At 39.7% G+C, this 72,089-nt stretch overlaps 2 protein-coding genes across 3 annotated transcripts; both read left to right on the plus strand.

Moving 5' to 3' along the window:
- The first annotated feature begins 3,019 nt into the window (after positions 1-3,019).
- On the plus strand, positions 3,020-16,387 carry glipr2 (GLI pathogenesis-related 2). Of its 2 annotated transcripts, none has more exons than XM_017697691.2 (13): positions 3,020-3,233; positions 6,980-7,006; positions 8,219-8,428; positions 9,088-9,165; positions 9,354-9,536; positions 9,771-9,875; positions 10,563-10,772; positions 10,874-10,951; positions 11,440-11,622; positions 12,552-12,626; positions 12,839-13,057; positions 15,506-15,583; positions 15,681-16,387. In XM_017697691.2, the coding sequence occupies exons 2-13, from the start codon at positions 7,000-7,002 to the stop codon at positions 15,839-15,841; spliced, it is 1,587 nt and encodes a 528-aa protein (XP_017553180.1). In that variant the 5' UTR covers positions 3,020-3,233; positions 6,980-6,999; the 3' UTR covers positions 15,842-16,387. The 2 variants fall into 2 exon arrangements, with proteins under 2 accessions (XP_017553180.1, XP_017553191.1); XM_017697702.2 differs by having other exon boundaries at positions 12,552-12,617.
- Positions 16,388-33,404: 17,017 nt separating this feature from the next.
- zgc:55461 (beta-tubulin family protein) lies at positions 33,405-35,850 on the plus strand. Its single transcript, XM_017697714.2, has 4 exons — positions 33,405-33,536; positions 34,112-34,220; positions 34,316-34,426; positions 34,655-35,850. Exons 1-4 carry the CDS (start codon positions 33,480-33,482, stop codon positions 35,713-35,715), a joined length of 1,338 nt encoding a protein of 445 aa, XP_017553203.1. The 5' UTR covers positions 33,405-33,479; the 3' UTR covers positions 35,716-35,850.
- Positions 35,851-72,089: the final 36,239 nt, after the last annotated feature.

The raw sequence follows: 72,089 nt of genomic DNA on the forward strand, positions 1-72,089 counted from the left end.
CATGTTTTTACATCACTACTGAAACACAAAATGTTTTAGTCCATATACAGAGCCTTATTTTAGCCACACCCCTTAATTTTAGAGCAGGAAGTGAGACTGCATCCCTATTACTTGTTGTCACACTGTGAGCAATTAGATCTCACTGTTTTTAATACGTGTTTCAAAGTTTGAAATTTATAGTGTAACCTTCATAACTGTCTTTTCTGCAAATGTTTTTTTTTTTTTTAATGAAATATATTTAGATTTATGTGTGCACACCTGTAAAAAGTTGTGTTTGCTGTCAATGGTCAAAATTAGCTAAAATTGTCACTACTGAGCTGTTATTCTTGCAGTGGTAGTCATGTGTGCGCTCACCAAAACAAACAGGTGGTATGAGTATCACTGAAAAACATTCAGCCAAGCATAGCTTTGAGATCATAAACTGACTATTGATGAAGGTAATACAAATTACGCTTCAACAGAAGGACTACAGTGTTTGACTGTACGGTAGGGGTTTCCAATAAAGTAGCTAGTTATTGTAAGCATGTAGTAATGCTGGAGAGAATACCACAGAAGTGGAGTGCTATAGACATTATGTAAATTCTGTCCAGTATTTAAATTCTGGGCCTTGTAGGAGGCTGACTGCAGCACATTTCCATTCAGTCAAATAGAGTAGAGTGAGCATTTGTGGACTTACCTCAGTGCAAAATGCACTTGCAATTAATGCTGACATATTTTCACATTATAAATTGAACCAAATCTCTGGTTTATGTATTTGAGTGTGCACTCAGCCCATGCCTTCCCTTTCCCCAGTGGCCACATTAAGCAATTTCAGCATAGATAGTGGCTCAACATTTGGTTGATTGTTTGAAAAGCATCAGCACAGAGGTAACAAGCATTTGCCCCCAGAGAATTTTGTGTAATGCTTTTAGTGGTGGCTGGGTTTTGAATGAGACAGACACAAACAGACAGACTGTTTTGAAACAGATACCTTCACTTCAGAAAAATGTCAGTTATGTTAAGCAGTTAAAACTCCTTTATACTTCTGTGTACTTCTGTCTGAAATTGACACCAGGTGCTTACAGTAATGAAACACTTAACCTGATATCTTTAAGAGATCTGAGGCTGTGTTTGGCCAAAAGAACCTGTATTCTGAGTCTGATATGTGGCAACTGTTTTCTGTTTGTCCTGAGTTGCCTTGGTCATGTGGTCCAAACAGGAAGAGCAGAATATGAGGTGAGAAACCACAGCAGGGGAACTTAAAATGACGCAACAGGACGTTATATCCTCTTGAACTTAGATGAGGGAGCATGCAATAAGAGAGTAAATCATACTTTACCAAACAGGTCAGAACTTGAGAATCATTTTTTCCTTCATTTCTTCTGGCAGATCAAAACTGAATGTTAATTACATAAGCTGTATATGTGTGGAAGTGTGTATGTGTGTTTGTTTGTTTTCATACATTTTAGGACAATAATCTCTTGACTAGAAAAATATAGCGATGCTCTATAACCTAAGGACCAACAAAATCGCTTTGTAGAGTTACAAAGTGCACCTATATAGTAAGTGGAGCTGATAAAATGGACGATAATAATGTTATGCCTGATCAGTGTTGATTATTATTATATAGCTATATATATGGGGCATTTTATTGCAAACATATACTTATCTAAGCAATAGTACATGAGAGAAGGTATGTTATCATGAATAACACCAATCATCGTAGCCATGATGCCGTTTGCGTTAACAACCTTGAGTATTCTGTTGCGTTCATACAGTTCTGTGATATAAACAAAAAGTACAGAAAAGAAGCACTGAGCATTGTATCAAGAGTGCTCTGATATCAAAAAGCAGCAGCCTTTTGTGTTACGAATAGAGACAAAAACTGTCGCAATATCAGGTTCAGCTCTACTTTTAACTTGTGAAAATTAACCCGAACACTATTTTGTTTCAGCCAATCTGTAAATTTCTAATGTGTTATGAAAAACTGTGTATTTACACATTAACAATGCATGCAATAACAATGTGACTACTGCTGAAGTATTATTGACTGTTGAAGATGAATTGCAGTTGTACATCTGATGCAAGTACACACTTAATTTTAGTTTTTACTCATGCAATTACACAAGTGTTTCTTTGTGGTTGCAACAATGTAGTTTGTCTTATGATCACATGGATGAATAGCATTAATAAGTACCACTGCACTTATGTATTGCATTTTACTGTATTGCACTGTTCTGTGTTCAACTCTGTTCCTTTTTCTCTAGGTATTGACAGTGACTTTTTGTTTCTAGCAGTATCTGAGCTCAGGACTAGCTTTCTCTCTAACCTATTGGTAACTAGCAAAGATACTTTTTCTAGATAGACAAAGCACATCTTGTAAGTCACTCTGGATAAGAAAGCCTGCTAAATGTATTATAAATGAAAATGTAATAACAGTAACAAACAGTAATAAAGATAAATCATGAAGTTAAATCTTTTAAAGTTTTATCTTTATGATTTATCACATAGATGGCAACACTGCCAAGTAGTTATTTACACTCATTCAAGACCAGAGTCTTATCTCTTAGAATGGGCAGAGTCCAAAGCACTCAAAACTGAAGGTTAAGTTACAATTTCAAAAAGATATTTTGAAATTACCAGTAAAAATTTTTTTACTTTGTTGCATTTGGTTCAATAACACACAGAAAACATGAATCTGAACATGAATCATGATTTATTCTGGCTACTGCCTTGGCGCAGATCTCCAGAACAATGGGGCTTTAAAAGCTTTTCTATTCATATTTCAAAGTCTCCTCCTTTATAATTAGTTGTGTACCACAGAATCATTAGAAAAGTTTTACTGTTGCACATGTGTAATTACATTGTAGTCTATCTGTAACAGTGAATATATTACATTAGTTACATTGTTGCTGCATGTATTGTTATTGTGTAACAAATGGAGACACAATGTATAAGGTGTGTATTTGTAAGTACACTCTTTTGTGTGTGTGTGTGTGTGTGTGTGTGTGTGTGTGTGTGTGTGTGTGTGTGTGTGTGTGTGTGTGCGTGTGTGTGTGTGTGTGTGTGAGAGAGAGAGACTTAAAGGCAGTTTCTTCAGTGCGCAGTTCCTTCACAGAAGAGGGAGGTGCATTGTACTGCAGATAAATAGTTCCTCTGCGTGCATGCAGGAAGAGAGAGCACAGTGAGAGAGGAACTGAGAAGGAACGAAAGACAGGAAGGACCATTTACTCCACCGTGTGCACTGACAGCAGGTACGTACATGTATGAATGATCCATCCATCCATTTTCCAAGCAGCTTCTCCATCAGGGTCGCGGGGGGGATGCTGGAGCCTATCCCAGCAGTCTTCGGGCGGAAGGCAGGATACACCCTGGACAGGTCGCCAGTCCATCGCAGGGCTGTATGAGTGATGCTATGTGTAAATGTTCAAACCACAGCTATGCATTATGACAAATGCTTTGCTGCACAGATTTGATTCTCGTGATGAAATTGAAGACCTTAGATGTCTAGGGTTATAACATTTGACTTTTTTTTTTTTCATTTTTTTGACTGCTGTGCTTGTAATTGCATAATTACTGCCATATATCTTTTACCTTCTGTATTAACAGGTTTGAGCCTATGCTTATGTCTTTGTCTATTTGTTTCAATGTCAAGATATGTCAATGTCAATAACTAGCACAGAAAATGAAAAGACAAGCATGAATGTACAACATTTGTACACTAACTTCACAGTAGCAATTATAACTATCAATAAAATAAACATAAAATCTTTCAACAGCATTTCCCAAATTCCATGAGCTACAACTGATGTAAATCAACAAAATGTATTTTGTATAAAGAATTAATTTCATGGAGTTGTATGCACAAGGTTGAATATCCCTGATCAAATTGCATGTTTTTCTTGGTAAAAAAAAAAAAAAAGTTAACACACTCTCTACAAGGAACTAACAAATATGGCTACTATTCTGCAAGTTTTAGTGCACAAGTTTCATTTATTTCCTGGGTTTAATATGTTGAATATAAAATAAAATATAACATAAAATGTGTCATAGCTTTTGCACAGGCCATATAATTCCAACATGCTAAATTCAGCACATATACAGTAATTGTGCATTAAAACGTACAGAAATTCTCTGTAGAGGTTGTGTGCTTATTTTCACTTAGAAAATCAACAAAACATGACAAAGGGCACCCAAACTTTTGCATACATATGCAACAATTCAAGAACGTTTCTCAATGTAAAATAGCACAGAACATCTGGATCATCTATGGTACATAGTATAAGAATATCATTAAAACAATCAGAGTGTTCAAAGATATCTCTGTAAGCAAAGAACAAGGCTGAAAGCCAACATTGCCTGGCCATGACATTCAGGCCGTCAGGTGCCACTACATTAAAAACATATACGATTCTGTAGTGGCAATCACTGCACGGCTCAGGATCACTTGCAAAAACCTGTCTGAGAACACAGTTCATGGCTGCCCCCAGAAATGCAGCTATATAAAATCAGGATCCAGAATCCCCAGCTCAAATCCAGATTGCACAGCTCAAAAGCCAGCATCTGTGATGGAGTAGGGGTGGATTAGTGCACATGGCATGGGTGAAACATACATCTGTGTTGGCACCATTAATGCTGAACAATATATGCATCCAGACAACATCTTTTTCAGCAAAAGCCTTGCTTATTGCAGCAAAACAATGCATTTTGAAACCAAAATATGACAAAGAGACCCAAACTGTTGAGCAGCTGGAATTTGCAAGTTTGGGAAAACTGTCAAAACTACAGCAGTTGGTCTCCTCAGTTCCCAAATGCTTACAGAGTGTTGTTAAAAGAAAAAGTGATGCAACACAGTGATAAACATGCCCCCGTCCCACCTTTCCTGAAATGTTACTGGTAACAAAATGGGAAGATACTTTTCAAAAAACATAACATTTCTCAGTTTCAACATTTAATGTTGTCTTTAACAGTAAAGTAACTCGGATAAGATAAATTACTTGAACTGTAAAGGTTCCACATATACACAGCTGTGGATTTATTTACTTACTTATTTATTTGATTTTATTTGATTTTGATTGATTTATTTATTTTTATGTGAATTTCACCGCTATGGGACTAATAAAGGATTATCTTATCTTATCTTATCTTATCTTATCTTATCTTATCTTATCTTATTTATGTGTTGCACAATGTTTCAGTAGAGATAAAAACTTGGTAAGTTTTTATATGATGGACTCATAAGACTGGTTTTCACAGATTAAGACTAGTCCGAGACTGAAAGAAGTATTTGCCACAGGGAATCCCTGTTGACAGTTTAATCTGACCAGGCTTAATGGAAAATCAGTGAAACTTTGCCTTTGCATAGATGGTGAATAACAAGCAATGTCACAATATTTCACCCAGCTGAAGATGAGCTACAGCTGTATGTCTTTCCTCTATTTTGTTATTCATCATAGCTGTTATTCACCATAGACACATTTACACGACAAAAAAATAAGTGCACTTAGAACTGAAAGCCTCGACCCATTTCATTCATCTGTGTTAGGAAAAGTAATTGGTTAAATTTGTAGCGGTCCAATTGCTTAAAAAGAAGGCATTCGGTTGTAAAGAGGCTTCATCATTGGCAACAGAACCACTGAGAAATGAAATTACTACAACTTACACGAAGAGCATCATTCTTTGGCTATGGACTGTATACTGACTGTGGTGGAATTACTTAGTTTCAAGATGTTGAGCATTCTTCTATTCATTACTATAGATAAAAAAGTGTTTGAACAAATGCTATACAAACACTAAGTCGAACTGGTTAAAAAACAACGCAAACATCCTATTTGCATAAAGGATTTATTATCCTGCAGTGGTTCATGGTTCTAGCTTGAAAGCTGTAGGAGACATAGCATTGCAATTTTTTTTACTGTAGAATAATAAAAAGAAGAATGCGAAGAACAGTATGTAATTTAATAAATGAATAAACAACACATATTTTCTCTGCCTCTTCTAGCTTGTGGGCCCTAAGTGACAGCTTCTGCGTTTACAGTAAGAAACAGTCCTGATTGTCAGGACAAGACAGATTTTATAGGAAAAGAAGAGAAAAAACTATTCTGAAATATCAGGACCAGCCCCAACTTCGTTAAGTGCGTTTTACAAAAGCTGTATGTTTAATGTTTTAAAACCGAAAGAACAAACGTCTCTTTGTCTCTGTCTCTGACATTAGGGTTAGTGATGGGTTGAGGCTTAGAAAATTATTTTTACATGTATCTACCAGTTTATTAAGCAGTTGAAACCTGCTTTGCGGTCCTTGGCTTTCATGGCAGCTTTCATGGCATTGTGCCCGTATGCATTTGGGCACTGAAACTGTAAGAGATAAGATCTTTCTCGAGAAGCTTCAGTGAGCTTGTACACAACAATGACAATGACAGAAGACACCTAATGATAGTGTGTAGAGTGTTAATTGACCACCTCAACATACATAAGTATGAGGACAAACAAGGCACCACAATTTGTGGTATAAGAATCCAGTCGAACACTCTGCCACAGCTGCCTGAAATTCCATGTAAATGGCAGCATTCAGATCAGCAGTTACAGCATATCAGGAGTAAATGCGGTTTGTTTGTGTGTTCTTTTGCACCTTTCCCACAGGCTAAGGGCTGTGTTGGCATGTTTTTTTAATAGAGTTATGCTTATAAACATACCATTGCAAGAAAATCATCATAGACTATCATAGCTAGTCATTAGTAAAACCAGCCTATGTTGAATTATGGGTGTTGGTATGCTGCTCAGCAGCAATGGAAGCTGACATGCTGATCACCAGCAAAAGCAGCATATGTTGTGTTTTGGATATTGATATGCTGGTCAATCAGCATGAACAGGCAGAGTGACTAGCTAAACCAGCACCAGACCAACACTGAATACATGCTTGTGTGTACTGTTTTTTTTTTCTTTTCAGTAAGAAAGGTAAACAACTTGTCCAAATAATTTCCTTGTTCTCTTTGTATTACAGCTTTGGAAGGTACATCAAGAATGGCAGGTAGGTTTGGCCTAAATGTCATGTTCCTATAGATTTTGTGGCCGGTACTAGTTTAATGGCTAGTTTAATATTTGTTTTGTTCACTCTAGCCTTCTTAGCTCTTAGCAAACTTGAATGTGAAGCTTGAATTTGAATGTGAATCATGAATGTCCCAGCATGATAATGAAATGCTTATCCATGCATCCTATTTTATGTGTATGTACTTTATCCTTTATGTTCCTTACTATAAGAATATACACAAATATGACACAACAAGGTGATTATCTTGAATGTTTATTGGTTCAATGGAACCTTATAGCAAATTTCACACATTTATGCTTAAAAGCATGCTTTAGTCTGTGACTGCTTCGTAAATATGATTTTTTGTGTCTTCTTGTTCATCTGTCATCTATTTTTGTCACTTTTTTCTGTCACACAGAAGGACAGAAGCATCAAAAGTAGAAATAGTGCTCTGGGTTGCTAGCTCATGCTAGGCTACTCCCTTCTAAAAGGCATACAAAGTCAAAATAGTTGTCAGTATCACATATGGTTATCTACACAATGACATTTGCAAAGACTACATTTCTATGATGTTTTCCCCCTAATGTGAGAAACACGGAATGTCCTTTTTTAAAGAAATGAAGAAACTACATGCCTAAACCATCATAGACTTGCCTCAAGTGAATTGTTTCAGAACCTAAAATAGACTTGCTTATGTGATTTCTGACACTGAATGACATATGCTGTTATTGATACAACTTGATGAAGTATCCATTTTCATTTTTATATTCATTTATATAGTTAAAAGTGGCAGTAGCAGCTTCCTGAAGCAGATTTTTTTTTCATTTTTATTGATAACAGTTTGTCATGCAGTGTCAGAAACGATACAACCAAGTCTAATTCAGATTACATAACAAGTGAACACAGTTTGAGTCATGTGTGAACAATACAACGCTAATTGATGAGGCATATGCTTCCTTGACTTGTTAGCTACATTACCGTCACAAAGCTACAGAAACTTCAGAGATGTTTTGGTTGATTTACTTTGTTTGCAGTTAGGAGAAAAAATTGCAAATTAGATTTTAGAACTATTGATTTAAGCATTAGCCCCAGTTTGACTGGACTGAACATCTTGTGTCAAGATTTATCACTAGTCATCTCCAGCAGACCTGTCATACTGTATTTAGGCCACTCATTGTGTAAGATTTGTTATTTTGCTTTTTTCTCTCCCAGGCAGCAGCTTTGAGAGGGAGTTCCTGCAGGCTCACAACACTTACCGCAAGCAGCATGGTGCCACACCCCTCACTATTAACCGTGATTTGTGTCATTCTGCCCAAGCATGGGCAGAGCACCTGTTGTCAATCAAAACTCTCAAGCACAGCAAAGCTGACTATGGAGAAAACCTGTATTATACTTGGAGCTCAATGCCCAAAACCCTTAAAGGTAAGAGCAGTATGTTTAGTGTCCTGTGAGTCATTTTCAAGGTTCTATGATCTTCTCCATAGAGTGTCACCTAGCTTAAAGTTCTCCTGAGACCATTTTTCATTTACTTTCATTTCCAGTTTAATTTCTAGTATTCTTAGTTTTAAGAAAGAAAGCAAAAACCATATATTTCTTTTTATACAGAAGCATCAACAACTAAATAATTTTTTTTTTTTTTCAGTACTTCTTGTGTCTACCCCTTGCCTTTATTTTGAGCTTCAGTTCTTTTTGAGAGATTTGCTTTCAGTTTTTAAAGAAATTTGTAGGGTTTTTTTTTACATACAAAATCTTAGAACTTTGTTTTATTTTCTGTCCTTCTTGATCCAGGAAATCCCAAACACTAGAGCTGAACTTGATCTTCCTGTCTTTTATGAGATCTTTACATACTATTTCTCTCATAGTGACAGTATTTTTTTTCTTTATATATATATATATTTTTTTTATTCTGCTTTCAGAAACTCCTGTTTTCCCACTTATTTTCCTTTGACTATCTCCTTCCTTGTGCATGATTACATGTTATCTAATTAATATCAATATTATTATATATCTAATTTACTGAGAAATATCAGAAATATGAATACATTGTACATCAATGTCATATGAATGTCAATTTTGTCCAGGGTGTGAGGCAGTGGACAGCTGGTACAGTGAAATTAAAGACTACAACTTTAAGAAACCTGGATTCACCTCTGGAACAGGTGAAAACACATGGAATTATCATGTTCTAGGTGTTACATACAGTATATACAAATTAAGGTTAAAAGGTTAACGCTGAACTTATAATAAGACTTGTGAAAGGAAGTCTAGCCAATTACAGATAACCTTTTCATGGATTGGAGACCCAAGTGCTATGTGATATCACATCTGTATCTGTTTTTCTCCATAGGCCACTTTACTCAGGTGGTATGGAAGGACACCAAGGAGGTGGGCTTTGGGGTTGCCACAGATGGTGCTGCAATCTTTGTGGTGGGCCAGTACCTTCCAGCAGGCAACATCACCAACCCTGGCTATTTTGAGAAGAATGTCTTACCATCAAGTTCCCCTGTAGACATAAAGTCAATCACCTCTGGTATGTGAGCTTTTCATGTAAAGTTAGTCTGAAAGTGTCCTATTTTATGATGGATCCTGCACGTTTCAAATTAGTGTAGACATAACATGTCAATTACCACATTCCTCCAATTTTGACATAATGGTTTGTTTTTTTAAATTTTTATATTGTTTTTCATAGATAAAGGATTAGCAGACTTTTGTAATATTGCAAGACTCAAGACTTTTCCAGAAAGCCAATTGTTATGCTTCTTAGGTCCAGCAGGTGGCAGTGGACAAGCACTTGGTGGACTCAGTATTCAGTCTAACAAGATTCCATCGCAATCTGGCCTTGCTGAAAAAGGATCATCAGGGAACAAGAGTGAGTCAAAACAGAGCAGAACATGAGAAATCAGAGGAGCAAAACTAAATTTAACCTCTTAAAATCTCTGCTTACTATTCAGTCATTAATTTTAAGATTAACTTCTCAGTAGCTATTATAAATTATTCAGTAACTACTTAACTCCTATAATCTATAGTACAAAGGTGATATAATTTTATACTCTTTAGTAAGGAATTGCAGTTTAAGTCTTTAAAGCAGTAAAATTATAGTCACACTTAAGATTATCATGTAATCATTTAAATCATATCATGAAATCGGAGAATCTCCTTTCAGTAAATAGTGGAATTGTGTTTTTTTTTTTTTGCCAAAGTATGCCAAAGTATGCCAAAGTGTCAGAAAAAGGACATATGCAAGTTTGTTTGAGATTTTTTATTAACTCAACAAGAGTCTGATGAGTTAGGCCTGCATTTTGAAGCTAAAAAGCGAGGCATATGCTTCTATTACTTGTTAGTAACATTAGTACATAGCTCCTGAGCCAAACAAAAGAAACTCCCAATATGTCTTGGCTGATCAACTAATCTTGGAGTAAAGGGAACTTACTACCATTTGGATTAGACAGAATTGCAGCAAGATTAATATTAGTTCTTCTCTACATTACATGTGTTCTCCTGTGTTTTAAACTAGTCATTGAATAGCATTCATTCTTTTGCTTTGTCTGTCTCCCAGACAGCAGCTTTGAGAGGGAGTTCCTGCAGATTCACAACACTTACCGGAAGCAGCATGGTGCCCCACCACTCACTATAAATCATGATTTGTGTCGCTCTGCCCAAGCATGGGCAGAGAACCTGCTGTCAATCAAAACTCTCAAGCACAGCAAAGCTGACTATGGAGAAAACCTGTATTACACTTGGAGCTCAGTGCCCAAAACCCTTACAGGTAAGAGCAATATATTTAGTGTCCTGTGAGTCCGTCTTTATTACAATACCACCTAGCTTTATATGTTTCTAACCTGTTGTTTGAATGTCTGTTTTGTCCAGGGCGTGAGGCAGTGGACAGCTGGTACAGTGAAATTAAAGACTACAACTTCAAGAAGCCTGGATTCACCTCTGGAACAGGTGAATATACCTTGCAGTAGTTATTATACCTATCACATTTATTTAATTTACATCAACAGCTAAAATGGCAGAAACAGAGGTGGAAGCAAGATTGGACAACCGATACTGATTACAGTTGCAGGCCTTTTCATAGCATGTTTTGGTATCAGATATCTATCATTTCTATTGTGATATTATAACATAACACATTATCATATTATAATATCTATTACAATATTTTAATATCCAGTATGCAGATTTTATTTGAGTGATGGACCACTGGTATGAGTATATAATGCACAGCAGTGCTAGCTTTAAAGTGGTCCACTACCCAAAAACCTCCACCCAGAAGCAGCTTAAACTGGTGGGCTACTCTCCAACTCCAGAACCACCAGAAAGAGTTTCTCATAAAGTGGACAGATTGTGTGTACAGTACCTCCTAATAAAGACATAAAAGAACATATTTGGTTCATTATCGTTAAGAGACTCTGTTCTGTTCGCCTATCTAGGCCATTTTACTCAGGTGGTATGGAAGGACACTGAGGAGGTGGGGTTTGGGCTGGCCACAGATGGTGCTGCAATCTTTGTTGTGGGCCAATACCTTCCAGCAGGCAACATCACCAACCCTGGCTATTTTGAGAAGAACGTCCTACCAGCAGGTTCCACTGTAGACCTTAAATCAACAAACACGGGTATGTAAGCCTTTTGAAGTTGCATTTAGAGTGATGTTTGAATAGTTTGAATAAGCTTGAATAAGTTCTATTTCATGATGTATGTAACAAGTGCATATACAGTCTTTGAATTAGTGGAGAACCAGCATTTGAAACTCCACATTCCTTTCATTTTGAAGTATTGGTTTGTGTTTTTAATTAGGCTTTATGGTTTTAGTTGTGTAACATGGAGCAAGGAGGCGGATGCATATGCGGAGATAAGCGAGATTTATTAAGGGCAAATCCAAAATCAGGGTCGAGACAGTCCAGGGTCATAGAGCCAACACGGATTGAACGGGGGTCAGACATGACAGACAAACAATAAGCAGGTTCAAACAACACACAGTAACTAGAACAACCAACACAGCAGATAACACCAACAAAGACCAGCAAACACAAGGGGCAAACACAGGGCTTAAATACACAGGGAAAACGAGGGACAGGCGGAAAACAGGTGGAGACAGTCAGGGGCGGAGTCACGAAACGAGGGGGCTAAACCAAAACAAACACACATGGGCTAAAGCAAAACACAAACACAAGGACAGAACTGGAAGGGGCCAATCATGACAAGTTGAGTGTTTGGTCTTTTTTCATAGGACTATATGCATATCGCTGTTGTTGGACCAAATTTCCAGTTTACCATTTTTCAGTTTTTGACATAATTTAAAATTATGTTGTCCTTTAAATTGTGTGCAAATTTTATGGTGAATGTACCAAAAGAAACGACCCAAAATTACTTGGAAAGATGTCTGGTTCCATTGACTTACATTTAAAGGAAAGTATGTTTTTTCCTTCTCCTGTAAAGTTACCATTTTGGAGATACGAGGTTTTAATCCGACATATATATACAATATATTGTAATATGTAATATATTAACAGCATTACAAGACTTTAAACATTGTGCTTGATAGGTCCAGTAGATGGCATTGGACAAGCATTTGGTGGACTCAGCATTCAGTCAAACAAGACTGAAAAAGGTGACGAGAGTGAGTCAAAACATGATAAGTCCAAGGCTAAATTTAACCTCTTAAACACTGTTATTATTCAGCCATTATTAATCCTAAAGCTTTTTTTCTACTATGAATTATTCAGTAACTACTTAACTAGTAAATACTGATATGGCAGTTACATAATAATGGGAGTAAGAAATTGCAGTCCCATGTAAATTATTATGCGATCATTTGTCTCTCTCATGAAGGTAAGAATTTGGTTCAGTTCCCAAGCCAACTGTTGGCGGCAATGAACCATTACCGTCAGCGCCATGGGGTGCACCCTCTCTCACAGTGCCCTGTCCTCTCTAAAGAGGCAAAGGAATGGGCAGCTCACCTGGTGAGCATTAAAACCCTGAAGAACAGCAAGAAAGGCCATGGAGAGACCATGTCATACAAATGGACGTCTACTTTGACAGCACCTACCGGTAAGCTAGAACAGAGTATAAGTGTTTCCCCCCTAAGAAACATACTTGAGGAAATGTTTGTCTTGACTTGACACATAAAACACAATGATGGAGGCAACATGCAGAAAAGCTCAAATCTCTCGTTATGTACAGGTTTTAATGCTTACATACACCAATCAGGCATAACATTACAACCATGTTCTTGTTTCTATGCTCATTGTTCATTTTATCAGCTCCACTTACTATATAGGTGCACTTTGTAGTTCTACAAGTTACAGACTGTAGTCAATCTATTTGTCTGCATACTTTGTTAGCCCCCTTTTACCCTGTTTTTCAGTGGTCAGGACCTCTATGGACCCTCACAAAACAGGTACTATTTGATTGGTGCATCATTCTCAGCACTGCAGTAACACTGACATGGTGGTGGTGGTGTATTCATGTGTGTTGTGCTGGTGCGAGTTGATCAGACACAGCATGACGGCTGGAGTTTTAGACACTGTGTCCACTCACTGTCCACTCTATTAGACACTCCTACCTTGTCAGTCCACCTTGTAGATGTAAAGTCAGAGACAATGACTCATCTGCTGCTGCATCATTTGTGTTGGTCATCCTCTAGTCCTTCATTGGTGGTCACAGGATGCTGCCCACATGATGCTGTTGACTGGATATTTTTGGTTGGTAGACTATTCTAAGTCCAGCAGTGACACTGAGGTGTTTAAACTCCAGCAGCACTACTGTCTGATCCACTCAGACCAACACACACTAACACAGCACCACCACATCAGTGTTACAGCAGTACTGACAATGATCCACCACCCAAATAGTACCTGCTCTGTGAGGGTCCATGGAGGTTCTGACCACTGAAGAACAGGGTAAAAGGCGACTAAAAAGAATGCAAAGAAACAGTCTGTAACTGTACAACTACAAAGTGCACCTATACAGTAAGATGAGCTGATAAAATGGACAATGAGTATAGAAACAAGGAGGTGGTCATAATGTTGTCAGTGTATATACTGAGTTGCTAATTCATTAGGAATATCTAGTAATGAGTTGCAGAAAAAAACAAGAATTTGCCTGGGCATGGACAAGTTGAGATTCAGGAGACGTGAAGGCCCATAAGGCAATGAAAACTACTAGGACCATTCTGTGTTGATTTGTGCCTTGTCACATAGGGTTGCCACCCATCCAGGATTTCCCTGGAATGTTCTGGTGTTTGGTTGCCTGTCCACAGAAAAAATCTTCTTCTTCTAACCAAGGCATTTGAATAAAAAGAGAGGGTCTGATCAGTTCAGATTAGCTGCAACACAGGGACATGTGACATGTTTAGGCATCAGGCAGCACTTTAACACTATAACTGAGAAGGTTAGGATTTGTAGCTGAACTGCTTATGCACCCATAATAATATAGCCATTAAATACGTTTTCTAATGAAAAGCATTGTCAATGAAACAGGTTGCTCTGGAGCAGCCACACATGTGCCTAAGGACATCATGTCCAATGTCAAGCGTTTGCTAGAGGGATATAAAGCCCAGCATTGGGCTGTTTAGCAGTAGAACTTTGTTCTCTAGAGTAATGAAGCTCCTTCCAATATATTTGCAATGAGTTAAAGTGGTGTTAGTGATCTAAAACTAATCATCCAACTTCAGTACCTGACCTCACTAATGTTCTTTGCAGCTAAATGCAATCAAATCCTCACAGTGATGTTTCAATGTCTAGTGTTTTCCCAAGCTTTCCCAAAAGAGTTGAGGCTGTTACTGCAGCAAAATGGAAACAAACTCCTTATTAATACCTTTGATTTCAGAAAAGATGTTGAATGTGCAGATGTCTACAAACTTCTGGACATATAGCATAGAGCCTTTCATCAGCATCACACAGAAGGAACCTGTGCCAAGCAATAGTGATGTTTCTGTGCCCACTGAAGGCTTGCTTTCTTGTTCTTGGCTAACACCATTGGCACCAGACATGGTCTTTGACTGTTGTTGCCTATTTGGTGTGAAGTCTGATGAGCGTTCAGAGATTATATCTTGCACACCAGTGTTGAATCTGGATGTGCTTTGTGTGGTGTTGGCCCATTTGTTTGCTTGCATGATTCCTGGTATTATTTATTGACCTGTCTGATACACAAGCTGTTTTCATCTGCAGAATTTCAGATCACTGGAATTTTTTTAGCTTTTCATGCTATTCTCAGTAAACTCTTGAAACAGCTGTAAATGAAAAGCCCAGAATGACAGACGTTTGGGCGATGCCTACCGTCAACTATTCTGCTGTATTTAAAATCACTAACATCACTTGTTTTCTCGTTTTCTCAGTTGAACAATAACTGGAAAAGCTGGTCTGCCTGATTTACATTGCACATTGCAGTCAAGTGACCTATGACTTCTTAGAATGTGCCATTTGTGTGAAGGTGGTGGTGTACCTGTAAACTTGCAAATGAAAATGTTTATTATTGTTTTGCTTCACTTCCTTGTAGGTGAAGAGGTTGCTGAGGGGTGGTACAAGGAAAGCTCAAAGTACAACTTTTCCACACCTACCTTTCAAAGTGGAACTGGTATGCTAGACAAACTCTGTTACACTGCATTAATTATCAACAAAATACTTAGTGCTTTTGAGGCAGTATGTCATAGAATCTTGTTTATGGTTGTTAGGAAACTTCACTCAGATGGTATGGAAGTCTTCAGAGCGTGCTGGAGTTGGGATAGCAACAGATGAGAAGGGCTTGTTCATCACCGTGGTCTTTTATGAGCCAGCTGGCAATATCACCAACCCTGGCTACTTTCAGGACAATGTGACACCTGCTGGAAAATGAGTGCACACTAACACGACCTAGCTCTCCAAGTAAAACCTGGTTGGCAGCACAAAGTTGGGCAGGGTTGAACATTAAAGTCTAGCTGTGTTTTTCAAAGATTCCAAAAGGATGCATTTTCATTTAGAAAGAAGGTGGTGGGATCCTTCATTTTATATTTGTCAAAATACCTACAATTCTCACTGGATTGAATATGATGTTTGCCAATATTCTGTGAAGCTTGTCCAATCTTGCAATAGTTCCTACAAAAGCATGCATTTGAGAGCAAAGCATGGTTAGATCAACTACACACAATAAAAATTTGTCATAATGGAGCTGGGAGGGATACAGACATAACAAAAATATTTTACTGTACTTTTGCCTTATTTGTTGTTTCCTGTTGAGCCAAATACGCTACATATCAAAAGGTAAAGGGCTTAATCAAGTATTAATGAGGGATGTTTTGCAGAGGGATGTATAAATCTAAGGTGTCATGTATTTATCTTAAATTAAAATGGAAGAAATTACAGTTGATGATTAAAGAAATGATCTAAGATCTGTTATATTTTAGGCATGGACTCATTGTGTTGGTTTATTTACAACCCTGACCTTGCCATTTTAATCATTGGCTGGAGTTCATACTGATTCCCTGAGGTCCTTGAGCCCCACAGGAAAGAACATGGCCTTCTAAGGCACAGTTATCAATCATTAATCACCCCTAAAAGACTCAGCTCAGCCAAAAATGGTTTACAACTAATTGTATTTTCTTATGGTTAGGGCTATTGCTCACAGCCATTAAGTTAGCTTGAATGTGAAAAGACTGGCATGAATTTAAACAGTTCACACCATGTATTTTCTCAAAAAGATCAGCAGGTGGTACCAACAAGCCACTGCAGGTCCTCAGGTGTTATTGGGCATGGATAGGGCTGCTGTAGCGTCCAAGTTTGGTTTGTAGGAATATTTACAGAACCAAAAAAACAGGAATTGCATTCATGATTGAAAAGAGCATGTTAGAGCCTTTTTGACCATTACCCTGGGAACACTACCATGCATTTTCTAACATGACTAACATAAAAAGCACAACCAGGTTTAAACAGAGCAGAAGACAGGCTGAGAAGGAATGCAAAACCTGAATGGCATGGTGTCCTCTTACATGCCCCATTCTGGTTCATTGTTATTCCAGAAGGGCAATTTGAGACAAGATTATCTGGTGATCTCCGTGCCCTCATTTTTTAATTCACACCCTGAATTGTATAAAGGTAGAACATATATTATATACTGACTTCTATTTCTAGATTAGATATATCTACAAAGAAAGCATGGCATTGAATACCTAGAGAAAAGCACAACAGGATGTCACCTAGTTCTAAAGAATCAAGTTTAAGGGAAAAGCTCTTTTATTTTTTATGTACATGTATGCAGAGTCACTGTACTTTGCTGCTTGTAGAAGGACAATGACAATTTTTGTCCAATTATACCCTATATTTCCAAACGTATTCACTCACCCATCCAAATAGTTGAATTCAGGTGTTCCAATCACTTTCATGGCCACAAGTGTATGAAACCAAGCACATAGGCATGCAGACTGCTTATACAAACATTTGTGAAAGAATGGGTTGCTCTCAGGAACTCAGTGAATTATAGCATGGTACTGTGATAGGAGCAACAAGTCCAGTTGTGAAATTTCCTCACTACTAAATATTCCACAGTCAACTGTTAGTGGTATTATAACAAAGTGGAAGCGATTGGGAATGACAGCAACTCCACAATGTGGTAGGCCAAATAAAATGACAGAGTGGGGCCAATGGATGCTGAGGTGCATAGTGCACAGAGGTCGCCGACTTTCTGCAGAGTCTGCAGAAAGTTCTGCAGGAGCTACATACCTCCAAACTTCCTGTGGCCTTCAGATTAGCTCAAGAATAGTCTGTAGAGAGCTTCATAGAACGAGTTTCCAGAGGTGGACGAAGTACACAAATCATGTACCTGAGTTAAAGTAGAGATACCCAAAGTAAAATATTACTCGAGTAAAAGTAGAAGTCCTTACTCTAGACCTCAACTTGAGTAAAAGTACAGAAGTATTTGCCTTCAAATGTACTTAAATATCGAAAGTAAAAGTACTAAAAGATTAATTATGGCTCTGATGTCCTGTTGTCCCCCGCGACCCTAACGGAGAGGCGGCTTAGAAAATGGATGGATGGATGGATGGATGTCCTGTTATCATTTTTGTAACAAGTCTTGCTTCATGAACTCATTATCGGTGAAAAGACTCCAGTGTCTCTCTTGGTAAATCAGTCTTTTACTAGCTGACATCTATTAAAAGGATCATAAGCACAAAACACTAAAGGCAAACAGTTTCCATCAGGTAGAACTGAGTGGCTCTGAAATCACTTTATATAAACAAGCAAAGTTTCAGTTTAAGATTACTTTGTAACTTAGTTAAAAGTTGAATAAAAACTTGTTCTAAATGCAGGATCACAAATAAGTTTTCCTTTACTGTATTGATCTGTAGGTCTCTGTTCATAAACTTAAACTAACTGAAACAAATTTTCTATAAAATGAAAGTGTTTGTATAAATTCAGAAAAAAAGAAACATGCCAGTCACAACTGCATATGTGTTCATATTTCTATATTGTGGTCTATTTACACAAAGTTAAGTTAGTCCCATCATGTAGGTATGTGCTCCCAAATTTTTACGCTGCTGCACTGACTACTGTTGGTATGACCAACTGCTGTGCCCTGATTGGTGCTCTTGCATTTCTATGTTTTGACATGCTATGTTTTTATACACACAAAAACCAAAAGAAATGACAGATTTCTCAAAGTGTAGTGAAGTAAAAAGTAAAATATTTGACTTTGAAATGTAGTGGAGTAAAAGTAAAAAGTCGCCCAAAATAGAAATACTTAAGTAAAGTACAGATACATGAAAAAACAACTTAAGTACAGTAACGAATTACATTTACTTAGTTACTGTCCACCACTGCGAGTTTACAAGGGCGAGCAGCTGCATCCAAGCCTTACATCACCAAGCGCAATGCAAAGCGTCGAATGCAGTGGTGTAAAGCACCGCCACTGGACTCTAGAGCAGTGGAGATGTGTTCTCTGGAGTGATGAATCACGCTTTTCCATCTGGCAATCCGATGGATGACTCTGGGTTTGGCAGTTGCCAGGAGAATGGTACTTGTCTGACTGCATTGTGCCAAGTGTAAAGTTTGGTAGAGGGGGGATTATGATGTGGTGTAGTTTTTCAGGAGTTGGGCTCGGCCCCTTAGTTCCAGTGAAAGGAACTCTTAATGTTTCAGTAGCCCAAGAGATTTTGGACAATTTCATGCTCCCAATTTTGTGGGAACAGTTTGGGGATGGCCCCTTCCTGCTCCAACATGTCTGCACACCAGTGGACAAAGCAAGGTCCATAAAGACATGGATGAGTGAGTTTGGTGTGGAAGAGTCCTGACCTCAACCTGATGGAACATATTTGGGATGAATTAGAGTGCAGATTGTGAGCTAGGCCTTCTCGTCCAACATGAATGTCTGACCTCACAAATGTGCTTCTGGAAGTATGGTCAAAAATTCCCCTAAACAAACTCCTAAACCTTGTGGAAAGCCTTCCCAGAAGAGTTGAAGCTGTTATATCTGCAAAGGGTGTGCCAACATCATATTAAACCCTATGGATTAAGAATGGGATTTCACTCAAGTTCATATGTGTGTGAAGCCAGACGAACAAACCACACTGATAAATGATGTGATAGTCAGTCTTGAGTTTCAGTATTGTTACCCTGGTTTCAGTGTGTACAGCAGAGTTGCCACAATCCACATTCAAGTAAAATTACTATGTCTTTATTGAAATAAATATTTAATTAGTATCTGTATTCAAGTAAAAAGCAACCTGAGTAGAGGTATAAATAAATCAAACAGCAAGAGGAACTTCTTATTACATTCACCTTAAAAATCAATAATAATAAAATTAATTAATTAAATAATTAAAATAATTAAGATGTGAACAGTCAGTCAAAGTGGTTTGATGTGAAATGATGCATCAGGCTGTGTGTGCCTCCCCATAAATATATGTAAAAAGAAAAAAAAAACAATATGAATAAAATATTTATATACATTGTACTGTTTCAGGCATCAGGCAACATATTTGTAACCATTTCAAGAAATATGTTTATGTGAGGTAGATTTTAGAGGCTAAAAATGCTATTAAATGCTTTAGATGTCTAGTTCCTATCACCACCAGTGTGAACACACTTGACTTAGCAAATTTCTCTAGAATGGCGCATTTCACATCAAATTGTTCCGAATGATTATGTAGAGACTGTAAAAAATTTGTGGCCTCTCTCTCTAGATTATAGTCCCTCTAATCAGTACAGTTTATTACACACTGCAGTTCCTGTTTTATGCTATCCTGTTCTGAATTAAAATGAGAGTCAGGTGTGACCAGTTGCAATGCAGGACAGATGTGATTACCAATACAACAAATTTTAATTAAACACACACAAATATGAACTTAAAGTTAATGTATAAAAGGCTACTTTTTCTCACAAATACACTTGAGTAGAATTTAAAGTACAACCCTATTTCCAAAAAAGTTGGGATGCTAATAACAAGCAAAATGTAAATAACAACAAAATGTAATGATGTGCAAATTATTTAAACCCTATATTTAATTGAAAATAGTACAAAGATACACAGACAACATGTTAAATGGTGAAACTGAGAAATTTTTATTTGCCCATTTTGAATTTGATACCAACAACATGTTCCAAAAAAGTTGGGAAGGGGGCAATAAAACACTGGTAAAGTCATGTAATGCCAAAAAAAAAAAACAACATGTGGTAGTTGATTGGCAACAGGTCAATAACATTACTGGCTATAAAAAGAGCATCACAGAGAGGCTAGGTATTTCAGAAGTGAAGATAAGGAGGGGTTCATTACTTTGTGAAACACTGAATGAGCAAAGAGTGTAACAATTCAAGAACAGTGTTTCTCAACATAAAATAACAAATAATTTTTGCTTTTCATCACCTACAGAATAGAATAATATGGTCATGATCTTTCGGCCTTCAGGCGGCTCTGCATTAAAAACAGAATCTGCTTCTGTAGTGGAAATCACTGCATGGGCTCGGAAACACTTGTGAAAATCAGTGTCTGTGAAAAACAGCTTGTTGCTGCATCCACAAATGCAAGTCAATACTCTAAAATTCAAAGAATAAATCATATATAAAGAGGATACAGAAATGCTGCCACCTTCTCTGGGCCTAAGCTCACTTAAAATGGACTGAGGGGAAGTAGAGAAGTGTCCTGTGGTCTGACAAATCAACATTTGAAATTCTTTTTGGAAATCATGGACACTGTGTCCTCTGGGCTAAAGACAACCCAGCTTGTTATCAATGCACAGTTCAAAAGCAAGTATTCATGATAGTATGGAGGAACATTAGTGCACATGGCATGGGTGAGCTGCACATCTGTAGGCACCATTAATGCTGAACAAGATATGCATGTTTTGGTAACTTATGCTGCCATCCAGGCGTCTTTTTCAGGGAAGGCCTTGCTTATTTCAGCAAGACATGTCAAGTCAAACCAAATTCTGCATGTATAACAAAAGCATTGTTCCATATTAAAAGAGTCTGGGTGCTAAACTGGCCTGCCTGCAGTCCAAACTTGTCAACCACTGACAACATTTGGCACATTATGAAATGAAAAATATGACGAAGGAGACCCTGTTGAACTGTTGAACAGATGGATTATTATATCAAACAAAAATTAGAAAACATTTCACTTTCAAAACTGTAGGAGTCGGTCTCCTCAGTTCTCAAACATTTACACAGTGCTGTTAAAAGAAGAGGTGATGCAGCACAGTGGTAAACATGCCCTGTCCAAACTTTTTTGGAACACGTTGTTGGCTTCGAATTCAAAATGGACATATATACACTTTTTAAAAACAAAACCGTTGCTCAGTTTCAACATTTGATATATTTTCTTTGTAGTATTCTATTTTTATTTACATACTGCACAGCGTCTCAACTTTTTTTGGAAATGGGCTTGTATTATCATTAAGAAAAAAATGGAGTAATATGAAAACAATGCAATTTTCTTAACAGATGTGATGTCAATGATTGCATTTAAATATCTCCCTTTGCAAACTTATAGAAAAGAAAATGAGAAAAATAATTTGAATATAGATCAGGAACTATATATTATTATGAACTCAAGAATAAAACATAGAGCCAGAATTTCTAACAGATAGTGTTTCAGTTTGTCACAGCTTCATATTTGTACTTTTGTGACCCATTTTTCAGGCTACTAACTTACTAAAAAAGTAAAAGGAAATGAAAACAAATGAACTGTAACAACTTAACTATCATCACACACATAAACAATAAGCTGGCCTTACCCCTTTCCACACATGCACACACTCACACTGAACAATCCCTCAGAGCCTACAGGTGTTTTTATTTTAATGCTGAAAATGTCTTGCTCAAAAGTCTTGACTTGACTCACAGAGATTTGATTGGCTGTTGTGCTGGCTGCTGATTGGAGGGGTATACGAATGGTATTTTTTGAAAGTTGGCCATGAAAGTTGATATTCTGGTTCCCCCTCATAGCCACACATGCATTACTCCGTGGCATCGCTGGAAGCTGGAAAATGGCTGGATGTGTTTAGAGTGTAAATAAATTTTTAAAATTCCAGTGAACTCCAGTCTCCAGTGCCATGTACCGTGCTTAGTTGGGATGTATACTTCATGTGGAGTTTTTTTTTTCTTTGTTTCAAAATGGTTCTTCACACTTGCACAGGGTGTTTGCAAACATGGTTCTTTAAAGAACCATTCATTGCAAGGTTCTCCAGGCAACCCAAAGAGATTCTTGGTACACATTTGTTTTAAGACATGTACATAGCAAACAAGTGCCTAAAATGCTGTATTTCAGTCTTTTAGACTCAGCATATCTATGGTTGGTTAGTGCAGTGGGTAACACCTTTGCCTTCTATGCTGTAGACTGGGGTTCAATCCCTCTGCTTGGGTAAGCCCCCTACACTATACCAATAATACCTTGGGCAAGACTCCTAACACTGCTTTCACCTACCTGTGTATAAAAATGATCAAATTGTAAGTCGCTCTGGATAAGAGCATCAGCCAAATGCCGTAAATGTAAGCATATGACTTTATATAGCTTTCTCTTGCTAACTAATACAGTGAAAAGTTTGGGCACCTATGGTTGAATGGTGATTGTTGATTTAAAATTAACATATCCTCTGCAGTGAACACACTTCTGCACAACATAATTTGCAATTACTGTTTATTTAAATAATTAAATCATAAAAGGTAGCCTATGCAAAAGTTTTTTAACATTTAATGTTATGTATATGATTATATAATTTTTGCCATTTGTCCCTGGTTATTCCAGTCATACGCAAAAGTTTAAACAAATTACATGTTTTTTAAGTGAAAATAAGTTCGCACCTCTACAAATAACATGCTTAAATACTTTTCCACATCTTTCAATGGATAATTTGTTTATTTGCTTTATTTAAGTTTTTTACATATTGGAAAAAATATTTTGTACAGGCCAAATTTTTTGTGTTTTTTCCCCCAAAATGTCAAATTCGGCAAATAAACAGTAATTTCACATTAAAGTAGTGTGTTCTCTGTTTGTGACTCATTTAATCAGGAGTGGCCAAACCTTTGCATATATCTGGATGATATACACTGCTCAAAAAAATAAAGGGAACATTTAAACAACACAAACTCCAAGTAAATCAAACTTCTGTGAAATCAAACTGTCCACTTAGGAAGCAACACTGATTGACAATCAATTTCACATGCTGTTGTGCAAATGGAATAGACAACAGGTGGAAATTATTGGCAATTAGCAAGACACATTCAATAAAGGAGTGGTTCTGCAGGTGGGGACCACAGACCACTTCTCAGTACCTATGCTTTCTGGCTGATGTTTTGGTCACTTTTGAATGTTGGTGGTGCTTTCACACTCGTGGTAGCATGAGACAGACTCTACAACCCACACAAGTGGCTCAGGTAGTGCAGCTCATCCAGGATGGCACATCAATGCGAGCTGTGGCAAGAAGATTTGCTGTGTCTGTCAGCATAGTGTCCAGAGGTTGGAGGCGCTACCAGGAGACAGGCCAGTACACCAGGAGACATGGAGGAGGCCGTAGGAGGGCAAGAACCCAGCAGCAGGGCCGCTACCTCCGCCTTTGTGCAAGGAGGAACAGGAGGAGCACTGCCAGAGCCCGGCAAAATGACCTCCAGCAGGCCACAAATGTGCATGTGTCTGCACAAACATTTAGAAACCGACTCCATGAGGATAGTATGAGGGCCCGATGGCCACAGATGGGGGTTGTGTTCATAGCCCAACACCGTGCAGGATGCTTGGCATTTGCCAGAGAACACCAGAATTGGCAAATTCGCCACTGGCACCCTGTGCTCTTCACAGATGAAAGCAGGTTTACACTGAGCACATGTGACAGACGTGACAGAGTCTGGAGACACCGTGGAGAGCGATCTGCTGCCTGCAACATCCTTCAGCATGACCGGTTTGGCAGTGGGTCAGTAATGGTGTGGGGTGGCATTTCTTTGGAGAGCCGCACAGCCCTCCATGTGCTCACCAGAGGTAGCCTGACTGCCATTAGGTACCGAGATGAGATCCTCAGACCCCTTGTGAGATCATATGCTGGTGCGGTTGGCCCTGGGTTCCTCCTAATGCAGGACAATGCTAGACCTCATGTGGCTGGAGTGTGTCAGCAGTTCCTGCAAGATGAAGGCATTGAAGCTATGGACTGGCCCGCCCGTTCCCCAGACCTGAATCCGATTGAGCACATCTGGGACATCTCGCTCCATCCACCAACGCCACGTTGCACCACAGACTGTCCAGGAGTTGGCGGATGCTTTAGTCCAGGTCTGGGAGGAGATCCCTCCCAGGCGTTGTAGGGAGGTCACACAGGCACGTGGAGGCCACACACAATACTGAGCCTCATTTTGGCTTGTTTTAAGGACGTTATATTAAAGTTGGATCAGCCTGTAGTGTTTTTCCACTTTAATTTCGTGTATGACTCCAAATCCAGGCCTCCATTGGTTAATAAATTTGATGATTTTTGTGTGATTTTGTTTTCGGCACATTCAACTTTGTACAGAACAAAGTATTCAATGAGAATATTTCATTCATTCAGATCTAGGATGTGTTATTTGAGTGTTCCCTTTATTTTTTTGAGCAGTGTATATATGAAGGTTGTAATGATTTCAAAGAAGCTATTTTTAATATATAGAGTATCAAAAATCTAATAAAATTTTATCAAAACTGAAAATATGTGTATTATTTTACCCCTACAATTTTTATTATATGGTCTCTGCCATATAATACCATTTTTTAAAATCTAGTTTACCAAACAGTATTATAATCCAAGGCTGATCTGAAGGACCTCCAATACAAGCTGAAATTGCATTTTGAAAAATATTGACAGCTTATATCACTGTATTTAATTTTTACAGGGAATGTTTGCTCTTTCATTAAAGCTTAACTTTTACATACTTAAAACAGCACATCAACAATGAGAAATGATGTGGGGAAAATTGACTAAATCTAAAGTATACATAGATTAATTGTGAGTTCTTGCTCTGCTAGAGTTGCTGTGTGCCTGCTGTTTCTATAGCAGTGGCAGTGGCCGTTTCTATAGAGCTGTTTTGTTGTCTCAGTGGTGGAGACGGATTTTGTTCCATTCAGGTTAGCTTTCCTCATGGGGATTGCCAGCAACAGCCAAGCAATGAAAACAGGGTCAGGCAAACCCAGCAGCCCTGCCAAATGAGCTATGGGCCTCTATGCCTAAGACCCAATCACTAAATTAAGCTCTTGCATCCATTTCTATGACTTTGGTTCTGAGAAGGTATATAGTATAGTATGGTTGTAAAAAGCAGTTCTGCATTACTGATCTGAAGCTGACAGTTTATTTGTGCCAATTTTGGAATGGTAAAATCAATTTGTATATTTCTCTTTTTTGGATCAAATAAAAGTCTTGGGCTATTTTCAAATTCAAAAAAGCCTGGTATCTTGTCACTTTATGTTGCCAAGTCAAGAATTTCTTCACACCGTATGAGATGTCAGCTAATGTCTACACAGTGATACAATGATAGATGAAAATAACTATATTCTTCTTTTGAAGAGCAATTTGATGGAGAATAATCAGAAATATGGTCAGGAGCAATGGAAATTGAGTCAACATATTTTATATTTTGGATGCTGGTATGTTGGTAAGTAGCACCAGACCAGTACTAGACCAGCATATACTGGTTTAGACAAGCAAGGAATACATGCTGGGCTGGGCTGTTTTTTTCAGCAGAGATTCACACATTTTTTTCAGCAAAGAACCAGAATAATAAATTATTACAACCTCAAAAACAATTTACATTTTTTGCTCAATGAGCAGCTCATAGCACTGATGATTCAGTGTTTTAGGATCAGCTCAAGTTTTTAGTATAATAAAACACATTTTAGCTAAGGATTTAAACATATCGTTGTGGCATCAAGGAACAGGCTGGACTAGGGAGCATTTTGAAAGAGAAATGCTCCTTATATAAACTAAAGCATGAAGCTTTAACGTAAGCTGAGCCAGGGTAATGAGCCGACATTCATTTCATGAGAACAGTGAAGTAAACAATTCATAGCCAGCCTCAGTGACACACATGCACAACGGTAGCACAAAAAAAGCAGTGCAACACAGGCTAATTACAGCAAGACACAGAGTTTTAATGCAATATGGAGGCTAATTCAAAGGCTTAAGGTTATGCAAATGAACACACACAGCACATAGCTCAGTCACCACAATATCATTATTTGCTATTCATTACTTCTATGAATGACTAATAAGCAACACAACTGTATCCTAAATGGACACAGTTCCTATTAATGAGCACATGTGCCTTGATGCTCTGCCACGGTGATTAGCTGAGTTATACTTAGCAATGTATTTATCATTCATTTCCAGTATTTTACTTATTCAAAGTTTGGGTCAAGCATGCTTTATTAGGTTCTAGGAAAGGCGTGTGTGTAGGAGGATGGGTGTATAGGCTTGTGCAAGCTAAAACCCTCCTCAATATTAATAATTGAACATTCACTAAGCAACAGTTTTACAGCTGCTTTCTACACACATGCACACATACACCTACACTGACTTTCAAGTCTTGACTTCGTAGGAATTTCCACTTATTAGAAAGGAATTTCTGTATACTAATGCACCAGCGGTCTAATTAAGAGACTCTCATTGCTAGACTTAATGGCATAATGGCAGTTAATGTTTAGTCCACAAGACTAGTTTGAGGCATTTTTGTTCCAATAACGTAGCTTAAACAGTATCACTGAAAGTACAGGTTGGTCAAAGTACTGCTGCATATTGCAGAGTTCCTTATTGTGATATTGCTCATTTCTGTTCTTAAATTTTCAGTCCCTATGGAGACGTTACAGTGTAGAAAAGTAAATTATTTTGTGGCATTAAATATGTTCCACCATTTTTTCTGTTGTTACAGACTTCTGCTCGATATTATGTGTATTGAAACTTGTCTTGGTCTCAGGCATTGGTCTTGCCAAATTTAGTCGCTGGTATAAACTACTTTAAAAATATGTTTTTTTGGCATCACTTGGGTTCATTGGGAGCAGGCACTGAACGCTAAGATCATATCACCTTAGTGAGTGAGTGAGTGAGTGAGTGTGACTGAACTCCTCCACACCGGCTTGCCATGTTGAATGTGAGTGGTGATCAGCCAGTGAATACTAACAATCTAAAGCTAACTGTTTAACAATACTTTAACTTAAACAAAGTAATTGTAAAGGATCCTTAAAAGGTTCAGGTTATTCATGTAATCTTTTAATTCAGTGCAGTTTCGTGTTTTGCGTATTCATGTGAAAGTGAAGACTCTTATTTTGGCTGATGCTGCTGTGCCGCTCACTCACACTACTGCCCGCGAAAAAAGGGTCAATCAAAGGGGACAATCGGAAGGAAAGTGGGTAGTGGACTCTCAAAGATGGCAAAATAGCACCTAGCTGAATGGCGAACAAGGTAACTATTTTATAAGGTTGATTCTGAGTACAAGGTGTTTCATGTCATAAGCTTGTTCCTCTTTTTTGCTCAGTGAAATACTAAGGGCAAGTGTATTTTCTGTTTTTCTGTTTGGGTTGTTACAGGCATTTGAGTGAAGCTGGATTGTATGGATTTTTCATTTGAGTGATTGTGAACTCAGTTATTTTATGCTGAAACTTGCTCAAGGGCCTTGGCACCAAGGAAAGTAATTGTGGGTGGGTCTGAAGAACCATATGCTGTGCAAACTGATCTAGGGTGGAGCATCGTGGGATGTTCATTACCATGTCTCGATGTACCTAAAGCCAGTAGCATGTGTCATTGTGTGTCTGTCAGGGACCTTCCCCCAGTCACTCTAGCAGATGCTGTTCACATTTTGGAGTCTGACTTTAAGGACATTAATTATGCAAGTAGAAGAGTGTCTCAGGAAGATATTCTTTTCCTGAACAAACTAAAGGAGAGCACAAGGAAAAATGCTCAAGGCCATTACGAGATGCCTTTGCCCTTTAAGGAAAGATCCATTCTGCCCTGCAATAGACATCTTGCTATGATTAGACTTCATCATCTCAAGAGAAAGCTGTTAAGAGATGAGACACATAAGAAACATTATGTCGTGTCCACGAATGCGATCATAGAGAGAGGAGATGCAGAACAAATAAAGAATGATGGAGTAGAAGGAGAGAAAAGGTACATTCCTCATCACGGGGTCTACCACCCAAAGAAACCAGACAAATTGCGTGTAGTATTTGATTGTTCAGCATGGTATGAAGGTACAAGCCTCAATCATCATCTTCTTTCTGGACCAGATTTAATTAACAGCATGATTGGGATTCTCATTCGTTTCCGCCAACATCCTATTGCACTAATATGTGATATCGAAAAAATGCTTCATCAATTTCATGTGGACCAATCTGACAATCTGACCAATGAGACTACCTGCGATTCCTGTGGTGGAAAAATGGAAAGCTCAGTGCACAGCCCTGTGAGTTCCGCATGAAAGTTCATCTCTTTGGTGCCATGTCCTCCCCTGGGTCTGCAAACTATGGGATGAAGCATTTAGCCAGTGAAAATAGTGACTTGTACCCTCTAGGTGCAAGCTGTGTGATGAAGGACTTTTACATTGACGACAGGATTACTAGCATAGACAATACAAAAAATACTATCACGCTTGCAAGAGAGGCATGAGAACTCTGTGCGGTAGGTGGCATACAGCTACACAAGTTTGTATCAAATAGCGAAGCTGTTCTGGAAAGTATACCATCTACAGAATGAGCAAAGCATGTGAAGGAGCTGGATCTGGCCTTTGGTGACTTGCCTTTGGAAAGAACCTTAGGTATTCTATGGCACACATAGTATGATTGTTTCAAGTTCAAGATCAAGCTAAAAAATCAGCCAGCCACTCGTCGTGGAATACTATCCACTGTTGCCTCCTTGTATGATCCCTTAGGGTTTGTGGCACCCATACCGTTAATTGGAAAACAGATTCTACAAGAGATGTGCAGACATGGCACAGGCTGGGATGATCCCCTGAAGGTTGAACTTCAGCCAAGGTGGGAACACTGGAGAAGTGATCTGAACAACTTGGACAGAATTGACATACCCCGTAGCTATGCACCCACTAGCTTTGGGAAAATTGTCAGAGCAGTGTTGCATCATTACTTGGATGCAAGTATCAGTGGCTATGTTCAGTGCTCATACCTAAGACTCAGTAATGGAGACGGAGATGTTCACTGTGCTTTGGTCATCAGAAAGTCAAGAGTGGCTCCCACAAAGCTTACAATGATTCCTAGGCTAGAACTGACAGTTGCAGTTGTATCTGGAAAGGTCAGCAATGTGCTGAAAAGAGGAGCTTGGATATGCTAGCTGGACTGATTCCAAGGTAGTATTAGGGTATATAAACAATGAGGCATGGTGATTCCATACATTTGTAGCTAACAGGGTGCAAAGGATTCACCTCAGCACAACCCCTCAACAATGGAAATATATCCCCCCCATATATCTTCTGAAAACCTGGCAGATCATGCTTCAAAAGGGTTAACTGTCAGTGAGCTGTTGTCCTCCAATGGGTTCACAGGACCCAGGTTTTTATGGGAGAAAGACTTGCACTTTCCCTCAGATGTTATCCCAGAACTACCCATCGGAGACCCAGAAATCAAAGTGGTCCATACCCTGAACACGGAAGCTGCAAAACACCCAAGCCTGATAGATCACTTGTCCAATTTTTCTTCATGGCCGAGAGTGATACAAGCAGTTGCACGCATCCTCAGACGAATCAACAAAGACAAGTCTAACAGCTTAACTACCGTGACTGAACGTGAGAATGAACGATGTTTCATAATCAAGGCTTTGCAGGGACAGGTGTATCAAAGCGAGCTGAAGAGAATAATCAAAGGAACTTCTCTGCCATCTCATCATGATTTGCACTCTCTTAATGCCTTCATAGATAAGGATGGTGTACTCAAGCAGGGAGGGAGATTTCATGACTCATCGCTTCCTGATTCATTCAAACACCCTGCAATTCTTCCTAAAAATCACCCCATCACAAAAATGATCATTTCTCACTACGATGAAAGGGTCCATCATCAAGGCAAAGGCCTTACAATAAACAAAATAAGATCTTCATAATGGCTTTTGGATTCCAGGCATCAATAGGACTATAGCATCCTTTATTCACAAGTGCATTACCTGTAGGAAGCAAAGAAGACCTACATAGGAGCAATAAATGGCTGATCTTCCACCAGAGAGATTGGAACCATCACCACCATTTACTTACTGTGGAATTGACTGCTTTGGTCCCTTTCTGACAAAGCAAGGTCGAAGCATTCACAAAAGGTATGGTCTCCTATTTACCAGTTTCTGCACTTGTGCTGTTCATCTAGAAATGCTCACTGACATGTCAACAGATGCCTTTATCAATGGGCTGCGCTCTTTTATTGCCATAAGAGGCACAGTACAGCAGATCAAGTCTGACCAGGGAAAAAATTTCGTGGGGGCCAAAAATGAATTGAAGAAAGCAATGAATGAAATTGATACAGAAAGACAGAAGCAGTGTGACTTCTGTATGAATGCAACCCATTCAAGTCATGCTGTTGGAGTATGGGAGCGGCAGGTCAGGACGATAATAGCTGTCCTGAACAATACACTTTCACTCTCCTCAGGCAGACTAGATGACTCTTCTTTATGGACATTCTTATATGAAGCAATAGAAATTGTAAATAGTCGCCCTCTAACTGTTAACGACATAGTGAGGGTGAAAGTTGACAACTCGCTAAGAAATGAGTGGCAGCTGGCTAGGATCTTGGAAACCACTATGGCTAAAGACGGACTTAAAAAAAAGACGGAGTTAAAATACAACTTGGTGATCGAAAGTTAAGCAAGAATGGTGAGTGCCTTAGCACCCCATCTATAGTTGAACGCCCCATTCGGAAACTGTTGTTGGAGACTGAATAAGGTTTTACTTTCTCTCTTTCTCGCTCTCACATTGCTCAACCTAAAGTCTAGCTCAAGGTTGTAAATAAGATGTGACTGATGTCAACCCATCACCCACCTTGCTTTAGGTGACCTGTCATCTTCTGTGAATAATGAATCAGTACCTCGCCACACACCAATATTGTGGACACCTGGGACACATAGAATACATGATGCTCCTGCACATACTCACTTACTCACTACGGTGATATGAAAGGGTTACATTTTGTCTTTCAAACCAAGTATAGGAAAGTTCCATATAATCCATACACTTGAGATATTGCTATTGAATACACTGTATTAACTACAAAATACACTCACTGGACACTTCATTAGGTACATCTATCTGTAATACCTAGTACCTTTGTGAATTACAGAATGTAGTTGATCTGTTTCTCCGTGTACTTGTGTGTGTCCTCTTTCACCAATCTTTTACCATTCATCAGTGTTCAGTACCCACATAGGACCACTATATAGCAGTTGGTGTTTGGGTGCTGGATCATTTTCAGCACTGCAGGTGTACTGATGTGGTAGTAATATGCTAGTGTATGTTGCGCTGATACGAGTGGATCCAGCTCTAGTCCTCCAGTCACCCTCTAGTCCTTCCTTTGTGGTTAGGTTTTGGCCATTTGACAGTTTTAGATGTGTTTGGGTGGCACTCTGGAAACTAAAGAAACACAACACACTAACATGCCACTATCATGTCACTGTCATGCTGAGAATGATCCACCACCCAAATGATACCTGCTCTGTGGTGGTTCTGGGGTGACCACTGATGAACAGGGTTAAAGGGGGCTACAATCTGTAATTGGGCCTGATAAAATGGACAGTGGATACAAGCAAGGTGTACCTAATAAAGTACATGTGAAACATATTAATATCAAATATTATTTCAAATCTGTTTTATTACTGGCAATTTCTCCTGCCTGAAAACAAGTTCCACCTGAAGTGGCTTGTTGCAGCCATTATTATTTCATTACGAACCAGTCAGCAGAATGGTGAAAAAACACTATAAATAAGATAGTGGATAGACAGGGGTAGAAAGCTTTTCAGCTGGGTTGTGTGGTTGTAACTAACAACTGAATAATTGTATTTGTCTCAAACATTTTAGTTACGATCATGTATCAGCCCTCATATATTGCTACTAAAAACCCTTGGCTTACAAACCTGGACAAGTTTAAGATATGAGAGAATGTAAAAAAAAGTCAACTCTGTAGAACCACAAACAGCATGACATAAAAAATACCAAGTTCATGACTTCATAAGCAAGTCCTCAAGCAGGATTCATTCTAGTGATGATCTGTAGTGCAGAACAACTCATTTCTCTACAACTCATTTCTCCAGAATCAATATAAGACACTTTTATTTTAGCAAAAAAGATGTAATCAATTTAGTTTGAGGTACTGCAACAGTACATACACATATAACAGTTAACTGTGCTTATGAATATGTAGTTTTTAATCAGTCCATATTTTGTAGTATCAGTAGGCAAATTCCTAAACAAATATTTAGTCTTAATATTCAAATATCCTTTCTGGATGTGAAATATATTTGTGTATCATCAATTGTATCCCAAAAATAATAAATGTTTTTTTTGCTATGGCCTTGAGACAGTAGCCCTTTGTGCACGTTACGAAATAGACGAGGAGAGTAAAGATGAAGATTGATGCACTCAGTGATCCAGGTATGTATTGTGTCCATTTATTAAAAAAAGAAAAAAAACGCTTACAATCGAGCGAACAAGTCCAAACATGCTAAACCCTTTTTTAACCAGGGATAAATGCCGGTTTACTGAATGAGCGTATCTAGTTACCAGAATACAAAAGGGTCTCTAAGGCATCGCCTGGTCGTAACCATTGGTAACCGAATACATTCGCTGGTAACCAATCATAATCCCTGACACCCTCACGGTTGTATCGGTGCACCAATGAAAATCAGTGAAATAATGATCGACGTTAAAACTAGCCAATCGTGTTCGACAATGGTGTTTGCGTCGTTTATAAATTTAAGTAAAGGCTGTCAGTTGTTAGAGTTTTGCTGGCGGCAACGTGAGACGTTGGTCACAGTTTTGATCCAACTGAGCTTTTTTCCCGCTGTCTAGTTACTAAACGATTCACAATGAGGGAAATTGTTCACCTGCAAGCTGGTCAGTGTGGGAACCAAATTGGCGCCAAAGTAAGTTTTTAACGCTTGTACATCACAACTAAGGTTCGTTTTATGGACTGTAGAACTTTTGGTCACTTTGGCAGCTGAAAGGGCGCGTTCACAGTGCGACTGGTTATCTAGTTAGCTAAACTAACGCTATTTTTTTTTAATCTATGCTAGGTGTCTACACTAATGTTAAGCGCCAAGCACTGCTCTACATTAACTTGCTGCCCTGGTTATTGCAAAAAGGCTCAATGTATAGCAGAAAGGTTCTCCTTGGCTTCTGTTTTTAAGCGAGTGTACGTTAGCGTTAACTAAGATGAGCTAACCTAACTACCAGTGTACCAGTGTTGGCTAACTGACGTTAACAACGTACCCCCGCTACTAAAGCTGACTGGGCTGATTAAGACGTAAACTAATGGTTAAAGTATATTTTCTCGCTGGTTTAATAATGTTGATGCTGTTTTTATTATTATTATTATTATTATTATTGATGATGATGATGATGATGATGATGATGATGATGATGATGATATTAATATTATTAATAATTCTTTATCGGGGTCCGTTATCTCTAGTTAACATGCTTCAATGACTTATTATAGTTTTGGGAAGTGATCAGTGATGAACACGGAATCGACCCAACCGGCGCCTACCATGGTGACAGTGACCTGCAGTTGGAACGAATTAACGTGTACTACAACGAAGCTACTGGTAAAAATTTACTGTAAAGAATGTAATCACTTTGATCATTTTTTTTAAAATTCCGTTTCTTAAATGTACTAAAAATGTGAATTGTTGCGCAACAGGTGGAAAATATGTCCCCAGGGCTGTGCTCGTTGACCTGGAGCCTGGAACAATGGACTCTGTAAGATCTGGTCCTTTTGGGCAAGTGTTCAGACCAGACAACTTTGTCTTTGGTAGGTGTTTTAATCAAAAAGCTCTGCCTTATTTATTTATTTTAAAGCTTTAACTGTGTGCACCTTGTTGTCAATGTCTAATAATTCATGATTCTTATCAGTAAACAGATGGTATTTGAGAGGAAGTTATTTTTGTCATATTTCCTATTTATTTTTAAAGTAGTATGCTTGGTTGCTTAGTGACGAAGGCAAAATAGCCTAGCCTAACTGTTAAGCTTCTCACCCCAGGTCAGAGTGGTGCTGGAAACAATTGGGCCAAGGGCCATTACACAGAAGGTGCTGAGCTGGTGGACTCTGTGCTGGATGTGGTGCGCAAGGAGGCTGAAAGCTGTGACTGCCTGCAGGGTTTCCAGCTCACCCACTCCTTGGGTGGAGGCACTGGGTCTGGCATGGGAACCCTCCTCATCAGCAAGATCCGTGAGGAGTATCCTGACCGCATCATGAATACCTTCAGCGTGGTGCCATCTCCTAAAGTCTCAGACACTGTAGTTGAGCCCTACAATGCCACCCTGTCTGTCCACCAGCTGGTGGAGAACACAGATGAGACATACTGCATTGACAACGAGGCTCTGTATGACATTTGTTTCCGCACGCTCAAGCTCACCACACCCACTTATGGAGATCTCAACCATCTGGTCTCTGCCACCATGAGCGGTGTGACCACTTGTCTGCGTTTCCCTGGCCAGCTCAATGCTGATCTACGAAAATTGGCTGTCAACATGGTGCCCTTCCCACGACTGCACTTTTTTATGCCAGGCTTTGCACCCCTAACCAGCAGGGGGAGCCAGCAGTACCGTGCCCTCTCCGTACCAGAGCTCACTCAGCAAATGTTTGATGCCAAGAACATGATGGCTGCCTGCGACCCACGCCATGGCCGCTACCTCACCGTTGCTGCTGTTTTCCGTGGCCGCATGTCCATGAAGGAGGTAGATGAGCAGATGCTCAATGTTCAGAACAAGAACAGCAGCTACTTTGTGGAGTGGATCCCCAACAATGTCAAAACTGCTGTCTGCGACATCCCACCTCGTGGCCTCAAAATGGCCGCCACCTTTATTGGCAACAGCACAGCCATCCAGGAGCTGTTCAAGCGCATCTCTGAGCAGTTCACTGCCATGTTTAGGCGAAAGGCTTTCCTGCACTGGTACACTGGGGAGGGCATGGATGAGATGGAGTTTACTGAGGCAGAGAGCAACATGAATGACCTAGTGTCTGAATACCAGCAGTACCAGGATGCCACAGCAGAGGAAGAGGGCGAGTTTGAGGAAGAGGGAGAAGAGGAGCTGGCGTAGGTCGGTCTTTCCACCCCAAAATTTTCATGTTTGTTTTTTCTGTTCTGTTCGTTGTTGGCATTCTAAAGTTGTTGACTGTTAATCCTTTGGATTTCTAAACTTTCTATTAAAGAACCAGCATTGTTGGCAAATTGAGACTCATGGTGTGGTTCATTTGAATGAATGACTTGATTTTTCTTCCGGATTTCAAACAGCTTAACATAATACATCCAACGAATGGTCAGCAGTAAGTTAAGTGGTGAACACTACTACAAAATACACTGATCAGGCATTACATTATGGCCACCTCCTTGTTTCTGTGCTTGTACTATATAGGTGCACTTTGCAGTTCTACAATTGGACTAATCCATCTGGTTCTCTGCATACTTTGATAGCCCCCTTTCACCCTGTTCTTCAGTGCTCAGGACCCTCACAGAGCATTTACTATTTGAGTGGTGGATAATAGTACTTGCTCTATGGGGGGTCCTGGCCACTGAAGAATAGGGTAAAGTGGGTAACAAGTGTGCAGAGACAGATGGACTAGAGTCTGTAATTGTAGATTTACAAAGTGCACCTATATGAGTGGAGCTGATGCAGTGGACAAGGAGTGTGGAAATGTGGTCATAATGTTCTGCCTGGTCAGTGTAAGTTTGTTTAGTGGGATAGTGATGACTAATAAGGTCAAGTCCTAATATTTTAGAAAGGGGGGAAAAAAAACTGGCAGGGTCATATTACCCCAGGGAATTTAAGGTTACCTTTCTTCTTATTCTACCTTAACCACAAAACCGTGTTTGGTATCTGCTTGAATGTTATTCTATTCTGCATTTGTGTACAGTTAAATATATTTACAAATCGCATACCCTAAGGTCTATAAACTGGTCTGCCGTTCGTGTTGGATTGGAAATGTGTTCGTCTACACATTTTCATGTGAAATTCACCTGCCATAAATCAATACTCCAGGGAAGTTCTGCATTTTCACATAGAAAAATTTTATGAACAATCTTTGTATACAAATGTTTTGTAAGTGAGCCCCCCTGATTTAGCACATGTTTGAGAAACCCTTAGGCAGCTCATGTGTTTTTATAGTTGGAAGTGTATTGTTTAGAGTTGGTTGCAAACTATACTAGCCTTTCTATGCATTGTATACAATATGCACATTCACCTGACAAATGGACATCAGATGTGTTAGAACCTGAGTGATCTGTTAAGTCATTTGCTGCCATCTTGTGTCCAGAAACATGTCCACAGCAGAGAACTTTAATCACAGTCCCCTCCTAGTGAAGAACTCCTTAATTCCCTTAATCTTCCTTTATTGGCTAAATATGCTTATTCATCATGAAATAGAATCTGTTTTACCTAATCCGTAATTTTGTGTGTCTTGCTGTGACGTGTTAAGATGTTAAGTCAATCCAACTATCAGCAGAAAATACTGGATTGGATTTTTTTGGGGGGGACAAAATAATCAGACGCAATTCTGTAACAAATATAGTCTGAAGTAGCACGCGTTTATTTTGTTTCAAGTGATACAGATACAGGTAGCAGAATGTTTGAATGTCCTCATTTTAGATGCTTAAGTGCTTTAAATTAAAAAGCTAAATTTACAGGTTAAGAGACTTAAAAGGAAAAAAGGATTGTTACTCAGTTTTAATATCAGTACCAATATTGTAAACAAAAAAAGTGGCATTGTGTCATCTCTGAAATGTTATGGAGCTATGAGTTCACTTTATATGAAGTCCTGGTAATGTAACAACTATCATCTCTCTCCAGCAGATGGAGTTGTAGTGTTACAATCTCATTCTGCCAGTCTGTAAATAGCTGATACATTGGCAACATCAGGCCACATGGTGGGGGAAAAAACAGATGAAACGTTTGCAACACCTACAACAAACACACACGCTGAACAAGAGTGACCTTTCAACATCACAGTGACCTCATGGTGTTCAATTTGACATTATTACCTTACCTGGAGAAATATAGTCTAAATGGGCAGAGACTGAATTTTGAAAACAAATTGTAAAAAAAAAAAGGTAGTTATTAAATTCAAACGTGTTTTTCTATTTGCTTATGCATTTACTTTTTAGTACTAAAAATCTTTAAGATATATCTTATACTGTGATTAGAGTGATTCTATTGCTAGAGAACAATAATCATACATTCTTTTAATACCATGATATTAGAACAAATTTTGGGTTATTATCTGCACCCCAGCTCTTACTACAAAGATCTTGTGATGTGTTTTTGTGTGTGGACTTTTACATTTTCATAAATCAAATGCAACTTCTTTGGTAAAAAATGTCAAATTTAAATGGAATTAATAATAGACAGTTTAGATGATATTAATGCAAAAGAGATGAACAGGGTACATCCCTGTATATATGGCCCATACATAAAAACAATGCTAACATAGCTGCCACTGTTATTGCTTTTTCTTTTTATAACAAAAGCATGTTCACAATTTTAAAGAATTGTGTATTTTGCTGAATGTGCAGGAATCTTAGTGTTTAGTGTGAAAATGTTGAAGGGAGTGTTTGCATTAGGCACAGAATAATTGTTAATTACCTTACCTTTCGTAGACATTGATGAAAGTTTATTAAAGCTTTAAAATGAAACCTCATGAAATTGCCATCAGGAGAAGAAGACAAATAATTACATGAGAAGCCATTTCAATGCAACAAGGATCACATTAATTAAACGACGCGGCAATCTGGCCCAATTTCATGGAACATTGAGGGAGCTCTGTGTAGAATTGCTTTTAAACTGCAATGGAGCAGAGGGAAGTAGGGAACATTAATTGAATCAGCTATCTGTGTTGTGAATCGAAGATCACACAGGAAGGCCTCATTTGGTGAGTAATGGCATCTTTGGTTGTACATGGCCTTTAGACTCTTTCCAGAGCATCTGTGGCATTTTTTAAAATTCTCCACAATACTGCAACTAGGGGATCCACTCTTATGTAGTAAATGCACATAAATAGTTGTTTTGAATTGTTTTCCTATGAACTAATATATGTGTCCGTGTTGAGAATTTCAGAGTATTGCGAGAATAAACAATAACACAATGATCCATGTTTTAACGCATTATACCACAGCACAACAACAGAATATCAAGTTGATGTGAATTACAGATCATGATGCATTTTCAAGTGAAGCAAAGTATTAAGGGGAGTCTCTGAGTGATCGGCAAGGGGTGATGGAAAGGGAGGTAAAACAATGACATTGCTGTTCTGGGATCTGTTCCTGTAAGTAATGTCATTGTAAAATAAGACAAGAATCATATCCTAGATCAGCAGGGAATATGGAATAAGCCAGAGATCTCTCAGATATTCCTTATTAATGGATTGTGTTTTGTATCTTAGTACATAGGCATCATAAATGCAATCGTATAACACACACCACCTAAACATAGCATTATTCTTAACATAAAACAGCCACATAGTGTTCAGCTCATAGTGTTAGCACTACGACGAACACAATATTGATGAAGCGTTCTAAATAGATGATGGATTGCTCTTTAAGTGCCAAAGCTACTTCACTGTCAGTGCCACTGAAGAGAGGGAGAGAGATACAAGATGTGGAGTGTGGCAGTAGCAGGAAGCGTGAAACATAAATTAGGAGGTTTTTTTTGACTGGACAGATGGGCCTTTGCCAGTCTCTTCTGCATACCAATTCCCACTGCCTGATAGTATTCTCTAACTGTAACTGACTCGATGACTTCCCTTAAAGTATACAGAAAAACTATTTAAGTCAACAGCAGGGTGCAAAGTTTGTATTGACCAGGCATTTTTCTCATCGATTGATCAAGCTTGACACTGCCACATAAAAACAGCTCAGGAATATGACATTGAGATCATATGGTATCTTTATCAAGTGTAATGAAAATCCCTGTAAAGAGGCCTAATGAAAAGGTTCTCCTTCTCCTTCCACTTACTTTTTTGATTTTATTCCATTCTAAACCCGTTTCAATCAACTGGACACAGGTACATTTGCACAAAGAGCAATTTTATACTTGTTATTTCTTGTGTATCATGACTGGATGTTCAGATAAGGTTATTTATACTCTACTTATACCAAGCAACCAGTAAAAGCATTTCAAGACTGATTGGATTCAGTGTTGTTTATTACATCCAAGAATGTTTCTGGCCACCACGAAAATGCTGTTCCATGCAGATATGCAGTTCTAAGCCTTTTATAAGGACTAAAAATAGTAACTGGCTCCAGATTTTACAGTGCTTACATGCCACAAGTGCTGTTGTATGTAACTTTTTTGTTATTCATGATTCATTTACATGGTGACTTGTATAACAACAGTTTTGTTTGGAATGAGAAAATTTTAAACACACTATGTGTCCAAACGTTTGTGGAAGCCTCATCTAACATTTCTTTGGCAATAACTCTACTTTTCTGGAAAGGCTTTACACTCATCTGAAAAGTACTGGATGGTATATCACTCCAGACATTACAATTTCCCTGCTTTGCAGCTCAGTACTGGGGAGGTGTATGCCCCTTTAGCCCCCTTTAATGTCTGGCATTGGGCAAGATGACCTTACTCCCGTGCAGCTGCTCCAGAACCCTCACTCCATTGTGAATGCTTTTCTATGAAGATCATCTAAGCTGTGTGTTTATAATTAAAACCCTGCGTCAGCAATGGGTGTGCCTTTAGACGGGGTGTCTAGATACTTTTATGCATATTGCTGCGTTTCAGCAGTGTAATGTGTCACAAATAAATTTTCTTCCTGATGTTTCTGAGTGATCTGTATTCAGGGCATCTTGGTTGCATTTCCCTTGGCTTGTTTACTCTTAGATAGTAATCAGCTCAAGACGCATGAAGTGGCAAAGTTTAATAGACACAAAGGTCCCTTTTGGGCCAATTTCCCAGACTAAGATTAAGTTTGACCCTAGACAAAAAAGGCTTTCAATGAATCACTGATGCAACTAATTAGTCCAAGATTAGTCTTAATCCAAATCCAGGAAACCTACTCTAAGATTTACTTAGTTTTAGTGCTATTTGAGCTGATTCTTTTGCTCATCAAGCATCCAGTTGAAGTAAAATTTACTTCATTTTGTTACGGAGGCCTCAACCTTTCATTTTTGGGAACCATCGCGTTGTTCCACTTGTACTTTTCTTGACATCTTACTTTGACAAGAGGAGGCTGGCCAAGCAAGCAGCACTCTTCTCTCTCTCCCCACCAATTCCTCCTTTTCTCTATTGCCGTCGGCGTGTGCATCCTCACTTGTATGTGTGTGTGTATGTGGGGCTGATGGCTTCCATAGCGCGGGTTGCCGCGCACGAAAGAGGTCCTGTCACTCATTCGGCGAGGCCATATGTGCGGCTGCGTGGAGCTGGGCGCCCGCGGCGGAGCCTCCTGCCAGAAGACATTAGGAGAGCAGCGGGGCGTCATTACCCAGGCACCATGATTGATTAACCGTGAATGGGGAGCACCAGGGCCGCCGGGCCAAGAGGAGGAGGGAGCCACCTGCAGATGTGGGGGTGTAATTGCATCAGGGCCTGGCAGGGGGGATAAAGGGGAAGGAGGAGGAGGCCAGGGCAAAGACCCAGATGAGTGAAGCTATTAGTGGATGAATGAAACTAACTTGCTTTCCCTGGGCGACTTAGTTAGAAGTCAGTGGATGCATCTGGTTTTCGTTGCATGGCTATACGTATTCTATATCTGCAGCTTCATTAATGATCCTAGGGAGTATTTTATAAAGCAAAGGTAAAAATAAGGATTGTCCAACAAACCTCTCCTCCTCTTCGACAAGCTTAATGTCAAGCATGCATTATCTGGTTAGCTCAGCAAATCCTTATTTGTGAAATATGCTCCTGGACTACCCCGTTTGTTGCAAATACAAAAAGACTAAGTGATAATAGACCTTTGTGTGTGCACATATAAATCTCCATTTAATAATATTTTGTCAAAAAGGGCTTATGGAAGCTGTACTCACTTATTCATAGTCAGTTATTAATATTAATAATAATAGTTAATATCAAACATTTCCACTAAGCCCATGGCATTTGTTCAGCATTGTTGTGTGAGTTGTGTCAAGGGTTGTAATGTTTATGATTATCAGTCCTTTAGGAAATACCCTATATTTCCAAAAGTATTCACTCACCCATCCAAATCATTGAATTCAGGTGTTCCAATCACTTCCATGGCTACAGGTGTATAAAACCAAGCACATAGGCATGCAGACTGCTTATACAAACATTTGTGAAAGAATGGGTCGCTCTCAGGAGCTCAGTGAATTCCAGCATGGTACTGTGATCGGACACCACCTGCGCAAAAAGTCCAGTCGTGAAATTTCCTCACTACTAAATATTCCACAGTCAACTGTCAGTGGTATTATAACAAAGTGGAAGCAATTGGGAACGACAGCAACTCAGCCACAAAGTGGTAGGCCATGTGAAGTGGGGTCAGCAGATGCTGAGGCGCATAGTGCGCCGACTTTCTGCAGAGTCAATCACTACAAACCTCCAAACTTTATGTGGCCTTCAGATTAGCTCAAGCACAGTGTAGAGAGCTTCATGGAATGGGTTTCCATGGCTGAGCAGCTGCATCCAAGCCTTACATCGCCAAGCAGGATGCAAAGTGTCAAATGCAGTGATGTAAAGCGATGCCACTGGACTCTCATCCACGCTTCTCCATCTGGCAATCTGATGGATGAGCCTGGGTTTGGCGGTTGTCAGGAGAACGGTACTTGTCAGACTGCATGAGTGAGTTTGGTGTGGAAGAACTTGACTGGCCTGCACAGAGTCCTGACCTCAACCCGATAAAACACCTTTGAGATGAATTAGTGGAGACTGCGAGCCAGGCCTTCTCGTCCAAAATCAATGTCTGACCTCACAAATCCGCTTCTGGAAGAATGGTCAGAAATTCCCATAAACACACTCCTAAACCTTGTGGAAAGCCTTCCCAGAAGATCTGAAGCTGTTATATCTGCAAAGGGTGGGCCGACATCATATTAAATCCTATGGATTAAAAATGGGATGTCACTCAAGTTTATATGCTTGTGAAGCCAGGTGAGCAAATACTTTTGGCAATATAGTGTATGAATGCTAGTGTGCAGGGCATTTTTACTGGACTTCGGCATCTTAGGACTGGAACTGAGCACCCTTACACTGAAGTGAAAAATGTCAAGGATAAGGAATTCTTAGATTTTTTTCCAAAACTATATGAGTCTTAAACTTTATCTCCAACACACTGTAACCTCCCAACAGTCTAACATATATCTGACAGTAAGTCTTCCACCACAAGACAAAGCGTTAACAAAAAGAAAAACAAATTAAACATTGGGCTACCACTCACACTGCTTTTCTTTCTCAGAGCCTGTTAAGAGGCAGCAGTCATAAACTAGCCGCACGGCAAGAAACTCCTGAAGAGCAGTAAGTTGTTCCTTTTTCCCCCATTTCAAAACTCCCTCTGACCGTGATCTTGAACAGTGGGGATGCTCGGAATAAGATGATGATCCCTTAATGGCCCCCTACCCACCCTCCGTCTCCGTCTCTCCTTTCTTCTCCCCCTCCCTTTTCCCTCTTTTCTGCGTATCCCGGAGCCATGGGCGCGTTTATGCGCTGCAGAGGGGTGACTAATGAAATCCTCCGAGAGGCAGCCAGCCCTGGGAATCCGACACTAATGTTTTGTTTGGTATTAGGATGCGCAAAGGCAACTCAAACTCCCACTGACTTGGACGAGAAAACATTTGGAATGGGCTCATCAATCAAGTCTCGCCATGCTGGAACTGTCTAATCCTGGGGTGCGCCACACGCCATGGCAACATGTCAACACACATACACACACACACGCACACAGTAGACTTTCTTAACCTATGAATTTAAAGTGTTTGTGGGGTCGCAAAAAAATGACTCTGAATAATACTCATATTTGAAGCATGTGTATGTAAGACAACATTGTGAGCAGGTCCTGAAAGCTAAATTGTTTTTAGTCCTAGCATCCAGAGTTTTTATTCCAGTTCTTCTATTTTGACTGCCCAAACAAAACAAGTTCAAAATGTTCCTGAATCAGGTCCTGCATTAACTCACACCTGGATTATTCTCCACCTTTAGAATGTAAATCACCTCATACAGTTGGAAACAGGTATATAACAGTTTATAACAATTTTTAAGTGGAAAAAAGTAAACACAACCTCTGTAACAAGCTATTGTAAAAATAAATTTGTTTCTCTGCTAATGTTAATACACAGTTAGTTTCTATTGGATTAACTTAAAAATAAAAAAGTAATTGTGGTATGTGCCGAGATTTGGATACCCTTCAAAATCAGTACTTAGTAACACTCCCTTATACCACAACTTATGATCACTTTTCATAGCCAGCAAGGAGTCTTTTTATTCTTCACATTTCCTTGTAGAACATTTCTAGTTCTGCAGTATTCCTGGGCCGTCTTGCATACACAGCATATTTAAGATCTTACTACGTATTCCTAATAATGTTCAAGTAAGGGACTGTGAGAGCCATTCCTAAAGTTTCAGCATGCGTTTCTTGACGTTTTTACACTGTAGCCTTATTTTCTGACAGTGTAAGTAGACCTCAGTATAAAAAAGGCTATATATATATATATATATATATATACACCGTTTAAATATTCTTCTGCTTTTATATACCTGACTGAGCTCATGAAAGACTAATACATTGTCACTGTATTACAAAATGTAAATTAAATACACTAACCCACCACTTCATAGTACTCCTTGTATCTACACTCTGTCCATTTTTCAGCTCCACTTACGATATACATGCACTTTGTAGTTCTATAATTGCACGCTGCAGTCTATAAGTTTCTCTCTGTAATTTGTTAGCCCACTTTTACCCTTTACCCTGTTTGTCAATAGTCAGGAACCCCACAGGACCACTACAAAATATTATGTGGGTAGCGGATCACTCACAGCACTGCAGTGACACTGATCTTAGTGTGTTGTGCTGGTACAAGTGGATTAGACAGAGCTGTCTTTGCTGGACTCAGAATGAGCAGTGTCCTGTGACCACTACTGAGAGACAAGAGGATGACGAACAGTAATTGTCCAGCAGCAGATTAGTTATTTTCTCTGATTTTATGAGCTAGGTGTGTCTAAGAGTGGACAGTAAGTGGACACAGTGTTTAAAAACTCCAGCAGCACTTTTACCAGAGCAACACAAACATGCCACCACCACGTCAGTTTCACTGCAGGGCTGAGAATGACTCACAACCCAATCAATATCTAGGTTGAGGTGGTCAGTTTGAGAATATTTACCAAATTCTACAAAGTGGAAAATGGATTAACTTCTTGACCTTCAAACAATTTTCTCTACAGTGCTACTGCTTTCCTTCTCGTGAAACGGTCCAATAGGATCCATTTTATTTGGATATTGATCGTCAGAGATATTGCTTTATGTGTTAAAAATGTCTTGATTTTACAGAGCTCTAATAACTACAAAGATTGGTTTGGCTCAGACAAATAAAAGTTCTCAAATAAAACATGCCATGGTTTTTGATTACTTTAGACAAACATATGTACAGATAGACCCCAGAGGGCCTAAGGCCCTGCCCTTTTGTCCCCTTATACTGCACCAGAGCCCTCCAAGTCAGTGCCTATAATATTAATATTGTATATGGCAGGGGTGCACAACTCCAGTCCTGAAGGGTCGTTGTCTTGCAAAGCTTGATTTTCCTGCTTGAACACCCGATTCAACTCATGTGAATGTTAATTGCTACAGTGTGTGCAGAATTATTAGGCAAGTTGTATTTGAGAGGATTCTGTTTATTATTGAACAACTATGTTCTCAATCAACCAAAAAGACTCAAATATCAAAGCTTAATATTACTGGAAGTTGGAGTGGGGTTTTTTTAGATTTGGCTATCTTAGGAGGATATCTGTTTGTGCAGGTAACTATTACTGTGCAGAATTATTAGGCAACTTAAAAACCAATTATATACCCATCTCACTTGTTTGTTTTCACCAGGTAAACCAATATAACAAAATTTAGAAATAAACATTTGACATTCAAAACAAAACCAAAAACAAATCAGTGACCAATATAGCCACCTTTCTTTACAATGACTCAAAAGCCTTCCATCCATAGATTCTGTCAGGTGCTTGATCTGTTTACGATCCCAGACACTGTTCAGAGAGGTGTACCGTTTTCCCTCCCTGTAGATCTCACATTTTATGAGGGACCACAGGTTCTCTATGGCATTCAGATCAGATGAACATGTCATTATTTTTTCTTCTTTTAGACCTGGAGCATTGTCCTGCATGAAAATCATGTTTTTCTTGAACAATACTGACTTCTTCCTGTACCACTGCTTGAAGAAGGTGTCTTCCAGAAACTGGCAGTAGGTCTGGGAGTTGAGCTTCACTCCATTCTCAACCCGAAAAGGTCCCACAAGTTGATCTTTGATGATACCAGCCCATACCAGTACCCCACCTCCACCTTGCTGGCGTCTGAGTCAGAGTGGAGCTCTCTGCCCTTTACTGATCCAGCCTCGGGCCCATCCATCTGGCCCATCAAGTGTCACTCATTTCCTCAGTCCATAAAACCTTAGAAAAATCAGTCTTAAGATATTTCTTGGCCCAGTCTTGACGTTTTATCTTGTTTCTTGTTGAAAGATGGTTGTTTTTCAGTCTTTCTTACCTTGGCCATGTACCTGAATATCGCGCACCTTGTGCTTTTTGATACGTTGCAGCTCTGAAATATGGCAAAACTGGTGGCAAATGGCATCTTGGCAGCTTCACGCTTGATTTTCCACAATTCATGGGCAGTTATTTTGCGCCTTTTTTTTTCCAACACACTTCTTGCGACCCTGTTGGCTATTTGCCATGAAACGCTTGATTGTTCGGTGATCACACTTCAAAAGTTTGGCAATTTCAAGACTGCTGCATCCCTCTGCAAGACATCTCACAATTTTTGACTTTTCAGAGTCCATCAAATCTCTCTTCTGACCCATTTTGTCAAAGGAAAGGAAGTTGCCTAATAATTAAGCACACCTTATATAGGGTGTTGATGTCATTAGACCACACCCCTTCTCATTAGAGAGATGCACATCACCTGATTTACTTAATTGGTAGTTCGCTTTCAAGCCTATACAGCTTGGAGTAGGACAACATGTATAAAAAGGATGATGTGATCAAAATATTCATTTGCCTAATAATTCTGCACACAGTGTACATTTAGAGGATGTGTTTTAGAATGGAAACAAATTGTGCTAGTACTGGGGTTGTGCATCCCTCTGCCATTGTTTACTACAGGGGTGTCCAAAGTCCAGCTCTTAAGCCAAACACAGCCAGCAGCATCACTCTTACATTAATGGTGAACAAATTTTCCTTTGACAAACTGAGCGGAGTGGATTAGCTCCACTTTTTTGCAGCAGTCAGTGAGCAGAGCAGAAGCGCCGTTAAACTTCACTGCCCAATACAGCAGCAGGCTCTGTGTGCTGAGTGCCTGAAATTCAATCATGTCATGACTACAATAATGAAAACTGTGAACATGATTTGCACCAAAGCCCTTTATCACCACCAGTTTCTTCAAGGTATCATGGCCAAATATGGTGGTCATTCACCACAACAATGTCCTTAGGCTCAGTCATGGATCTATGTTGCAGCGCTTTTTCTCAATGGAGAGTACAGTTTCTGACTGAAAAGGGACATCCAGTGAGAGAATTGTCTGATCCTGCTTAGCTGGCAGATTTGTAGTTAATATCACAAAGCACTTGAATGCGCTAAACACCAACTTACAATGGAAAAGATGCTGTGGTGAGCAAGCTGTATGATATGAAGGCCTTTGCTACCAAGCTCCAACTATTCAAGACATCTGTTGCAAACTGAGCCAAACATGACATGCTTCCCCACGTTGCAAGAGGTTTCTTTTCCAAGCAAGAATGTTCATAGACACATGGGAAAATATGAGACTGCAGTTGCTTCTCTGTCAGAGGAGTTTAATGAGCACTTTTCAGGATTTCACCATGACTGTGGAGGACGTGCTCATTTTCTCTTGTCCCTTCATGGTGGCTGTGGACACCGCAGCAGCTTCTGATGGAGTTGATCGAGATGGTGCAATGAACACTGCAGCTGACATCAGCAAGTCTCTTCAGAACTTTTACACTGACTAAGGAGAGATTTCCCTAGATGAGATGCAAAAACATGCCAAGAGAATGCTCCTCAGATTCCTTTACAGTTGAGGTGAAAGGAAGCAGGGGTCACAATATCTACAACACAAACGTAGCCATAGTACTTACTACCTGGTAATGTTAATAATGGCAAACTAGTAGCTAATCTGGAAGAATGTTTTAGAGAGTTTTGGAGACATCTGAAAACTTACATCCACCCTACATGTACCTTTTTACCATTAAAGGATTTTAAAAAACTTTTTAGGTCAAAACCAGAAACAATGTCTCAGACATCAGACAACCAACCAGAGTAACTTTCTGTGAGGGAGTTTTTAGAGACACTACACCTCTCTGTTAACACAGGTATCTCTAGAAGTATTTCATATCAAACCACTCTAGTGGCATTGTTTACATCTTCATGGTTTAATTATGAAGATTTTTTTAATCGGTTGAACTCGAGATTGAGTTCGAGTAAAAGAGAGAGAGAGAGAGAGAGAGAGAGAGAGAGAGAGAGAGAGAGAGAGAGAGATTGTATGGCTTCTAAAGAAGTAAATGATCTTTGTCGATAACTTCTGTATAATTTGTTCACAGCAGTGTGGCCTGGCATACTTTAAATTAAACTGGGTCGATACTTTATAAAATATCTAGTTGTACAAAAGCCTACTAGAGGATATATTTTGAAACTCTCTCACACACAAGGTTGTATTATTTCCACTGACATAGCCGTAGGTAAGTAAACTGCTACTGCTGTACAGCTAACGACACTAACCCTATTCTTGAAATCCAAAAAGAAATAAACTTGTTCGTTTACCTCTTGCAACAGGAAGCTTTTTTTATTGAAAAAGAGAGAGGAAAACAAAACATTTTTCATTATTAGCGACCAAATACCCTTTCAACGTCATTTTTCCTCGTCTCCTCTTGCTGAGGTGATCACCTTTTTTATCATCAGACACGCAGTTATGAGCATCTCAGCGCTGACTGGTGTTGTTTCTAACTCCCCTCTCACGTTCCTCACAGCTTTATCAACGTACTTTCTTACTTTTGTCTTTCGTAGCTTAAATTAGCACTGCGAGCCCCCCTCCCCACCCGCGTGGTGTGTCTGTCAGTCGGTCCGGCAGCGCATATCTGCCCCCTGCTGCTGGCGCTGCTCTGGCGGAACGTTCCATCTGTCCCCGAGGCTGCTCAACCTTCAGTCAAAAAACGAGAAGAAACGTGTTTTTTCTCGCTTATTTTTATTATTTTTTTTCTCTCTCAACCCGCTGGGAAGCGTCTCCATCATTACCCCAATCCCTGTCGTGTGCCTCGTCCTTTTTCATCGCGAAGAAATCCCCACAGACTTCAGCAGATCCGTCCAAAGACAGTGTGAAAGAAAAAGCCAGGGTTTTCTGTGGTACTTGAGCGTAAAGCACATTACTGAAACTGTGGGAAGCGACACTGAAGCGACATCATGTTCTCAAATGAGGGGGCAAAACAGTGGGCTCTGATGGGCCTTGAGGGCAATTATGATTCTAATGTGTAATGAAGCGCAGCGTTTGACCACCAGGGGGCAGCGGCGGGCAACCTGAGGGGCAAAGCGAGCGCGACAAGCTCGAGTTTCACTTGGGTAGAGTAGCATTAAAACCACCCTAAAGAAAAAGCGTTTTTGCTTTAGTGAAACAAAGACAGAAGTACAAGTAAAAGTAGATATCTACCAACAGCCTGTGTTAGAGTAAAATTCCAGCAGTTTAAAAATAAATAAGTAGATGAATATGAAAAAAAAAAAATAAACACAAGTACCCCTGTAAAGTGCAGTGGCACCCTTAAGAGGTCAACATCCAGCATCTATCAGGAGTTATTATCGATTCTTCTGTTTTGGTTTAAAGTAAAATGATAAAGTGCCAAAGAGGTGGGAGCAACAGCAAAGCATTCCACAAAATAATTAAATTAAATCCAAAATGGGTTAGAAACTTAATGTGAATGATTAAAAAAAAAGTCCTACATGTACTTAAGTAAATTCTTATTTTTTGAAAAAACAGATGAAATAAAAGTTGGTTTGTGGAGCTGAAATCCTGATTGTGTTTATGTTAAAGGGCCCATATTGTGGAACACTGACTTTTCCTCAGCTTTCTTTCAAATAAAAGAGGTAATCAGGGTCGGGCAAAATACTTTTAAAAGTAGTGATGGCTGAATCCAGTAAAATATATTCCATTTCAACACATGAAAGAGTAACATATTTAAAATACATTTAGAAAACATCTCGGTAAGGCACATGGGAAAACATTTCTTTATACTTAATTCACTCTATTCCTTACTGTTACTGGTTGGCAGTTTACTTCATGTATTTATTCTGTTAATACATTTAATGAAAAATTCAAAAAATTCCCTCACTACCTACTTCAGTTCACTGCTGCTCTCACAATCCCCAATCAGTACAACACTGATGCTAAACTTGCAGAGATATCCACTACTCAGTAGTTTGATCTCAAGTGAGCACAGAAAACATGGAGCTTAATAACTTTTCACATTGATTTATCAGTCTACTCAGGCCTATAGCAGAGCTTAGTTACACTGAGATTAATAACTGATCACATTGATTTATCAGCCTACTCATGCTTTCACTTAGCTCAGTAACACTGAGATTAATAACTGATCACATTGATTTATCAGCCTACTCAGGCTTTCACTTAGCTCAGTAACACTGAGATTAATAACTGAACACATTGATTTATCAGTCTACTCAGGCTTTAACAGTGCTCAGTAACCCTGAGATTAATAACTGATCATCACACTGACTTATCAGTTTACTCAAGCTTTAGTAGAGCTCAGTAACACTGAGAATAATGACTGATCATTGCATTGATTTATCAGTCTACTCAGGCTTTAGTAGAGCTCAGAAACACTGAGAATAATAACTGATCATCACATTGATTTATCAGTCTACTCAGGTTTTCACTTAGCTCAGTAACACTGAGATTAATAACTGAACACATTGATTTATCAGTCTACTCAGGCTTTAGTAGAGCTCAATAACACTGAGATTAATAACTGATCACATTGATTTATCAGTCTACTCAGGCTTTAGTAGAGCTCAGTAACACTGAGATTAATAACTGATCACATTGATTTATCAGTCTACTCAGGCTTTAGCAGAGCTCAGTAACACTGAGATTAATAACTGATCACATTGATTTATCAGCCTACTCAGGCTTTCACTTAGCTCAGTAACACTGAGATTAAATACTGATCATCACATTGATTTATCAGTCTACTCAGGCTTTAGCAGAGCTCAGTAACACTGAGATTAATAACTGATCACATTGATTTATCAGTCTACTCAGGCTTTAGTAGAGCTCAGTAACACTGAGATTAAATACTGATCATCACATTTATTTATCAGTCTACTCAGGTTTTCACTTAGCTCAGTAACACTGAGATTAATAACTGATCATCACATTGATTTATTGGTCTTTTCAAGCTTTAGCAGAGCTCAGTAACACTGAGATTAATAAATGATCATCACATTGATTTATTGGTCTATTCAGGCTTTAGCAGAGCTCAGTAACACTGAGATTAATAAATGATCATCACATTGATTTATCAGTCCACTCAGATTTTAGTAGCACTCAGTAACACTGAGAATAATAACTGATCATCACATTGATTTATCAATCTACTCAGGCCATCTTTAGAAAGAGTATGTTAGCTATATGCCATGCACTAATTCAGAATAAAGCTAGTAAACAAGCATCGAGAATGTTTCCCTTGAGGATTGTATGTTTTATTTAAGTTTAGTGGGTAAGTATTCTATTTTTTCTACTCTTCAAAATGTAACTTGGACTGAATACAGATTTCTGTATTCTATATTCGTATTTCCAATACTTGTATTCCATTACATCCCAACCCTGGATGTAGTATATAAACATTGATAAAGGTTCAACACATACAATCCATATATTGAACTTAGGCAGCCCAGAAGTCTGTTTTGAATTCATTGTTTCAGTGAGGTCATGAGAACCAACACATTTACAAATACCTACTTATTTAGCCTTGTCCATTTACACGGATGTTGTAATGAGTGTTTCAGTCCAGAATGCTTTTTGAACAAGGTGCAATACAGAGCAGCCAATAAGAACCAAGGTCATTTATCAGTCTTAAAAGCACAGTAATAAAAACAACCTGTTTTATTCTAAGGGATAAATACACACACACACATTTTCTAAGCCGCTTCTCCCTCAGGGTCGCAGGGGGCTCCTGGAGCCTATCCCAGCGGTCATTGGGCAGAAGGAAGGATACACCCTGGACAGGTTGCCAGTCCATTGCAGGGCAGATGGGATAAATAGAAGGGATAAATAGAAATTGAAAAATAAGCAGTCAAAAATGAATTATGACTGCTTTTGGTACATAAAATCACATAAGTGTAAGGATCTTGGGGAAAAAAACAAAATATAAGAAAAATGTACACTGTTGGATGGCAGTGATTCTCAGCTACATCCCTGTTGATAACTGGCTCTGCACAGTTAACTGCTTTTCTGCTCTGATACACCTGATCAAACTTGTAAAGTACTTTTATGTTGTCACTGTATGAAATATATTGTAACATATTTTCAGTGTATGAATTTTCTGTATGGATTTGTCTTCAGCACAACAAAAGCAGCAGTCTTACAGACAACTCTAACAGATCATGCTAAACATTGCTGCCCACATACAGGCTAGTCCACACTCAGTCTCCAGTGCATCTTCAATTCAAATCTTCTTCAAACTGAACCTGTTTTTTCATCCCATTTTTATCGTCAAAGTCCTCCATGTCCAAGTCTAAACATGGCCTTTTCTCTCTTGGGCCTCTCATGTCACACAAAACAGTGAACCTCTGAAAAGTCTAATCTAAGTCTGAAGAGTCTAATCTGCTGTCTGTGCTGCCCACAGACTGTCCGGAGAGAGAGAGAGATTGCTTTTTGGCTTTTGAAGCGATGGCAGACCCCTGCACTCTTTCAGATTGTGCGAGGAAATGTCAGACTAGATCTTATCAGGGCAGCAGAAAGGGGAGAGGCACCTAGGTGGCACCTTTTGTGTAAGGTCAGGACAGGGTCAGATGGGCCTGGCAAATGGAGATGGAGCGTCAGAGGTTCGCCAGAGGCCACCCAGGGTGATGGCGACGATGGAGTGATGGAGAGAAACCGGAACAGCAAAGGAACATGGAATGAGATAGAGAGAGGCAGTTAAAAAAAGAATCCCTCAAACCACAGAGGATCCTTCTTTCTTTCTCTCTGTCTCTCTTTTTCTCTCTCCCACACTGATTATTTCCCAGTTTGAAGCCCGTGTGGTCTCCAAATGATTTCTAAATAGTTTTCATTTCCTGTTTTGTGGGGGGGGTTCTGGGGTGGGGGTATGGGTATTTTGAGGAGAGAGAGAATGAGAGATGGAGGGAGGGAGGGTGAGAGAGAGAGAGAAAGAATTAGTGAAGAGGAGAATGAGAGAGTGAGACAGAGATGAGTGAGACAGATAGGCTGAGTGAAAGAAAGAAAGAAAGAAAGTGAAAAAGATAAGAAAGTAAGAGAAACAGAGAGAGATAAAGTGAGAGATAAACAGAATGACAATGTAAGAGAAAAATAAGGCAAGAGGCTGAGTGACAGAGAAATAGTGAGTGAGAGAGGAAAAAGAAAGAGTGAAAGAAAAGTACTCAGTGAAAGAGAGAGAGAGAGAGAGAGAGAGAGAGAGAGAGAGAGAGAGAGAAAAGAAACCAAAAGTGGGATAAGATAAACAATGAAAGTAAGAGAGAAAAGAGAAGAAGGAGAAGGAGAGAGGCTTAGTGAAAGAGAAGCAGATAAAAGTGAAAGTGAGTGAAAGAGAGAAACAGAGAGATAGAAGAGGGAGGAAGAGAGAGAATGATAGATGTAAAGAAAGAAAAAGAAAGACGATGACTGAATGAAAGAATAAACAGAAAGATGGAGAGAGAGGGGTTAAATAAAAGAGGTAACGAATGAGTGAAGGAGGGTGTGAAAGAGAATGAGCAAGAGAGATAAAGAGGAGAGGGAGTAAAGAAAGAGGCACAGAGAGATGGAGAATAAGAGGAAGAGTGAGGGGGAGAGAAGGGCTGAATGAAAGACAATGAGTGAAGGATAGACAATGTGAAAGAGAGTGAGAGGGAGAAAAAGAGAGAAAGAGAGATGGAGCGAAAGTGAAAAAGAGAGGAAGTGTGACAAAGAAAGAGAGAGGGGCGAGTTTTTCTGGATGTGGGGTTTTGGGTTTTGCCCTCAGGCATTAGCAGCACACAGCGTTCTGTTACAGCACTCATTTCCTGTCAGAGCGAAAGGATCAGAGTCCCCCCGAAGACCGCCATTCCTACTTTTGGCACCACATTTCTTCTTCTCTTTTCTAAAGTAAGACACAAAAACAAAAACATGATCTGATGTTTTGCTCCTCAGTCTATGATAGCAGTAAAACCACATTATGAAACATGTTAGCAGCATGTCAGCGGCAGAAGTGAAGGTTTCATAAGCCATCCACTGTAGCAATTACCATCAAATTCCTCTTCTTACATTTTGTTTGATTGTTTTTCACTTGTACTGTAGCTCATTGAAACAACTGGAGAATTTCTGTTGTTAGCGCCGATTCTGAATTTTCAATTAATAACACGTTTGTTTCCAAAAGAAAAAGAAGAGATAATTTATTGTTGTTTGAATTTGTAAAGAAAACCCATCCTCCACATGTTTGGCATGTTTTTCACATCAAAACAAATAGTAAAAATGTAGACTTGGACCTGTCGATTACAGAATGTGAGTCAAATGTAACTCTAGTTAATTATTTGCTTTGCTATGTAATAGTGTCATTTTCTAATGTTTTTGTTTTGCAAGTTTGGTTGTCTTGGTCAAATAACGTTTGGTTTATTTTGAAAATAAGTGAAAAGGTGTAAGTATCGCCAGCAGAGAACACACTATTTTCTAAGCCGCTTCTCCGTCAGGGTCGCGGACACTGTTCACATTTTAATGCATAATTCCTGTTTATTTGCTGACATTTTATATATAACCATTATGATAAACACAGCAATTACATAGGAATTGTGTAAAAATGTGCTGTGTTAACTTATTTACACTAGGGTTGTTCTTACTTTTGCATACAACTGTATAAATAATTACATAAACCAAATCTGGATTAAGAATCTTTAGTTTTCAGTGTAAATCAAACTGGATTTGTATTCAGATTGTATCTGATCACTTCACCTCTCACACTCTCTCTCTCTCTCTCTATTGCACTCTCTCTCTCATTTTCAGTTTTTCTCCCACGATAATCTGGGATCTGTGTGACATCACACAGCCCCTTCCTCCTGCAGCGGAGGTCGGAAGAGAAGAGGAAGGGGGAAGAGAGAGAGAGACGGGCCGGGAGCTTGATAAGGCTTGCTATCAGAACGCACCCAAACACAGCGTCCGGCAGGCCTCCCCTGTGGCCTCGAAGGAAAACACATGCCCGTGCCGTGGCCAGCTGCTTTTCCGTGCTCTCTTTTCCCTCTTTTGTGGCCCATTTCAATAACTCGCTGTGTGAGAGGATGTATGCGAGGACTTTTGTGATGGTGGGGGGTAAACACGGTAATTGTCACACAAGAGACTTTATCGGAAAGGAACCTCAACACAGTAAACTTGGATTGTAGACTGACCTGAGGAGTATGCAAGAGTTCAGTAGTACTGCAGGAAAGAAAGAAAGAAAGAAAGAAAGAAAGAAAGAAAGAAAGAAAGAAAGAAAGAAAGAAAGAAAGAAAGAAAGAAAGAACACATAGTGTGTGTTAAAGTTTTAGTTGAATAATGTCTAATGTAAGCTGTTTTCTATGGGGAATTGTACATTCTACAAAATCACCTCATAATAAAAGATTTGAACAAAATCTTTTAGATGCGTTTTCTGTGAGAAACTTTAATAAAACTTACCAAGTCAGACATGTTCGTAGCAGTGCTGACAAGGACCAAACTTCTGACATGTTGAAAGCCACACCACAGAGTTATTTCAAGAAATGATTATGAATGTGCGGTCTAATGCTTGAGACATTGTTTAATAAAAGTTTTGAGATGAGCTTTTTGTCTAAAATGATTTTTTATTAATTTATTAATTCTTTCATTGCAGAGAGGTACATGCAGGGTGTTGTAAAGCAAGATCTTCTCTAAAGAAAACTTCTTTTAAGATGCTTTTTAAGATAAAACTATGGTACATAATCAACATCATACACAACTCAGAAGACACGTGTAGGTTTACTGATCTATTTGGATATTATATAAAGTGACAATACTTGCATCACATCAGTTTATCTATTCCTCATGTTAGATGAGCATATCACTTCTCTCAGTTTTGTCACTCTTCACCTAGAAGCACGCAGCAACTCACTCTCACTACCCCCTCATTCTGCACCCCCACTGGGCCCTTAGCCTCCTGACCCAGACTCTCTCTCTCTCTCCCCTAATGAGCAGAGTTCCTCTCTTAACCTGAGTCACCAACTAATTACCTCTTACGGCTCATTACCATCAGGAAGTCGCAGCTTATGCAAATCAAGCAATCTTCCTTCATTCTCTCTACGTCTCTCTTTTGCCCTCCTTCTCTCTCTCTCTCTCTCTCTCTCTCTCTCTTTCTCTCTGTCTTTCTAGCTATCAAATCGCAGTGTGAACATTGCTGTTCTGGAAGCTTTCCCACCTATTCAAACAGGCTTCAAATTCAGTCTCCCCTAATTGCTTGGCCAGTTGCAGTGATGTTCTGCTTCATGTTTTTCACCAGACTTGATGAAGGGCAAATAGATGCTTGGCTGTATTAACTAGAATAGGGAGGAAAAGAAAAATACAATCTCTACTCTTAAAAATAAAGGTGCCAAAAGGGGTCTTTGGAGCGATGCCATAGAACCACTTCTGGTTCTTTAAGGAACATATCAGTTGAGTGGTTCAACTGAGATATTCATTGAAACCATCCTTTGAGGGATTTTTTAGGGAACCAAAAGGGCTTCATTGGTCCGTGAGGGCATTTCATTTGGCCTGCCATGAAAAAGTATAAATCTTTACTGTTCTTCTGCAGAAAATGCATTTAAGATACTTAAGAGCTTAAGACCATTGTCGTACCTTTTAGGGTACATTTACGAAGTTTATATGTCAGTGAACATAAATCTAAATGTGTAAAAACTGAGCCTTGGCAACGCAGGTTATGTGTGGTCACCCTAAAACAGTCTCTATAACAATAGTCATGAGAGCAGCACACTGGTCAGATATTTTTAGCTCAGGATTTGGAGCTTCTGTTGACATAATGAAACCCAATCAGGCACCAAACAGAAGCTGAGTAGAACCTTGGATATGAGAGAGAGAAAGAGAGAGAGAGAGAGAGAGAGAGAGAGAAAGAGAGAGAGAGAGAGAGAGAGAGAAAGAGAGACAGAGAGAAACGTATGGACCAATGGGGTCAGGAGTGACCTTGACAGCCGGCGCCAACGCTGGCACTCTAAAGAAGCGTAGTCACTGACCGGTCAGCATGCAGTGGACAGGAAAGCACTGAGATGCTTTTTGCACAAAGGACTTTTTGCAAAGGTCACTTCAGGTACTTTAGAAGTCATATTCCTAACCCTGTATAGTCAGAATACAGCCTTAATGACACAATATGACATTGCACAAATAAAAACAATAATAGTCACCCAGAAACCTGAATTTTGGCATACCTTCATCTAGTTTTATAGGTAATTGTACGTCATACAGTGTCAGAAACCAACAACTTCAGACATCAAATGTCTTCCTGATTGAATACATTAATAGTGTGTAAATTTATGTAAACTTGATTTACCACCAAAGTATGATTTAAACCCAAAATGGCTAGTCCCTGCATGTTTGTTTGTGAGTACTGAGTGCATGTACCTTTATTCTTCTCTAGAGGGACCACTTTTAGGCCTTGTGAGTGTGGAGAATGTGGCGATTTGGGGGCTGGAAATAGGGTGGATGGTGGAGGAGAGGACGGATGGAGGGAGGGAGGGAGAGGAGGGTTGGCCTTGGCTTCGCACGGCGGGGTTTGATCAGCCTGGCTCAGGGGTAATCACACTCGCGCTGATTAACAAGCTGCGCAAACACACAGGACCTGATTGAGCTGCCCGGGTAAAGAAAATAACCGGCAATCTGCGAGCAGGCCTGGACACACATGCCTTGCACTTGCAGCTCCAGTGACCCTCCCACACACAAACATACACACACACACTGAAAAGCAACTGCCAGCAGGACACCCTCCACAGTGTCATGCACTGTACAGTAGAACTGTTCAGATAAAACACATTTTTCAAAACCTTAAACTCTGTAAAATGTACAATACGTTACTGGCAGCTTAGTTGCTACTGCAATATAAATATACAGTATGCATATTATAGAAATCTTTTTAGTAACAATGACAACTAGGAAAGAAGGTATTTTTTCTAACTACTGAGAAGAATATTACAGAAGCATTCTTACTAGGCAAAATTTCCTAACTTCAGGAAAATCCCAGTGGTGCCCTAAATTCTGTTTTCACTGTATGTTGCTACCATTGAGAAAAGAGAATGTCATTTTTAGGCAACCATGATAGACAGCATAACATAACTGTGTTAAATTGGTTCATCTTGTGAAATGGCGTTTTTAGTTGTAAGAGTGTTTTTTACTCTACTGTTAAAAAAACATGCTTTGCACTTTTTTACATAGGTAGCTGTATAACTAACTTATATTTAACTAACTAACTTATATTTATCTATGTTCTTTTGATTGCATGTTTCAGAAACAGAAATAGAATTGATATTGAACTTGAACAGTGTTTCTTCTTCCAGTTTGTACTCAGAAAACATTCAACTTAGCCTATATCTTAGTTAAAATGAGGTATATGCTAAGTTTTACTTAGAACTTAGTTAAGTTGTTTGATCATTTTTTTTTTAATATCAAAGTCACAGTATACATATTTTCTGATTGGTTACTGCTGTGCTGCTCCACTAACCAGCTGTGTATTATTGAGCAGAGCTTCAAAGCCAGAGTGTCCTATTTTATAGGTAATGCTTTTCTATAGAGATTACCAAATTTCATGCTAATTATTGGTTTAGGTTTTGACAAAAGTGTAATTTAAAGGGTATCTATCTATCTATCTATCTATCTATCTATCTATCTATACACTGCTCAAAAAAATGAAGGGAACACTCAAATAACACATCCTAGATCTGAATGAATGAAATACTCATTGAATACTTTGTTCTGTACAAAGTTGAATGTGCTGACAACAAAATCACATAAAAATCATGAATGGAAATCAAATTTATTAACCAATGGAGGCCTGGATTTGGAGTCACACACAAAATGAAAGTGGAAAAACACTACAGGCTGATCCAACTTTGATGTAATGTCCTTAAAACAAGTCAAAATGAGGCTCAGTGTGGCCTCCACAGATCTCCTCCCAGACCTGGACTAAAGCATCCGCTAACCCCTGGACAGTCTGTGGTGCAACGTGGCGTTGGTGGATGGTGCGAGACATGATGTCCCAGATGTGCTCGATCAGATTCAGGTCTGGGGAACGGGCGGGCCAGCCACATGAGGTCTAGCATTGTCCTGCATTAGGAGGAACCCAGGGCCAACCGCACCAGCATATGGTCTCACAAGGGGTCTGAGGATCTCATCTCGGTACCTAATGGCAGTCAGGCCTCTGGCGAGCACATGTGCTCAGTGTGAACCTGCTTTCATCTGTGAAGAGAACAGGGCGCCAGTGGCGAATTTGCCAATGGTTTGTCAATTTTGCCTGGTGTTCTCTGGCAAATGCCAAGCGTCCTGCACGGTGTTGGGCTGTGAGCACAACCCCCATCTGTGGATGTCGGACCCTCATACCATCCTCATGGAGTTGGTTTCTAACCGTTTGTGCAGACACATGCACATTTGTGGCATGCTGGAGGTCATTTTGCAGGGCTCTGGCAGTGCTCCTCCTGTTCCTCCTTGCACAAAGGCGGAGGTAGCGGTCCTGCTGCTGGGTTGTTGCCCTCCTACGACCTCCTCCACATCTCCTGGTGTACTGGCCTGTCTCCTGGTAGCGCCTCCAGCCTCTGGACACTACGCTGACAGACACAGCAAACCTTCTTGCCACAGCTCGTATTGATGTGCCATCCTGGATGAGCTGCACTACCTGAGCCACTTGTGTAGGTTGTAGAGTCTGTCTCGTGCTACCACGAGTAGGAAAGCACCACCAACATTCAAAAGTGACCAAAACATCAGACAGAAAGCATAGGTAATGAGAAGTGGTCTGTGGTCCCCACCTGCAGAACCACTCCTTTACTGAGTGTGTCTTGCTAATTGCCAATAATTTCCACCTGTTGTCTATTCCATTTGCACAACAGCATGTGAAATTGATTGTCAATCAGTGTTGTTTCCTAAGTGGACAGTTTGATTTCACAGAAGTTTGACTTACTTGGAGTTATATTGTGTTGTTTAAGTGTTCCCTTTATTTTTTTGAGCAGTGTATATATATATATATCCATAGCTATACTTCTATAAATGAGGATGAAGTACTTATTTAGCAGTAGCTGCAAAAAGCCTTTAAATCTTCTAAGACTTCTTCTACAGCTTCTGTTCTTGGCTTACTGTTTGTTAAACATTCACCTTGGTGGACATATGACCTGAGTAGACTTGAGAGTTAACCACTTCAATATGTTATGCTGCATCATGATATCGAACTGTGACATATATACCATGATGAATATTGCATTCAAGCTAGTTGACAATAACAGGCTCTATTGTACAGTATCTGTAAAGCACCAGGCTTTACACTACTCTCTTTTTGCTTAAATTATCCTGCATTTGAGTGTGCTGTCACCCACCAGTGTGGTCACCTACCTCTGTTTCTGTTTCTGTTTCCCTGCCACACTGTGTAGAGACAGTTTCAAACATGGTGCTAAGAGTATCATGTTTGTGACAGCTGCTGCTGATGAACTGTGAATGACAAGCAAATTCTGATACACCACTCTCAGATGAGCTGTAGTAGTGGACAAATCTAGATATGTGGCAGGTCACATGTTAGTAATATGTAATGTGAATCACCAAATTGAAGATTATTTAAATCTGGACTCATATTTTCTCATTCATATTTTCACCTAAATATATCTCCAGTGCAGCCAGATGAGATCAGATTTTACTTTCCTGTTAGAAAGCACATTATTAATTTAAGGTTCTTATTACTGACAGATTGGCTCATTTATTACCACTATAAACCCATTTTTGCCTATAGCAGCAAACCCAGTACAAATTTGACATATTTGAAAGTTCTATAAGGTATAGCACTATAATGCATGTTTTCTGCAAACAGATTTGAGTGTGGACATTTTTGTGGCTAGTGAGATTTTAGACTCTCCTGCCCAAATATATTCTAATTAAGTGATACTTTTTTTATCCCACAATCGGGGAAATTCCACCTCTGCATTTAACCCATCCATGAAGTGAAACACCACATACACACTAGTGAACACATACACTAGGGGGCAGTGAGCACACACTCGCCCGGAGCGGTGGGCAGCCCTATCCACGGCGCCCGGGGAGCAGTTGGGGGTTAGGTGTCTTGCTCAAGGACACCTCAGTCATGGACTGTCGGCCCTGGGGATCGAACCGGCAGCCTTCCGGTCACAGGGCCAGATCCCTAACATCCAGCCCACGACTGCCCCGACTCAAAAAATGTACTCAAAAAAGCATGATTCCATAGAAGAACCACTTTTTGTTCTCTAGGAAGCCTTTCAATGAGTGGTTCTTTGGAGAACCATTTTTTAAATGATGTTTGTGTGAAGAACCTTATTAGAGTTAACTTTAATATACCTGACATATTGTGAAGGTTTTGGATAAATTGGTATGGAAACTTTACATAAAGTGAAGGCTCATTAAATCTTTAAAAGGTTATTCATGCACAAATCTCTTTTTCAAACAAGGTTGTTTATCAAGCCAAAAGCAATAGCAGACATAGTCATTTGCCTGGTGTCCTAGCTACAGCTTTTCATATTTTGGCCACAAAAAATGCAGAGCCTCTGGCCTGAGTGGTCACTTGCCTTTGAGATATTTTTTGTTTTCTTTTTTACTTTTAACAAACCTGGATGATGTCAACATGGACAAATTTAGGAGGGGGAACACCAAGGTCACCCCAGTGGCAGTGTTCTTGTAATGTAATTTAAGGTTCTTATTACTGTAAATATTTCCCGGTCAAGGAACATCTGACTGTTTTGTTACACCTTGTTAACTATGAATAATGCAATGTAGAGTGGGGTTCAAAGGTCTCAGACCACTAGTGAAAATCCTTCTATTTTTCATGATTTATGCAAAGTTTTTTTGTTACAAGACATATAATAAGCAGCAGTTTGAGAAAGAAGCAGAATTGTTTAAACTTTAGCTGAAGGTTGTAAGATTCTTTTTATTTAAATTTAAAGAAGTTGCATGATAAACTCTGGTACCCATGTGTTGCTGTGGGTCACCTAGTAAATCCTGAAATAATCTTTATTCAAATCCCTGAAACTTACATAGTGCAGCTTTGGCATGTCCACTTTTTGCTTTAATGACAGCATGTACTCAAGCTGGCATGGACTTAACAAGTTTGTGTAAAAACCTTTGATAAGTAGATCAAATCCACCTGAAAGTTTCCTGAACACGAGATTCCAAGGAAAGCATAAGAGTAAAAAAAATCTGACCTGTTTCTACAAAGCTGTTAAGAGTGACTCAGAAACCTGTGGTTTACGTTTTTCTAAATTCTGAGAATATCATGTTTACAGGTTTAAATGGAAAAACAATCCCATCATTTCAGTGTGGTCTCAAACTTTTGGATCTTTTTGATTTCTTGTAAAGTGATGTTGAAATATTTAGATTCATCATGATTTTAATTTGTTAAATAAAACAGGTTTGTTCAAAAAATGCTATCCCATGATTTCATGTCACTTCTGAAACACTTCCAAGTCGTAGTTCAAGGGTGGGGCCTTACTTTAGCCACACCCCTGCATTTTAGAACAGGAAGTGAGACTGTATCGCTTTCCCTCATGGCCATGTGGTGAGCAGTTAGATCCCACTGTTTTCAAGTAAATGTACCCCAAAAGTCTGAAAGTCAGTGACTTGTCGATTTTGAAACTGAAGGTTTCTTCAATTAAGTACATTTTTTGTTTTTAAATGAAAAATATTATTATTTTATGTGTGTACAATTTTTCACAGCTGTGTTTGCTAGTCGTATACTTGCTAGCGTTTTTGAGTTCGATGCTAAAAATGAGCTGAAATTGTCGCCACCGAAACATTGTACATAGTGTATAGGGTCGCTCAAACGAAAAGGATTGTAGTGTAAAATCCAAGTAAGTTAAAAGACCAAAATGTGTTTTTAACTGTGACAGTAGAATGATGCATATACAGTAAGCATTTTTGTATAATTGTGGCCAAAAATATTCACTGGCTTACTTTTTATATTTTTTGATATTTGTCTAGCTCTACCATAAGTCACATTAGCAAGTTAGCAAGCTTCAGCTGAGCCAACCAAAGGTGATGGTGGTGAAGAAAGGCTTCCTGAGATCCAGCAAGCTGGAAAGTTTTGTTTTTTGTTCTAGGTTCAGAAAGACTCCCACAAATGCACACACTCCACAAAGCACACTGTTCAGGCATGTGTGTATAGAGCCCTTCACACTCACGCACACACACACACAGAAACCTCCTGCTGCCTTTGCAAGTTCCAAACGAAACCAGATGGACTCATTTATTGCCAATTAGCTCCAGTACTGTAAGTGAAGCCTCACCTACACACAATTTAAACTTTTTTTATTGAAACCTCCCAGCAGCTCCAAAACTGCATTTCAATATAAAGGTTTAACACCTTTATAACCTCCCCCAGCCACATGTCTCATCTATCTTGTACCAGAGAGAGAGAATGAGACCTCCAGAAAGTATTTATGGACATTTGCACCATATTTTAAAATGGATTATCTTCATTGTGTGAAGAAACAAAATGTCAAACTAAGGGGCATTTATTTCAAACATACCATTCCAAGACCTTTTTTCAAAGGCGGCTTGTTATTTACGGAGCTTCTTTGGGACTTCAGTCAGAACACCTTTGTATACTTCTGAGACTGTGATCCTATCAATGAACACTGACACCACTGTAAAACAAGATAATCCCAGACTTTTTTATCTCTGTACTTTACAACGATCTTAGTGCAGTCTATTTTTTATTTTACTCCTGGATTTCTCCACATACCAGTTTGATGTTGTGCTGAAAGTGTTTTTCTCTTAAAAAAATTTTTGTTAGACAATTTAAGAAGCAATTTTAACATTTTTTAAAGGGTTTACCAATAGTGTTACTAAATGCATATATAGTGTTACTAAATGCATATATATGCATTTAGTAATATATGCGTATATGCATATCCATATATGCATTTGTTACCCATTCCTTATTGTCTAAAGGTCTTCTGAGCAAACATTTGATTTCTCTGGGTTTTTTAACCTTAGCTGTGTTAAATGCAAGTTGAACCAACCTTTAGATTATACGTTACTCATCTCTCCTTGAGGTCACTGAGTTCACTGAGTTCAGCTCATATTGAACTGAAAACCAGATATTTTTAATCTCTAAAGAGGCTCCGGACAGTATTTTCAGTCACTTATACAACAGCTGCTTTGGTGCCATGAGTGACGTCAGTTTTGTAGGACTCATTGATTATGATACTCTGATGAAATTTTGCTCAAAACCACAGTCTGGGTACAATCCTCTCAGTGTATCCAGACCTCTACCTCCATTAGCTCTTGCTCAAGAGATGCCAGGCCAGCCCTGGCAATTCAGACAGTTTATGCTGGATTTGAAACACTTCTAGTGTTTTCACAATCCCAGCATATTTAGAAGTTATAGTAAACAGACACACAACTGTGGTATGGTAGACCTGCAGGTCAACAGGTCATGGCCTTAAACTTCTCACCGCTAACATAAAACCCCTCAAGTGAGGCAACACATGTTGGTGATTGAACAGGCATTTGGAAGTCCCAAGAAGTACCAAATCATGAATACTACTAATACTATTTCGGATACACATTCAAATCATTTGCCTGTTTATTAACAAAGAAAGAAAGTGTGAGAGAGAAAGAGAGAGAGCAGAGAGCATACAAGGTTGGTTAAAAGGTTGGTCATATTCATTTATCTTATTAACTCGTACTACAAAGAACCACTTATTGAAAGATTCTTTCAAGAACCAAAAGCGGCTTTTCTATGGCACTACTACAAGGAACTCTTGGTAACTTTATTTTTAACAGTGTAGAAGCAAACATATGTGATCTTGACAACTGAGAGAAAAACAGATAGTTCTAAGGGGAAAACAGGTAAAGAGATAAAAAAGAAAAGAATTAGAAGAGTGCTCTGAAAGGAGAAAATGCAGGGCCATTTAATGATTCCAATTAAGAAATGTGTGTGGCTTCAGAAGACAGAGCAGTATTGTTCAAGGTGGAAGTCCCTCTTATCAGTCGATCTAAGACCACCTTTGTGTTTTCTCTTATTAGCGTATCTGATCAAAACCACATGGGCAATGTCTTGAAATATTTAACCAAACCCAGCAGGACTCGACTATTCACATCAGGGTTTGGTCAGGTTTGAACAACATTCCTCAGCTATTGGTCAGGCTTGAGTTAGGATCAGTATCATTTGGGTTTCTGTTCTTATAACTTGTCTCCTCTGATCAGTGGATTTTTTTTTATTGATGATGGTGGTTGTCATTGTCACTACAAGGTAACATAACACGTGTCTTTATTAGCAATGTGAAGGTTTATTCGGTCTCTAAGATGGTGGTGGTCAGATTCAGACAGTTCAGAATTGTTTTTTCAGGCTAGGACAGGATATTGTACAGCTACAGTTGGGTTCAAACAGAAGCAGTCTGGTTAGGACACAATGTTGAGTTTGGACAGAATCGTCTTGGGCTACAGTTGGATTGGGCAAGATTTTGTCAGACTAGTCAGACTAGGCCAGAACTTTATTGGACTATCTGAAGAGACATGGTCAGGGCTACAGCTGGTTGGGACAGATTCTTGTCAGGGTATAGTCGGGTTAAGACAGAATCCAAAGTCATCTACTACAGAGACACTTGATTAGTGTACCAAACTTCATTTCAGATGCATTGCTCTCATTAATTCTTTAGAGACCTGACTCTGAGACACCAAACATAGACGCTGACTGACAATCTCTACTACAATTGTAGCCGTTAATGAAAGGTTTTGTTCTATGCAAGGTGTTAGCTGTAATTAACTCTTCTCAGAGGCAATATCAGCAGCATCTGTCATTAATGGATTCAGTGTTTTGTCTCTGGATATCTGCTTTGCTGTGTTCCCAGGGCATAGTGGCGGATGTGAAATGCTGTAGCCTCCGCTTCCTTGTGACTGCACTCGCTCTTTCTTCCTCTGCTGCTACTCCTCCTCCTCCTTCTCCCTCACTAAACTGAGCCATATGTTTGCTGATTTACATCACACACGCCTTACCACCTCCGCAACCAGCCACTTCCACTCTTCCCCTATCTCATAGCTCGCTTACTCTCTGATTTTGAGTGCAGATCATTTGGAAAGCATTATGTCCACTCACTTAACAACAAAGCTGGAAAGGGGAGTTTTATTCTTGTTTGTCATTCAGCTAAACATATCCCTTCTGACCCCTTGATGTTAGTACCACCGTCAGAGCTAGGAAAAGACCTGATGTATAGTGAGGTCTGTTGAAGGGGTTCAGCCCTTGAGTCAAGGCTAAAGATTATGTGTGTGTGTGTGTGTGTGTGTGTGTGTGTGTGTGTGTGTGTGTGTGTGTGTGTGTGTGTGTGTTTGAATGAGGGGTATCTGAGGGGGCTGATAATGACAACTCTTGGTTATTCTGGGTGCTCCTCGTTCAGAGTGGCACTAATTGTCCCTGCAATGATAATCAGTTCCGCCAATCCCAAGTGGGGCAGAAAGACAACCTAATTTTTCTGTTACTGAGCTCAGAGTGGAGCAAAGTGTGTGTAGATGTGTGTGTGTGTGTGTGTGTGTGTGTGTGTGTGTGTGTGTGTGTGTGTGTGTGTGTGTGTGTGTGTGTGTGTGTGTGTGTTTGCATCAGCATGTGCCTTCTTGACTGCTTATGAGACAAGGAACTGTGAAACATTCAAACAGTTCCTTGGGGACGTGTAACAATAGTACACGATTAGATGTAAGCCTAGCACCCATCGTGTAACCATATGTTAGCATTTTTACTGAACAAGGCATCTCAGCTGCTAGATTTACCATTATTTTCCAAACATTTTAACACCATGAGTCATTTTTCTAGCTGTTGACCCAATATGTAACAGTGAGAATACATCTCAGTGGGTGACATTACATTGCAGTACAACAATAGTTTCCATTGTTCACCACAATAACAGAGTGCAGGAAAGCGGAGCTAGCATTGGAGCTAACTGTAGAGCACTCCTAGCTTGTATTCCAATCTGGCCAGCCAGCTGGATTCTCTCCAGAGGCTTCTGCAAGGCTAGTGCAATTAATCTCTGACAACTATCACATCACATTACAAGAGATTAGATTATTTTACACACTCAGAACCTGATGTTCACCACAGAGACACTAGCACTTCATTAGCTGATGGGCTTCCTGGACATTTGGCTTAGTGAGTCCCTTAAGTCGATTCATTCAGGGTTGTAGTGGTGTGTAATGGGTCATGAATTTAGCAAGAACCATTTGGCTGTTTATTAGCTGCCACATCACACACAAGCTAGGGACTGTCCAGACTTTGGTATATCTACTCCACTTCTTTGTCTCTATTTACATTTATAGCAAAATTTGTGTGATAGCTAGCTTTGACAAAAATGTCTCAAAAACAGTGATATATGGACAGAGTTACTCTTTTTTTTTCTTGCTGTCAGTGTCCAAATATGTTCCTTCTAAAACATTGAGCATCTTTCATCAGGATTGAATGTGCATGTAAATAACTGCCTCTATAAATTCTAGGGAGTTCCAGCACCTTGAGAAAGAAAAAAATAATAATTCAAGGCCTTCTGCTCTCTAATAAAATCTTATTTCAAGTTAAGCTTCATCTTAGGCAGAAATGTTTCAGATGCTCCTGATTTCACAATTCCTCTCTTCAGCAACTCTGGAGGACATGAATGAGTAGGGAGCTAAGCTATATTTTGCTAAAGCAGCTCTAAATTGGTCCCACCCATTGGGAATCAAAATATCATTGGTTTATTCTTCTGTCACTTTCTAATTATGTTGGCGGTTATCCAAATTCACTTGTGTCCAGCTCTTGTAGTGCTAACCAGTGAGGTTGAGATAGCTTGGCTGTACTTAGTGACCATGGTGGAAAAAAACGTATGTAGAGACACCTTTGTTTTCAGTTCACAGAATTTATGAGGCCTTAGGGTCTAGAAAGTCTAGAAACCTAAATGAACACCATGTATGCATGACACTGTTGAGCATCTTTCTGGGATTGTAGTGGAGAGGTGGGTGAGATGTGGAATGTTACAGCTTTTGCTGTCTCTTTATAATCTTGAATTTGCTAGGTTTTGGTGAAAGTAATGAGGGAGTGTCTTGCTGTTCTTCACTTTGAGGCCGGTGCTGGCTTGTATTATAGGAAAAGGAGTTAGAATGTAAGGCATGCCTAAATGTTCCTCCTTTTTTGCTTTAACTTTCTCTGTGACACAGATAATATTACTAATCTAGCTAGTAAGTTTTGCTAAATATCACCAACATTGTCTGAGCATTTAAACAAATAGTTTATTATATAAAACACATAGTTTATTATATAAGTAGCTCTACCTAGCATACTGCAGAACATCTACATACTTACAAGAACATCTACATAGTTTAATATTTAAAGCCTTGTGTTCACATCTGTATTTTGATCTGTTGGTGGAGTTGGAGAAGGGAAGACATGATACTATGTTGTGATTAGGGATTACCTAATTTATCCCTTTTAGATTTAGACAAAGCTTAAAAGCTTCACCACCTGCGTCACTACCTGAAAGAGTGAGAATACCCAGACAACTGGGTTGCCATCTCTGAAATGGCAAAGCTCATAGGTTGCTAATAGTCAGCAGTGCTGAGTAGCTAATGACCATGGACTCACGAGGGACAAACAGCAAACCAGCAACAGGGTGATTGGTGACCAGGTCTCAGTGATGCATGAGGAAGGCTATCCTGTCAGGTCTAATCCAATGCAAAGGCAACTGTGGCACAAGGCACAGACATTTTAATGATGATAGTTATGGGAGGAATGTGTCACAACACATAGTGTATCACACTCTGATGCATATGGGCTGCATGTAGCTACAGACCGGTCAGAGTGCCTATGCTAACCCTCGTCCACAATTAAACTGCGGTCAAGTGTTGGAACAGGACCTTAGAGCAATGGAATAAGGTCACCTAGTCAGATAAGTCCCCTTTTCTTTCATATCACATGGATGGCCAGGTAAGTGTGTGCCATATACATGAGGAAGTGATTGCAACAGGATGCACTGTGGGAAGAGGACAAGCTGGTAGAGGGAGTGTGATGCTCTGTGCAAAGTTCTGCTAGGAAAACCTGCGTCCCTGGGTGCCATCTACCTAAACATTACTGCGGACCAGGTACACCCCTTCAGGGTGATGGTATACCCCTATGGCAGTCATCTCTTTCAGCAGGATAATGTGCCCTGACACACTGCACACATTGTTCAGGAATGGTTGGAACATGTTGTCCTGCCTTATAAATTCCCCAGCTCTCAATTTGATTGAGATATGCAGGAACAAGTGTTTATTTAAGGTGGTTCTACCTTGCAGCATACAAGACAAAACATGTTGGTGCCAGATACCACAGGGCACCCTCAGATTAAGATTAAGAGACCCTTATTAGTCCCACAACAGGGAAATTTCACCTCTGCACTTAACCCATCCGTGAAGTGAAACACCACATACACTCTAGTGAGTATACACACACACTAGGGGGCAATGAGCACACCTGCTCGGAGTGGTAGGAAGCCCAATCTACAGCACCCGGGGAGCAGTTGGGGGTTAGGTGTCTTGCTCAAGAACACCAAAGTCATGTGCTGTCGGCTCTGGGGATTGAACCTGTGACCTTCTGGTCACAAGGCTGGTTCCCCAACCTCCAGCCCATGACAACGTCCTTGTAGAGTCCATCCCGAGGTGGATCAGAGCTGTTTTGGTGGTGCACAGAGGATCAGTAACATATTAGGTCATGTTTTGGCTCATTAGTGTATATTAGATATGTACATGTATTTATTATATATGGAAAGAAATTATTAGTAATTATTTTCAAATGTTTCTTAAAGTAGTGTAAAGGAGTGTAACTGAATGTGGTTTTAAGTTGCACAGTTTAGAAGTGTAGTAACAAAAAGAAACCTCCAAAGTTTTTCTGCGGAATAAGGCCAGTGTTTGAAGGTCTCAATTTCTGTGCTGAGGCATTCAGTGAGGTAGGTGCCTGTGAGGTAGGTCAACAGATTACACAACCGGGTGAAGAATAAGTCAGAGAGAGAGAGAGAGAGAGAGAGAGAGAGACAGAGAGAGAAAAGGTAGGGGGTGCAGCAGTTGAAAATCAACAAATGAGTATAACATTATTCTCAGCTCCAGTCCCCCTCATTAAAACATTCCCCAAACTGCCCACGTCCCCTATAAAGTCCCCTCTTTATTTTTAGGTGCCTAATTAGGTGCCTTTGGCTCAGGCTACTCATGCTGTGTGTCGACTTTAAAGGGGTAATTAGGGATATTGTGTTTAGGCCATGGCAAGAGCTTAGGGGAAACAGAGCAGAGGGATGGAGGGATCAGGGCTGAGGAATGGAGAGATGGACCATGTGGAGGAGTGTAAGGTGGCGAACATCCTAGTGAACGAAACCAAGCGGGCAATCTCGAAATAACTCCATTTTCCATGACAGTTATTTGAAGGGCTGTTGGCACGAGTAGGGAACAGGAGGTGAAACTGACATGACCTTGCTGCCTCTTTAATGACTGCCATTAGTGTGTAGTCGTTAAATTTGATATGTCAGAAGAATTGTGTACGAAGTTGTAGATGCTTCTAAAATGACAGCAGTATAAAGTTGAGAGTTCATCATCATCATTGTTGTTGTTAACCACTTAGTCCAGATAGGGTCACAGTTGGGAGAGCAGAGAATCCCAGATGACCCTGTCCCCCGCAACTTCCTCCAGCTCATTCCCAGGGACTCCAAGCCGCTCCGAGGCCAACTTGGAGATGTAATCCCTCCAGCGGGTGCTAGGACGACCCTGGGCTCTTTTCCCAGTAGGCCATGCCTGGTATACCCTCACTGGGAGGTGTCCAGGGGGCATCCAAATCAGATGCCCGAACCACCTCAGCTGGCTCCTCTCAAAGCAGAGGGGTAGTGGCTCTACTCTGAGCTCCTCCCGAAAGGCTGAGCTCCTCACCCTATCGAATAGAGTGTAGCCCGCCACCCTGCGAAGAAAGCTCATTTCTGCCGCTTGTATTCACGATCTCATTCTTTCGGTCATTACCCACAGCTCATGACCATAGGTGAGGGTTGGGATGTAGACCGACAAGTAAACAGAGAGCTTTGCCTTATGGCTCAACTCCATCTTCACCACTACAGTCCAGTACAGCGCCCACATTACTGCTGCTGCCTGTCCCAGCCTGCGGCCAATCTCACAATCCCTCTTCCCATCACTCGTGAACAAGGCCCCGAGATACTTAAACTAATCCACCTGGGGCAAGTCCTTTCCCCTTAGCTGGAGTGGGTATGCCATCCTTTTCCAGGCTAAGACCATGGACTCAGATTTGGAGGCGCTGATCAGCATAACAGCCACTTCACACTCAGCTGCAAACCGCTCCAGTGAGCGCTGGAGGTATCCATATGATTCAGCCAAAACAACAACATCGTCTGCAAACAGCAGAGATGCCACCCTCTGGCCTCCACACATAATGCCCTTCTGATCTCGGCTACACCTTGACACCCTGTCCATGAATATAATGAACAGGAGTGGAGACAGAGCACAACCCTGCCAGAGCCAAACACTAACACTGAGAGGGTTTGACTTAATGCCGAGTATACGAACACAGCTCTCACTCTGGGAGATTGAATGGCCCGGAGTAGTAGCCCCAGTACCCCATACTCCCGGAAGATCTCGGGTATCTGGGGTAACATGGCCATAAGCCTTCTCCAAATCCAGAAAACACATGTAGACTGGGTTGGCAAACTCCCATGCCCCTCAACAATCTGTGAGAAGGTGAAAAGCTGGTCCATTGTTCCACGGCCAGGACGGAATCCGCATTTTTCCTCCTCAATCTGAGGTTCAACTATCGGTCGAAGTCTCTTGTTCAGCACCTTGGCATAGACTTTCCCAGGGAGGCTGAGCAGTGTGATACCCCGATAGTTGG

Source organism: Pygocentrus nattereri, chromosome 23 (genome assembly GCF_015220715.1).
Source record: "Pygocentrus nattereri isolate fPygNat1 chromosome 23, fPygNat1.pri, whole genome shotgun sequence".
In the NCBI taxonomy this organism is placed as follows: Eukaryota; Metazoa; Chordata; class Actinopteri; order Characiformes; family Serrasalmidae; genus Pygocentrus; species Pygocentrus nattereri.

What these genes read in the sequence shown, in the direction of transcription:
- zgc:55461 (XM_017697714.2), top strand. Translation starts at nt 33,480, where the DNA reads ATGAGGGAAATTGTTCACCTGCAAGCTGGTCAGTGTGGGAACCAAATT. An exon ending in GTACTACAACGAAGCTACTG is followed by an intron (nt 34,221 to 34,315) that starts GTAAAAATTTAC and finishes GTTGCGCAACAG; the next exon opens with GTGGAAAATATGTCCCCAGG. An exon ending in ACCAGACAACTTTGTCTTTG is followed by an intron (nt 34,427 to 34,654) that starts GTAGGTGTTTTA and finishes TTCTCACCCCAG; the next exon opens with GTCAGAGTGGTGCTGGAAAC.
- glipr2 (XM_017697691.2), top strand. An exon ending in GACTGAAAAAGGTGACGAGA is followed by an intron (nt 12,627 to 12,838) that starts GTGAGTCAAAAC and finishes TCTCTCATGAAG; the next exon opens with GTAAGAATTTGGTTCAGTTC. An exon ending in TACCTTTCAAAGTGGAACTG is followed by an intron (nt 15,584 to 15,680) that starts GTATGCTAGACA and finishes TATGGTTGTTAG; the next exon opens with GAAACTTCACTCAGATGGTA.